This window comes from Felis catus, chromosome F2 (genome assembly GCF_018350175.1).
Source record: "Felis catus isolate Fca126 chromosome F2, F.catus_Fca126_mat1.0, whole genome shotgun sequence".
NCBI classification, from domain to species: domain Eukaryota; kingdom Metazoa; phylum Chordata; class Mammalia; order Carnivora; family Felidae; genus Felis; species Felis catus.
Window position 1 is genome coordinate 8,562,703 of NC_058385.1, and position 60,948 is coordinate 8,623,650.

Here is a 60,948-nt window from a genome sequence, read left to right on the forward strand (position 1 = left end):
CGCAAGAAGTAAAAATTAGTTACCTCCAAAGTGGTCCTATCGTAAAATGGAAAAGAATTCCCACACACGAATTCTAAAATCATAGTTCACTTTGCAGTTTATCAATCCAATGTACCCTGCCCTCACATTTAACTTATTTGTAAATACTTTTCCAAGGCTACCTAAACACTAACTAATTGGTTAAATATGCTGCCTGCATTAATTCCTGTTAAAATTAAAGAAATTAAAAGTCCACTTTTGTTTTTTTGCAGTGGCTGATACATATTCCAAGTATTTGATGTTTCAGAAAAGGTGCTTATCAGGGTCTTAAAACATTTAAAACATGGCTCAAGGGACAATTTATAACCCTTTTACCTTTAACATATTCACTATCTTGGATTTGGTTGTACACATTCAGTTGTTTTTCCTTCTTCTGAAACTCTTCCCTTACTCAAATAACTAAAGAATCTACGATATTATCAATACAAAGAGAAAAAATTTATATTTATTTCCTATACATTTGGAAACACACAAAAAAAGAAAAAGTAATCCAGGCAGTGTAAGTAAACTCATTCAGTGAAACTTTTTTCTTGGGTTTGTGTGTGTGTGTGGATGAATGTGTGTGTAACAGGTAATTTTTTATATATTTTAATTTTCCAAAAAACAGGATTCTAAATAAAGAATATTAAAACATTCCTAGAAGGAACCAATATTTTGATTACACAGTTCAAGAGGCAAATGATTATTGAAACAAAACTTAAAAGACAGCTAGCTATAGATATAGGTTTCAGATATTTGGCTTTTCAAATGTCAAAGACAGGAGCATTACATTTCATTTAGCAAACAACAATTTAATCCTCAGAAAGGAAAATTTCCAGAATACCAATCAAAATGTATACAATTGTGTTAAAAATGAGGAAAAAATTCCCACTTTCGTAGGGTATTAAAACACAAAGAGTATCCTTAAAACTTTTTAAACTATTTTGATAAAAGCAAATTCACTATTTAGCTGTAAGACATCTGTTTACTAAAATATTTTGGTTATAATAAATATACAGATACAGAATTTTGTCAGTATTAGCCCACATTTATAAATTATCTTCCACAGTGCTAAATTCCTTATAGAATTTCAAATAGCAGAATTAGGCATATAAATTTCAAATAAGAATCTCAAACTAGGAGGTTTCTCTAATGCTAACTGAAATAAAGAGTTTGAGTATGCAATATCCTTAGATTATTTCTGTAAATTTGTATAATTTAGTAGTAGCTTCAGAAAAAGTATGTTCAACAGGTAGTGTATCTAAGACATTTAAAAAGCTCAATACAACCAATTCAAATTAGATATTATGCTGTGTCCTATCCAAATAAGACTCTCTAAGGAATTACAAATTTTTATACTTTGTACACTCTCAGTGCATTTTCTAATTCAGTTAAGTAGCTAGCCGTGTAAAACCCAAACACGAAGATTTATACCACCCTTTGTGGGAAAGGGGAAAAAAAAAATCACAATACCAGCACTTTTATTTAGGTTGACAACTCACTAATCATAACTTGAAGTGTCCAAACAAACTGAATAACTCAATAGTCTAATGCAAGTGGCAGAAATACTTTTCCTTCACTTTTACAGAAACTGAATTTAATGATATTACTATCTAGTTTATCAAAGTGGCAAGCATTCAAGATGTAAAGGTCTCATTTATTTTAAACACATAGCCTAACCCTGACTCCTTATAGTTAATGGAACTGTCCCCAGCCAAAATACAATGAAAATGTAAAATGTATTTCAAAGGTTCTATAAATATTAATGGCGTTCTGAAACCCCTGGGCAGATGATTATTTTGGGGAAGGGGAAATTACTCTTTCCCATTGATAGTTTAATCACTTCCCAATCAGTTTTGATTTTACAGTGGTTCTTGGGAATAATTTTTAATGAGTTCTTAGAAAGTTATAATTGCTTCCAAAATCAGAAACCACAAGATGATGTACTCAAACACTACACCGATGTAATGCTGTTAGGGAGGTATTTACAGAAAGGTGCAGATAGGGGCTCAGCTGTGAACACACGTTAACATACAATGGGCTTCAAAACAATAATCTGTACAGTATGGAAGGAAAAAATATTCTGTGTAAGCAGTCTAAAAATCCAGCTCTAATTTTAATCCATTGCTATAACTCATAAAAAAACAAAAGAAAATAGGCATTTATTTCAGAACTCCATATACCTGTGGAAAACGGAGCCCAAGTAAATTCTCTCCGAGAGTAACCTTAATCTCAAATAGAGCACAGCTGACAATGGACACATTTTAATTTTTGAAAATACTGTGAACATGTAAACCATTAGAGTCCATAGTAGTTTATGATCAGTAAACATTTCCTGGCAAATAACACAAATAAATTCAACTGAAAAGATGCAGACTGACAGGTCTCAGGATTTTAAAACCTTTTAATTTCCAAGTAGCAGAGTTCCAGCACATGTATAGGATGGGCTTTAAAAATGGGTCTACGTAAACTTTTCCATGGTGTTGGTGGATGTGCTTTTTTTTTCCCCTTAAAGAAATGCCTACTGCTTACAGTGTAAAAGAATCTCCACCACTCTGTCTGCAGTTTTCAACCAGAAGTCCTCAATGTACCTTAAGCCAAATTGAATATTAGGTATTTTACAGCTTTTACAAAATGGCTGTAAAATCACATTATGGGCATACACAGCTCTTTGATCTTGCTGCACAGAATTCATAACTGTTCAATAATGCTATACCATTACACCACACACCTTAAACTATTTCCATTTTTCCACAAATCCTTCCAAAACCAGCTTCCAAAGCAAAGAAATGTAACATGAAAAGTTCCTGGGAGGCTTGTTACACAAAAGAACAGCTTGGATACAAACTAATCTACACAATGTCCATCTTCTGGTGAGCCTGTTTATCCCTCCTTTCCCTCCATCACTCCTAAAGGTGGCTGCACTCGAGTAGTGGAAAGAGAAGGCTCTTCCCTCACCACACCCTCCCAGCACCTCTGCTTTTGGTCCTCAGACAGGGATTCTGTGTAGGTGATGAAAATCACAAGAAAAGAGAAGCTGTCCCTTTAAAATGCCCTGCTCTGTCCCATATCCCACGTGGAACCAACATCAGCAGCACTTTCCCATTAACTTCAATGTGATGCAAGAGGCACCATCCTTTTATATACGTAAAACCAGAAAACTTCAGCTTAATATTCTTTACTAAGGATGAACAGGTGAAGCAAACGGGTCAGGAAGGGAGAAACCAAGCAACTCCCCACCCCTCCCCAAAAGGTGCTCCAGTCTTGCACTCCAGTCTCTCTGTGCAACATCACCTCTCTACCCCTCCTCTGTAGAGCCCAGATTAAAGAAAGGAGGGAGCCACTAACAAAACCTGAAACATAAATGCGACGAAAATGCAATCTAAAGCCGGAAAGGTTTATTCTTCCAATCACACGTATTAACTCTATTAAGAAAATGGCATCACTTTTTTTTTTCCACCAAAAAAAACCACCCACCCCGCAAAGATCATTAAAAGAGAGTTATAAAATAGCAAATATAGTGTTTATCTTATCTCAGATCAGTCCACATTACCAATAAGTTTAGCAGTTTCTGCACTACCACCTCCCCCCTCCCTCCCCCTCCTTCTCTTGCATCGGATTTTCACGTTTTCTCATTGTCGGTTGAGTTATAAAAGGCTTTTGCCCTTCGAAAGTTTTAAAAAATAAATAAATATTAACTCCTTGGTCCCTGCAAAGTCAAAATGGACTTCAGGGGAAAGGCGGTTCATACTTTTACCTTTAGCGAGAAAAGGGGGAGCATCCCGGATTTTTAGGGATTTTTTGCGATTTTTAAAAAATTTTTATTTGGTTATATGCCTGAGTTCTCCCTCCATTTTGGTTGTTTATGATACTGACAACAAGCTGTCCCTGCTCTGTGCAGATCTCCTGCTTTCATTTAGCACCCCCTCCCCCTACCCCCCCCCCCCTCGCAGCCACACATCCAGGGCTCACACCTCCCCGCAGACCCCGCACCCCGACCCCGACTCGCCCACCTGAGGAAAGGGCAAAAACAAATTCATTTCTCCAAAAAAGAAAAACCTCTTTTGAAAAAGGGGCAAAGTTACCCCAAGTCACTCAAAGTGCCCCCCAAATATTGCCGACTGCGGGTTTCCGCCAGGCCCTTTGGGAAGCGACCTTCCCCCGGGATGTTTTGGTGGAAAATGCGGAGAGTTTACTCTCAAAACTGAATTTATATTAATTTTTCCCTTATTTTTCGGGTCTCTAATGTCTTCCGCTCTCGCTGCTGCCGCTGCCGCTGTCACAATATTCACAGCACCAGAGAGGAGGAGGAGGAGGAGGAGGAAAACTTTTCAAACTTTCCAGACCCTGAATAAAGGGTTTTTTTTTTTTTCCCACCGACCTCACCTTTGGGTCTCCAGCCGCATCGCCCCCTGCCCTGTCAGAAGCGACTTCGGGAGTCCTCACACCCCCGCTTAATTATTTTATTTTATTTTTTATTATTATTTTTCTCTCTGGGGTCCTGAGCAGGGGCTGAGAGTAGCACAAACTTTTCCTCCTCCTGCCGCCGCCGCTGCTCCTCTGCCCCCTCGGCTAGTCCCATAATTTAAATAACCCTGATATTTCTCCCGCTAAACGCCTCTCCGCCGCCCCGGACCCCGGGAGAACTCACCGCGGGGCTTTAACATCCTCCCTCCGGCCCGTCCGCCGCCTTTACACCGCCCGCGGAATTTCTAATAATTTTTTTCTCATATTTCGGGCTGGACGCGGCGGGCCTGGAAATTGTTTCCTTACGCCTCTTTCCAGCAGCCATTGTAGTGTATGCGCTGCCCCTGCAGCCCAACTTGCAGCTGCCGCTGCCGCCGCCGCCGCCGCCGCCGCCGACGTCGCGCCCACCGCCGCCTCCCCCGGCTAGCTCGGCCGCCACCCCCGCCTCCCGCCGGCCCGCCCCCGGTCCCCGCCCGCCGCTGTGCCCGCCCCCCGCGCGCGCTCCGCCCCGGGGCCGGCCACTAGGCGCCGCCGCCGCCAGGGACGGGCCCGCCGATTGGGCGGCGGTGCCGCCTGTCAAGCCGAAGTGTTAAGAGGCGGGCCTCGGCCCGGGGGGCGCGGCGGGGCGGGGGAAAGGGGCGGCACCGCGGGCTCCGCCCCGCCCACTCCTCCCGCCTGGGCCCTCCTCCCGCCGGCTGGGGGCGGGGCGAGACCCGCCCGCCCCCGCCCGGCAGGGCCCGGCTCGGCTGTCAGTCTGGCGGCGGCGCGCGTCGATTGGGCCGGCGGCCGCCGGGGAGCGGGGGCAGCACGTTGGGATGCGCGCTACTTAAGGTCCAGCTGCGTGAGCCATTGACGTGTTTGGAGCTGGAGACGGCCTGGGCGCTGGCGAAGCGGCGGCCCGAGGTGAGTGGTCCCCCGCCCCTCCTTCCGCGGCGGCTGCAGGGATGCAAGAAGAGAGGGGTGCACCTGGGCCACCGCGGGGCCCGAATCCGCTCCTTCGGTTGTGAAGCCCCTACCACCAGGCCTTGCCTCAGCGCGGGCCCCTTCCTGTCCCTCTTTCTCCCCACGATTCGGGTTTATCCGGGCTGGGGACGAGGAAGGTGACCCTCGGCCTGCCTGGGCACCCCTAGCTCTTTCTTCACTCTGTTTCTCGGCCTTTGGGGCGTCATTGCCTACCCCCACCTCCAATTTCCTGCCTTTTCCTTTCCCCCTGCCCCACTCGGCTCCATCCAAGGTCAAAGCAAGGTGTGTTCACCTGTGCCCGTCGTCCACCGTTAAACCGACAGGCAGCATCGCCGTAGGCAGCGAGGCCGCTGACTCGCAGCCAGTTTCTCCATTCGACTTCCCCGCTCCGCCCCGCCATGCCATGCTGACTTCCTGACCCTGCCTTTCTGCACCCAGCAGTGGGTTAAGGGCTTTGGGCTCTGGCATAACGTGTTTCAGCTTCCTGCTAGTTGCATCTGCGTTGTATCAGACCCACAGACCTTGCCTGGGCTCTGACCAGCATGTGGGCATGGACGTGTTCCCTATCGTTCCCTTTCCCTTGCCTTTCAAAGCTAGTTGGGGAGTGGGGATGTGAACTGGATGGGAAATCAAGACATATATATGTATATATATATATATATATATATATATGTATATATATATATATGTATATATATATATATTTACAGTTTGCCTTTTGGAGAGATTTTTAGAGTTATTCCTCAAATGTGCTGTGCTTTTGTGACCCCTCCCTCAAATCTTTGGTTTTCTTTCTGTCTGTCCTCTGCAAGAAGAACTTGCTTTGTAATATTTGCTTCGTGCCTTCAGAAAGTAAGCAGATAAGCCCTCTCTAGCGGAACACTCGATCTTCCCTTTAGCCCTTTTCCTCACTGTAAATTGACATTTCCTCTTCATTTCCAGTGATACTTGAGGATTCATGCAAAGAAAGTGACATTTAGAAATCCAAACTTACTTTGACTTGTATTTAGAATCCGGAAGAGAAAGGAAATGAAATGTGAATAACTTCATGCTGCAAACCTGATTTTGTGTATATGTGATGTTACCCAGGTGTTATTTTTATCAAAGAATTCTTGAATTCTTGATTGGTGATGATTTTAAAATGCAGTGCACGTGCAGTTTCATGTAAGGCATGCAGCCTGAATTTTGCCCCAAGCTGATCGTTGTTGAGATGATATATAAGGAGTATGAACAGCTAAGCAGAGTTCTGTATTCTCACGTCATAGGATGGATGTTAAAAAAAAAAAAGAAGGATGTGAGTTTATTTAGTATCGTTATCTTCATAAGAAGTCAAGCCTGCAAAAGAATCATATTCAGGAGAGGAAGAAGCTTCTAGATACAATTGAACAGCATCTTGAAATTCCTTTTTACCTCGATGTTTCTGTTAGTTAAGGTATATTCATGTATTGTTTTTAAGTTTATTTTGAGAGAGAGAGAGAACGCGTGTGAACAGGGGAGGGGCAGAGAGAGAGGGAGAGAGAACGTCCCAAGCCGGCTTTGCACCATCAGCATGGAGGCCAGTGCGGGGCTCAGTCTCACGAACCTGTGAGATCAAGACCTGAGCCGAAATCAAGAGTCAGATGCTTAACCGGCTGAGCCACCCAGGCACCCCTAAGTATATTCATGTATTGATCAATGAAAATCATAAAATGAAATAATTTCTTAGAGGATTCCTAAAATCTAAAGGATCCTGCAATAACTAAACTCTTTTCCACCCTTCTTTGTAAAGATTAATCTCCTTTAGCCTGGACATCCTGGTCTCTGAACTAGGTAACCCTTGACTGCAAATGCCTCCATTTTTTAGGAACTTACGGGGTTTGATTGATTTTCCTGAGTGTCCCTTATTTCTTTTAACATGACAGATATTTTTTTGATGATGTCGTCCAGAGCCAGAAAAGTAGAAACCCTTTCATACAAAATTTCTGACCTTTGGTCAAACTGACTGATGGCGGTTCTTTGCTGGGCGGTGTTTTGTGTGTCATATTGCATCGTTGCTTGTTTCTCCTTAAATCTTTAGGTGGAAGATGATTAAGCTAGAGCAGGATTCAAGAGCAGGTTAACTCAGCTTCTTAAACTTAGTGCAGAACATTTAAAAATATTTGTGGGTGGCTCATCAATAGAATATCGATGCATTAAAACAAAAAAAGCCACTTTGAAATAATTAACAGTGTGTTGACTGTTGTTGGTTTTTGTTCAACATTTTCTCTTTTAGTTCCTTTCTATGACATGTCTTCGAAGATGATAGACATACCAATTTGGGTTGAACTCCATTAGAGAGAGCAGTTGTCCCAGAGGATAGTTGACATGCCTATTATGGAAGTACTCTGTGACTTGATAGAATCATCATCGGTTGGCTGTTAGGGAACTGTGATCAATCTTTAATCGATAAAGACTTGTGCAGAGCTGTATGTGTAAGGCTTGAGTCGGAAGATTAATGAACCACGGTAACATTCTGTGACTTCCTTTAAACCAAGGGAAGTATCCGTTAAATAGAAGACGCCCCTGGAAGTAAAGCTTTAGTTTTTCTTTTTTAACTTTTCGAAATGTCAGCTGAGCCGTCACTTTGTTCTTTTGGTATGCTGGCCAACCTTGGTGCCGGTTAGAGTACACACTCTGAGTTTAGTTAACAAATGTTTTTGCTAAAGTTGGGTTGTCTTAATGACTCCACACTCATTTTATATGCTGATCGATGTACAATAAGGAACTAATTGTTAGAGTGCACGCTGTATTCTCAGGTTTTGTTAGGACATTTCACAGCTTCACCTTTGGAAATAAAGATGAACTAAAACCGAATTATAGCTGAACTGTCCTCTTGGGCATTATGATCAACTTGCAGCGGGCGAATTTAGATATGGCCCTTGTGCTGAGGCACCATGGCAGTGCACAGGAAAAACACGTCCAAATGTTTATTCTCAGAATACAGAGGCCATATGAAGTTCCTTACTCGATAATCATTATGCCAAAATTAATTTTTCAAGTACTCGTGGGTCTAATGAGATGTATTGATTTATTTTTCTCTCATCTGCCATGGAACTCTTTTCTCCAACGTCTGCCTGCAGTCAGAAACCTGTTAGGATGCCTATGGTAGCACGGCGGCTGAGAGATCCAGACATAAACCCTTGCTTGTCGGTAAGGTGGTTTGCTTTTCATTTTCATGAGGTGAAGTTGGAAAAACAGGCTTGTTCTGCTTTTGTGGGTATCTGTTTTCTGCGGTTCTTGAATAAAGTTAATTCAATACAAAAAAGATTCCTGGCCAGCGTATCCTTATTTCACTAGAACATTTTTAGGTGTTCATAATTTAGCTGACAGAGATTCACCTCTTCTGGGTTTACCGTCGCTTGTATAACGTGCAAGCATTTAGCTGTCGCTGAAACTCCAGACAGGCATAGGTTAACAGCAAGGAAAATCTTTGGTCCAGAAATGGAAAGTTGCAAACTATGTTTTTAAACTGCCACTGGAATTTATGTTTTAATAGCAATAATTTCATCATGTCCTTGAGACAGCCTGGCTGAGAATAAGGGCCTATAATAGAATGTGCCCATTTAAAGCCTAAAAATTTCCACAAAGGTTATCATATAAGCAGAACGTTTTGTTGTAGTAATAAGGTTTTATTGGCATGTATGTGGTGTGACCAGCAATACTGACTTGTGGCTTTGTTACCCTGGGATAACGCAGTCTCCCATGACTGGTGCTATTCCCTGATCCTATATACATTTTTCAAATATACACACTCGTTAAATATTTGGCGTAGAAATTTAGCTTTGCTTCGTGTATCAGATCTGTTTTCAACAGCTTTATTCAGTCTGTCTAGATAGACTGTGTTTCTTAGAGCTGTGCAGCAAATTACCTACCCCTTTAGTTAACACTTTCCCTTCAATGACCTCTCAGAATCCTACTTTTCACTTTGAAGTTTGTTATCCAATCTACTTCCGGTTTAGACAGCTTAATTTTAATTCCCAAATGGCCGCTACTCTCTTTTGAACTCACAGCCCTGTGTTGCTCACGTAGGTTTTGAAGTGATATTAATGATATCTATTAAAACGGCATACATGATAGTATATGTACTTGCGTAATGCAGTGAGTGATAGCCAAAAATACATCGAGATGAGTGGTGGTAATTTAAGTTGCCTTGATGTAGACCAGTGATTAGCGACTTACTTGGGATCTCGAAACCAGCTTAACATCAAACAGCCAAGTCAAAGCTGGAAAACAGGACAGCTGCACTTGGAACTGGGAGACTGGGTTTTGACTCTATGCTGCGCGGCAGTGATTTCGAGCACATCGCACCTTGCCTTAGCTTCTTTGTTAAACCCTCACTGGGGTAAGTGATCTCAGTCAGTGCTCCGGCTCAAGTTCCTGTGATCAGATATTCAGAAAACTGACCCAGACTATGAAAAGGAAGATGTCTGCTCGGAGCAGAACGAGTACTGGGCTAGTCGGACAGATAATTCAGTGTTTGTTCATGACGCGTTCGTTAAAATGAACAGAAAGGAGCGAGTTCATGTTACCTGCTCTGGGGGGAAGGAGCCTCAGAAGTTTGGGATTTTTTTTTTTTTTTTAGATCCCATTCCACCCCCTAAATGATGCCTGTCTTACATCTTTAAGGAATCTGATGCTTCTACCAGATGTATGGATGAAAATAACTATGACAGGGAAAAGTGTTCCACTTACTTCCTGAAGTACAAAAACTGCCGGAAATTCTGGGTAAGCCGAGCTCGGTTAGCTTCGTGTTAAAACTCCTCTCTGAGGCGTGAAATTGAAGCCCAAACTTAGTCAGTACCCACAGTCTTTTCTTAGTGATGACTGGGGAAACTTAACTTTGGCTCTCTCCTGTGCGCACCCTAAAGGATCCTTGAGAGCTCTTAACTGGCCACCTCCTCCTACTACTCCATCCAGGCAATAACAACGCAGTTCTGACTTAGGTGGGTCTTCCTATGCATGTAAGATCTGCAGCCCTAAAACAATAAGCTTGTTACAATTTCACTTTTCCTGGAGAGGAGCGGACTGGATAACTTGTTCTGTCGTAACACAGACTTCAGCTGCCACACTCTCCCCCGGGGTGAGCAGCCGTGGCTGGGACGATGGTGACACCCGCAGCGAGCACAGCCATAGTGAGTCGGGCACCACTGGCTCATCCTTTGAGGAGCTGGAGCTGGAAGGCGAGGGACCCCTGGGATTGCCGAGGCTGAGCCCCGAGGCTGAACCCCTAGGGACTGTCAAGTGGCCCCGGAAACCTAGTACCCCCTGAGAAGGGTGAGGAGGTAACCCTAGGCTCACACCCTCCTGGGGTGCGATCACTAAGGAACTGAACAGACTCTCCAGCCCTCTTCTTCCTTGACCTCTTTGGCCCAGGCTGGGGCCTGGGCCTCAGGGGGACCTGACTTCCACTAACCCTGGGCTCTAGCTGAGCCTTCTTACCACACCTGTGGCTTCCAGAGCCAAAGGAGCCAGGGACTGTATTCTGCACCCAGACCCCAGGGCTACCGCCCCTCTGACATCTTTTTTCAGAATCACATTGGAGCTTCCAGGACCAGAATAAAGCAAATGATTTTCTTGATTCACCGGGGGGTGGGGGGTGGGGGGTAAGGCTTCCATTTCTGCCTTCTCCTATCCCACCACCACCCATGGTAGTTAAAATGCCCCCCTTTTTCTTGAGACATCGGTATATGATTTCTTTTTCTCTGAGCCCTGGATCCAGCTACTTCCTTTCCCTCTTTTGAATTAACTGTTGGTTTCATTTAGCAATCACTTAGTAGGTCCTCTGGATGGACTGGATTCCTGTGCTCTCGTACTTAAACAGTATATTCCAGCCCAGTTACTGTCAATGGATTCCTATGAGAATAATCACTTCTATTTAATAGTTAATAGCTTGAAAATATTGTCCGAAGTATGAGAATTAGTTTCTTGGTTTTTCCTTACACTTGGTTTTTAGAATTTCCCTTATGAGGACGTAATAACCAATTCCTGGCAAATGATTAGCATTTAATATGTGTCTGATTTTGGTTTCTTCTTCTTCCTTTTTTTTTTTTTAAAACCTACATGCAGAATTCTGTCATGATCCAGAGAAGACAGAACGGAGTGCAGCCGTCTATGCCTACAGCAGCAGAAAGAGACGAGATCTTGGGGGCGATGGGAAAGATGCCCTACTGACTGTTTGCATTAAAATTGTTTATTTAACTTAGAAGCAGATGAATATTTTTAATAAACGGTGACTGTGACCTTTGAACACCTTTCGGGCCTTACGCAGGCAGATCTCCAACTCTACAAGGGGAGACAAAGTTAAGTTAGCCCCGTGTCCTCTGTGTTTGCGCTCAGTGCCATGATGGTGGTCCGCCGCGGCTGGCTGTGCCGTGCCGCGGAGTTCGCGTTACTTCCTGAAGGTAAGGGAGCATTAGGAAAGGTGACATGAGGAGTCCCGCTTTTCTGCGGGTAACGGGCACAGAGGACAAGGAAAGACTTCGCGGCCGCACAAGGAAGGTGGTGTTTCCAAGGATGGCAACGCGATGGGAGGAAAGCTCGAGCTGGGTCTGGAGAGTGGTCTGTAGACTGTACCACCGAGAGTACGAGGTGGCGGTGGAGAGGCGGACAGAAGCCCGGGAAGGTGAGTTCAGGGTGGCTGGGTGGCGGGCCTCAAATCTCGGGCTCAGTGCAAAGCAAGACCCCGACCCTCGCTTCACTCCCTTACCTCTGTTTAAATAAGGTTAGTATGTTGACTAGGCGGGGAAGCAGGGGTGCGGGGGGGGGGGGGGGGGGGGGCGTGTCTTAGACAAATGGCAGGCCCAAGAACTGGTTTTCTTTTCTTTCCGTAAGGATTCCGTGACTGAAATCCACACGTATTGGATAACCTTCTGAAGGGATAGTATTCTTGAAGCGCAGTCATGGGAAAAAGCTGATTCTCTTCGAAGTGGGATTTCTCTTTGCAGGAAGAGATGGGTAGGAAGGATACAGGGGTTCATAGGTGAACGCACGGGATGAGACTAGAGCCCTACTGCGTTTTCTGCCGTAAACACAACAGCATTCAGTATGGTGATGGGGGCAAGTCGTGTGGCAACTCTCATACCCACCAGCTATTTAAATCCAGTTTGTCTCATTTACAGAACAGTTTTATAACATATATTATTTAATAATATTTAATGTATACAAAAAAATCAATGAAAACAGCTTGTGTCCCTTCTCTTTATCTGGCGCTGGGTCAAGAGTATTATTTTAAAGGCTGCTGACCATAAACTATCCGTCTCGTTGGTCTTTGTCCAAAACCCAGGTCAGATGTTTTTAAGCCATCTGACCCTGATTGTTAAATGTGATTCTGTTTGAATAAAAGATGGACTGTTTGAGAAATCCCTTGATTTGTATTGATTGCTCTAAAAATGATGGGTTGAAAAAGGACCTGACAAGACATTCATACATACTTGTGTGATCAGCATTTCACTATTTTAAGCATGCTGTTTTAAGGGCTTGGAATGTTAATGTCCCCTCTTTAAATGTACATACCAACATCAACATTCATCCGGGAGCTGTTTGTCCCGGCCTCACTCTTTTTCTTTTCGTTTCTTCTTTAAATAGCAACTTTGTTGAGATACAGTTCATATACCGCAGAAGTCATCTGTTTAAAGTGGGACTCTGATGGTTTTCAGTCATCACCACAATCGGTAGTAAATCACTTCACCCCAGAAAGAACACATTCTTCATTTCCTCCTCACAGCTCCCTTTCTCCCCACCTTTCCGACACTTCGGCAACTGCCTTCTGCCTCTAGAATTGCCTATTCTGATCATTTATATAAATGGAGTCCTGCCATGTGTGGTCTTTTGCGACTGGCCTCTTTCCCTTAGCCCAATGTCTTCAAGGCTCCTTCACGGAGCACGTATCAGCACCTCGTTCCTTTTTATGGCTGGATAACATTCCATGGTATGGATGTACCACGTTTTTTGTGATCCATTCATCAGTTGATGGGTATTTGGGTTGTCTCCGTTTTGGGGCTATGATGAGTCCTGCTGTTTGTTGAACAGTGGGGTACAAGTCTTGGTGTGGGCATTCATTTCTTTTTGAATGTACACCTACCTTGGAGGTGAATGGCTAGGTCGTATGCTAACTGTGTTTAACCATCTGAAGAACTGACCAACTATCTTCCAAAGTGGTAGCACCATTTTACAATGTACGAGAGTTCCAGTTTCTCCACATCCTTGTTAACACTTATCCGCCTTTGGTTACAGTCATCCTAGCGCGTGCGAGCTGGTATCAGAGTGTGGTTTGGGTTTGCATTTCCCCGAAGGCTAGTGATGTGGAGCCTCTTTTTAGGTGCTTATTGGCCGGTCACGTATCTTCTTCGGAGAAATATTCATTTAGATCCTTTGCCTGTTTTTAAGTTGGGTGGTGTATCTTTATTACTGAATTGTGAGAGTTCTTTATAGGTGCTAAATCCAAGTCCCTTATCAGATACGTGGTTTACACATGTTTTCTCTGATTCTGTGGGTTGTATTTTTACTTCATGATGTCCTTTGAAACAAAATTAAAAAAATTTTTTTTTCCTAATGTTTGTTTATTTTTGAGAGAGAGAGAGCAAGGAGGGGAGGGACAGAGAGAGAGGGAGACACAGAATGCGAAGCAGGCTCCAGGCTCCAAGCTGTTAGCACAGAGCCCGACGCGGGGCTCAGACTCACAAACCTCCAGATCACGACCTGAGCTGTAGACGGCTGCTTCACGAACTGAGCCACCCAGGCGCTCCTGAAACCCAAAACTTTTAATTTTGATGAAGTCCAATTTAGTTTTTCTTTTGTTGCTTTTGGTGACATATCTAAGAAGGCGTTGCCTAACTCAAGGTCAAAGGAATTTGCATCTGTGTTTCCTCTAGGAGTGTGATAGTTTTGCCTCTTATGTTTAGGTCTCTGATCCCTTTTGAGTTCATTTTTGTATGTGGTGTGAGGTAGGAGTCCACAACTTCATTGTTTTGCACGTCGCTGTCCAGGTCCCAGGACCTTTCATTGTAAAGGCTGTGCTTTCTCCTGTTGAATTGTCTTGGCACTCTTACTGCAAATCGATTGTGTATGTCAGTCTATTTCTGGACTTGGAATCCTGTGCCATTGACCTGTATGTCTGTCTTTAGCCACACTGTCTTGATGACTATAGCTGTGCAGGAATGGCATAGTTCTTTGAACGTGTATCTGAGCGTGTTCTATGAGGTACCATTGGTGACAAACCAATTGGGGACTTTTGACCAACAAATCCTTAATGTACGTAATCATAATATGGCTCCACTTAGGCAAGGTTGTTCGGTTCTAAGTTTGCCTTTAGTAATTCCCTAATCCCTTGTTTGCGTCTTTACACATACCCTGATAACTTCAGTATACTCTTCTTGGAACCAGATTTTGCAAGAACCTGTTGCACCACTTTGGAGGGGCAGAGTCCCAGGGGTTCATCACCCAAGTGTTACATTTGCCACTATTGTATTTCTCTTTCTCGAAGACACTACTCCAGGAGAAGCGAAGCTGATTAACCTGAGAAATCAATTGTATGGGGCTGTTTGTTGGTGTCTGGAGAAAATTTTCAAGTCAGACAAAGCTTTGATGTCAACTATCAACTAACAAAATATGTAGAAGGCGTTTTACTGTGTTCACGTGCCTCTCACCCTTGGGGGGGGGGGTGCATCTCATTGTAGATTATCCATGTAATGGGTGAGCGTGGCACACTGTGTGTGTAGTATGTAAGAGAAATCCTCTTAAGAAGCACTTCCTACTTGAAAGCTCTTGGAGGATACAAGCAAGGTCATTCATGGTTATATATCCATAGTACCTGGTAAACTTCTAGTGTGTGTGAATGATCAACAGTTGTGTACCTGTTGGGGGGAGGGGTGGCTTTTGAAGTCAACACATTGAAAAAACGTGCTCGGACCATGCAAATGGGTACACGATATTCAAAGGTCCACACAATGCAAAAGGCATTACAGTGTAAATCTGCCCAGAAGCAGCCGACGTCAAAAAGTTTTCAAGTTTTTTATTGCAGATACAGGCATATCTGCGTATGTGTTTGTTTTGCACAAAAGAAGCATCATAGGGCATAAGCTGGAGGTACCTTGCTTTTTCCACTTAGTTATATAGTTTGGAATAATTCTCCACCAGTGATCATAGATCTGCTCCAGTTCTTTTTTTCTTTTTTTCCATGTTTATTTATTTTTGAGAGAGAGACAGAGTACGGGCAGGGGAGGGGCAGAGAGAGAGGGAGACACAGCATCTGAAGCAGGTTCCAGGCTCCCAATGAGGGGCTCGAACTCACAAACTGAGATCATGACCTGAGCCGAAGTCGGATGCTTAACCGACTGAGCCACCCAGGCCCCTACTCCATTTCTTCCAATGGCTGCAGTTTTCCCTTGTGCAGTTAGAGTGTCATTGAACCAGTCTCCCATTGATGGTTTTCTCTTAGAGACAGGGTTGCAACAAACATCTTTACATACGGCTCTTGGCTTGTTCTGTTCGAACTCTAGAATGCATTTCTAAGAAGAAGTATTTCTAGGTTAAAGGCTTCTGCATTTTAAATATTGTAGGTATGGACAAATCACCCTCCCTGGGGGAGCAGCCCAATTTCTACTCCCATGAACAAAGCCTGTGAGTGTTTCCTTCCTCACACCCTCAGTCCCACTGAGTGCTTTACAGCCCTTTCATCCTTACAATTGATGAGTGAAAAATGGAATGGAATGAGTGTATTTATTTCCTTTGCCCACTTTTTTTTTTTTTTTTTAAGATATTTGGTGTGAATGATTTGGGGGCCTCTTGGGATAGTAAGGAATCTGCCTCTCTGCCATTTGTAACTCGTATATTTTGTCTTTTCACTTAGAATTGCTATACCGTGTTTTACATTGTAATGTAATTAAATGGATCCATCTTTTTGTTTATGGTTTCTGGTGCTCAATAAATATTAAATGAATCCAAGTACAAGTACTGCTATTACAGTTCAATTCTGCTCAACAAATATTTGCCTGTAATGTACAAAGTGCTAGGGCTAAAGGGGGTGGAGGAACATGCATGAATAAGTCAACCATCTGGCCCTCAAAGAACTTCACTGGGCTGTGCGGGGGAAGGAATAAGAGGGTAAGTTCCTTAATAAACACACAGGGGCACGTGCACGTGGGGTATTCGGGGATTAGTCCTTACTGACTGAGGCCAGAGCATGTGAAGGGAAAAACGTAGACGGGTAGAGTAGGTACCCATGAGGGGCCTCGAAGGCCCTACTTGAGACTTTAAACCTTATTCTGTACATAAAGGGAAGCTACGAACTGTGTTGAGTTGGAGAGGGTCAAATCCAGTTTGCGTTTAGAAGAATAATTCTGGAGGTGCGGAGACGGGCTCTTACAGTGATCCTGGATCACTGCAACCCCCCTCTCAACTGTTTTCCTCCGTAAATTCCTGCCTGACTCCCAGTTCCTTTTCCACACGGCAGCCAGGAGAGCCTTTCCAGAATGCAAAGACAGGAAGTCCCACTTCAATTTCCAAGTCCTGTCCATTGCCTCATGATAAATGTCCAGATTCCTTCCTTTGGTTTACAAGGTCCTCTGAGATCTGGGGACGTTTGTGAAGGGTGCTTGCAGGCTTGAGGAAGGTGGGAGCAAGTCTGCTTTTGGACATACAAGGCCAAGACCGTGTCCTCAAAGACCTTAGACTTCAGGGAGGGAGACAGGCAGGAAAAGGTCTGGCCGTATCCTTTCCGCGCAGGGCAGCTTGCTGTCACAGTCTACATTGGCCGACCACGCCCCATTTTCTCAACCTGAACAGCCGTCCCTCAAGGGCTGCAGTTGAATGCTGCCTTCAGGTTCAGCTCGCATGTGTCGTCTCCAGTACCGCCAGTCAGAATTAATGTCATCTCTTCATCCTCCTCCCATCTCTGCAGTGACACTCACCGCGTATTCCCCGGGGAGCTGCGTACACAATCCAATGTAAAATTAGGCAATTAAAGTTGCCCACACGTTCTATTAATGTCTCACCTTCTGTTTTTATTTTGCAGAATAAGAAAATGAGAACCGGCCCTCGGCGTCAGATGCTTTATTCCGCAAAGGAGCTAAAAAGAGGTGGGCTTGGGGCACCTCTGGCTGGCTCAGGTCATGATCTCGCGGTTTGTGGGTCCGAGCCCCGCGTCGGGCTCTGTGTTGACAGCTCAAGAGCCCGGAGCTGGCTTCCGATTCGATTCGGTGTCTCTCTTTCTCTCTCTCTCTCTCTCTCTCTCTCTCTCTCTCTCTCTCTCAAAAATAACCATTAAAAAAGATTGAAAAAGAGGTGGGCTTGATCTGCCTTTCAGCTACAAGCACTGGACCGTTTTCATTAGCAGGTCTAATATCACCAGTGGCCTCTCGCCTTCAGACCCCGCAAGGCTGCTGCCCGTCTTTCAGGGTGCTGGGCCTTTCGTCTGTCACCTGGGTGGAAGCTCTTGCACCCCGAAATGCAAAGTCTCGTATGCTTCTGGAAGGATGTAAAAGTGCATGAGAAAGTTGAATTGAATAAGCACCTGTTTTCCTCCAGGAAGACTTGTAAATTACATCTAAAAATCTGCCCCTCTACCAAAACTCCAGGGGCTCGATTTTTGTTTCTTTTATCATGACGTTTAGAGCCCTTAAATAAATGGGCTTGGGATCAACTCAGATTCCTCCACCAATACTGGTAGCTCTCCAGAGAAAGAAAAAGTAAGGGTCATTTCACAGCATCTCATTGGCAGGATTCGGGAAAGTGGGCCGATTGCAGGGAAGTGTAGGCAGGGGTGGGGGGAGGGCCTGACGAGGTTGATGAGGGGCTGAGAGAAAAGACGGGGTGATTCAAATGGGTGCAGGGTGCTGGCTATGGATGGCCAGTGAGCCCTGGAGAATAAAAAGATCAGTAATGATGAAAATAAAGTTTCCGATGCCGGAGCTTAACCCCAAAATTCCTGCTTAATACACAGAGGTAAAACATGACATGATTGGAAATCGTATGCGTCTGGGATCAAAATATCTGGATTTGCATTCTGGCTCTGCCATTTACTGCCTGTGCAGTAAATAGCATCAGCCTTTAGAGCCTTTCCTACTGTGAATATTAGATTTTTAAAAATGCCTTATCTTTAAAAAAATTAAAAAAAAATTCTTTTTTAATGTTTTATTTATTTTTGAGACAGAGAGAGACAGAGCATGAGCAGGGGAGGGGCAGAGAGAGAGGGAGACACAGAATCCGAAGCAGGCTCCAGGCTCCGAGCTGCCAGCACAGAGCCCAACGTGGGGCTCGAATTCGCGAACTGTGAGATCATGACCTGAGCCAAAGTTGGGCCCTTAACCAACTGAGCAACCCAGGTGCCCCTAAAAATTTTTTTAATGTTTATTTTTGAGAGAGAGACAGAGACAGTGCAAGCAGGGGAGGGGCAGAGAGAGAGGGAGACAGAATCCGAAGCAGGCTCCAGGCTCTGAGCTGTCAGCACAGAGCCTGATGCGGGCTCGAACTCATGAAGCGTGAGATCATGACCTGAGCTGAAGTCGGACGCCCAACTCAGTTGACTGAGCCACCCAGATGCCCCAAAGTGCCCTATCTCATAGGTTGTTGTGAAACCCACGGAAAGTTCCACATGTGTTGTGAATGTAGATATTAATATTTGAAACACATTTATAAAAAATAGATCCACTTAACTTATTTGTAATAAGTGAAAGCCTAGATTATTCTTGGTCTACTCTGGGAAAGCTATAATTTCAATTACTATAACCTTTTCACTCAATCCCCCCCACCCCCAGCAGGTCCCCCCTAAGATGCTCCCCAAACTCCATCTGTGCTAGAAGTGATTACAAAAAGCCAAATTGTTGTTTTATTTCTCTCCTTCACGTTTACAGTTCCACAATAAAATCTGGCCCAGAATGTTCTCTCCCCATATTTTTTCTCTCATTCATGCCCTAACACTACCCTAGATGCTTCATATACTCCTGAAGGCTGCAATAAGCAAGAACAAGAAAATTCATTTCGGATGGACTGGAAATGTTTACTCAGTCACCCAGAAGAAAATATCATCCATCAGTGTTCAGGGCGTGACATGCACAAATAAAGCTGACTCTTGGCTAGATTGTCCCTCTACCCACGAACAGGAGCCCTCTCCTTTCCCTCCCTTCAAAAACTGTCCCCCCTTCCCTTTAGGGATCGCCTCTAGCTCTTCTGATAGCGCGAAGACTTTGCGTGTCAGCTCTACCCCGCACTCTGAGTCCCCGGATCACTCCAGCCTCACACACAGCTTCCCCCTCTTCTACCTTCCCTGTGCCTTCTTGCTGCGAGCAGCTCCAGTTGACTGCCCACGATTATGTGTTGGTGCCTGTCGTTTCGTCCCTGCATCGTACACGTGGGTTGTGTCAATCACGTCCTGCACCGAACTGCAGAAACAGAGACAGTTATGCTCCCCGCGAGCGCAGCATCCTGCGATCTACAAGGTGCTGTCAGAAACACGGGCGGATCTAAACTGCCCCCCAACCCCGTGAAATCAGTGCTCTCCTTGGCTTGCAGACACGAGACAGACCCTTGCCGCTTAAGGAAACTTGCCCCCATCCACCGCCCCCACCACCCACTCCATTTTCCCTGCGGTGGACTTTGCCTCCTCAGCGTCTTTCGTTTCTTTGCGGCTCCTGACTGTGGCCATTATTCAGATTACTGTTCATTTCGCCATTTAGCACTTGCTGAATGTGCACACAAATAAAAGGCTTCTGTAGGGGATGGAGAAGTGAATGAGAAAATTTATACTCGACGAGGAAATTTACAAATTAATCAGCATCACTGGGCTGTATAGCGGATTCTCCGCGGAACCATGCCTTGACTCTAAGGAGTCATTCAAAACGCTTGATTCCGTGCGCCCTGTCAGCCCTGTCTCCATTTTCTGCTCTCGAAGTAAGATGTGACATTAGTGAGAGATGACAGTGTTCTTTGTCGTGAAGTAGCAAGGGAGAGGGGCACGAAGGTCTGGGTGATCCGCAGAGTGGACTTTTCTCCGGGATGAAAAGGCTGGGTTTGTGATTTTGTTGTACCAAAGACCTTCCTGACCCCTGCATAGGCTCCTTAAAGACTTGGAGAACCGTGGATTGGGGCGGGGGGTGTTTTGAATTTATAGTTCATAGACTTGGCAACTAGAGTGTCATCTTGTCTCTCTGTGTCTTTCATTTCAGATGTGTATGTCGTCTTGTAGAACAGCATTCCAAACCCTTGACAGCTTCTGTATGTAATTCCCACTTTTGAAGAATGTCTTACACAACCTCAATGAACTACATTTCTTTACCTCTCAGGAAAACAAAACCAAACACTGACAACACAACAAAGCCCGGGCTGGTTAATTCTTCCGCAGTCCTGTTAACCATGGGGTCTACACCTCCGGGCCTTCACGGATCTTAGGACCCCTGGTATCTAGCACAAGGGTGTTTAGAGATAGTTATTAGGGTCACTTACCTCTACCTCTTTTTAAAAATCCTTTATTTATCATTTTGGTATGGGGGAGGGAAGACGTAAAAGGCTGCAGACAGAAGGTACGGTATGGGATGTGTGCAGCTGGTGGGTGAAGGTGTGGGCTTTGCTTTGTCCTGCCTAGATTTATGACCTTACTTCTTTCTAAACATCCTAAGCTCTCCGAAGCCGTAGGCTTTGGACAAATTGCTCAATGTAAAAGTATCTAGTTCTGCAACTCTAAAATACCAACTTCAGAGGGTGGTTGAATTGAAAAAGACGATACCTGTAAAAAGCTTAGCGACCAAGTCAGGAGGCACCAATAAATATTACTTATTTGTATTCTCTATTCCTACCTTTCGAAGAGAAGGAAAAGTAAGAAGGGAATTATGAAATCTTCATTCAAATAGCGGGCTTTAAAAGTTGAGAATCAAGGACCTTATACTTTGTTTTTATTTGCTGGAACAGTAAATCAATACTATCTACTTTCGGGGCACCTGAGTGGCTCAGTCGGTTGAGCATCCTTCTCAGGTCATGATCTCATGGTTCGTGGGTTTGATCCCCTCACTGGGCTCTGTGCTGACAGCTCAGAGCCCGGAGCCTGCTTCAGATGCTCTGTCTTCCTCTCTCTCTGCCCCTCCCCTGCTTGAGCTCTGTCTCTCTCTTTATCTATCTCTCTCTCTCAAAAACTAAAATAAAACATTAAAAAAAAAAAAACCCAACTATCCACTTCCATGGTGTTGAACTCCTCGTACTCTCAAAATAGAACTCTTGAGTAAGAGGGTTTTTTTTTAGTGCCGAGTGATTACCAAACTAATTACAGTAATTTTATTATCTAAGTATCTGCAAGGGAGAGGGCCAGATGCATGAGATTGTATGGTTTGGCAACTCAATAATTTCAAGAAGACAACATATTTACAAAGATAGAGCATTATGTTAATTTGAATAGAAACCTTTGTCCTGAAATGTTTATGGCTCTGAAGTTCTGAATTCTTCCCTAAACCGTAAGACAAGTGATGGGGTGGATTTACTTAAAAGGGGTGAGTAATCAATAGTGAATATGCATTATATATTGAAACATGGGGCACTTTGAAGAATATGGGTCAGAATGGATCCGAGAAATGGGGGTGTTTAGGTAAAAGTCCTGAGCCACAGGGGATTGTACAAGAAAGACGTGAACAGAGTTTAAAATGTTGCCAATGTTCAACACCTGGAGAGGAAGAAAGTAACCAAGGAAATGATTTAGCAGTCAGTAAGGAAGGCTTTATGACCTAAGCGTTAGAGAAGTACCTGTCTTGTGGCATTTATTCATTTGTACAGCAAATACTTATTGAATTCCTACCATATGTGCCACACCGTCCTTAAAGAGATTTAAAGCAAATGAGATGTATTACTACACAAAATAGGCCAAGACTCCTGCTCTCCTGGGAGTTATTTGATTGTAGTGTGAGGGAGAGACAATCGGCAATAAACACAACAAATGAACTAGATAGCATATTAGAAAGTTATAAGTGCTGTAAAAAAAAAAAAGGACCCTGAAGGCAAGAGAACGGTGAGGAGTAATGTGATGCAGGGGGCTAGGGGTAGGGGATGCATTGGCAACGGCCAATAGCCACGGGCAACAGAGCTCAATCTTCCCTGGCGGTTGTTGGGGCCACCACCCAAATGGGTGACTTTGCTTTTCTAATGAACATCTCCTAGGTTTTAGGATGTGGAAGTAAAAAGAGGTCATATGAATGTCCCTATGACAGCAGAAAGAAGCATTTGAAGAACTTGGAAATCGGGGTGCCTGGGTAGCTCCGTTGGGTAAGTGACCAACTCTTGAATTTGGCTCAGGTCATTAGCTCACAGTTCATTGCAAGCCCTGTGTTGGGTTCCATGCTGAGAGTATGGAGCCTGCTTGGGATTCTTTCTCTCCCTCTCTCTCAGCTCCTCCCCTGCTCATGCTCTCCATTCTCCCCATCTCTTTCAAAAAAAAGAAAGAGAGAGAGAGAGAGAGAGCTTGGAAATGATGTTTATTGAGGCAATGAAAATGCACCAACGAAAAGCAGTGTCAAAGCATGGTAGGATCCAGGCAGCAAAGGACAACAGTGAGGGCAGGACCATGAGTAAGTGCAATGAACTTTAAAACCATAAACCACAAGGAGTAAGTAGGTGTCGTTTTCATACATAAAATGAGCAAAGAGTCCATATCAAATCATGTCCTATTACAAGCTCTGTGGATACTGCTATTGATTAGCTTATACTTTTGTTCTTGTGTAGATTCAAATTCTGGAAAGAGGGTGTTTGTTTCACAACATCGAAAAACGTGAAGTTAAAAAAATAAAATGAGCAAGGGCTGCGCATGAAGTTTTTGAATTCAAAGACACTTTCGCTTTTGAATCTATAGAATGCCAGACGCCTCTGAAGAAAAGCTCTTCCCACACGGGATCCCAAGGTCCTAGGTGAAAAATCCAGTTAGTTGTCCATGAGCATCTGGTTTCGTGTTTAGAACGTGATTGCCTCAGTTTCTCACTTTTCTCCGGGACATTGCACTGTGTACTCATAGTCAAGCTCAGAGCCGTGATCAGAAGGCTAGTATAAAATAATGAAGACACTGTTTGAGATTGGAATGACGGAACCTCAGGTAGGAGGAGGAAGTGCTTCTTCTCCTCCTTCGGGAAGTACTTCTTCCTCCTTCGGGAAGCATGCTGGTAGTTGTCCCGGCTGCCGGAGGCCCTGCTGTGCCAAACACATCGTGTATCAGACCTTCGTCTTGGACAGAGGCCAGCCAGCCTAATGAATCCACATCTCAGTACGTGGAGGGTCCCTGTAGGCCATAGGAAGAATTCGACAACTTCTGATCTGCTCCACAACCGGGCCATAGTGGGGTACTTCTCTTTAGGTCCCACCCTCAGACCAGAGAACCAGTTTTGGAGCCGTGGGAGAGCAAGGGCCCTTGTGGCAAATTCTGAGACCTGCTTGGGGTCACCTGCGGCGTGATCGCACTGCACGTCTTCGAACTAGGGGACCTGATGGGAGCAAGAGTTCTCCGAACTACCTGTCTCCTGAAACAAATTTTCTCCCCTCCGCTGCTTCAAGCTGGTGCTTGAAATCTTACAAAACAATCGATAATATACCCCTTCTTAGACTATGCTGGAGGCAGAGAGCCTGGGTGGCTCGGTCAGTGAAGGGCCCAAATCTTGATTTTTGGCTCACGTCATGATCTCACAGTTCGTGGGGTCGAACCCCGGATCAGCCTCCGTGCTCACAGGGTGGAGCCTGCTTGGGATTCTCTCTCCCCCTGAATGAGTGAGACAGCATCACCTCTACACTTCAGAACACCCTAGAAATCCCACCCACACAAGAAGTGGCTCGAGTCAAAATATTTCACGGTATTCCACCCAGATGGAAACAATGGAGACAACTGAAACGTGTGCTAGGAACTGTACATCCCAAAGGAAGAGAAAAGAGAGTCTAGAAGCCTCCATTCTTAACACGGACGGGAAAACACAGAACCCATTGGTGAAAAACGGGTACTTGACGTTTTCAGCAAATTTTTTTTTCAAGCTGGGGGGATTCTCTTGTAGTAGATTTTTTGGACATCAGGAAGGGGATAAAGGAGGTATCAGAGACAAGTGTAAGACAGAAAGAAGCGCACAGAGCCAGGGCGTGGGAAGCGTATCTAATTTGAATTTGAACCTAAACATTTTCGCAGAGATGTCAGAGTTTGTTGGCTTGGCTATGTCAGGCTGCCACACGTTGCGATTGTTCCGTAATGTAGCAATGAGGAAATGTTTCACGGAATTGTGTTTTTCGCCTTTGGTTTTCCTGGCTTCCGTGGAAAATGTTGAGAAAAAGCGTGCCCTGTGGTTTATTCTAAACAAATTCAATTCAGCAGGCAGGTATATTGCTCAATCAGCCAACTTAAGTACTTATTTTTAAAAGTGTATTTTTGACTTTAAACACTTAAATCCATTGTGGTTTATCATGTCAATATATGTCTTGGCGCGTGCACAGCTCGGAGAAGGCCTGGTAAAATTCCTTAAAGGAGTCTTTGAAAAGCTGTTGCAGCAGAAGCAGGCCTCCCGGCTCCCAGAGAAGATAGATCCGCATCTGAATACCTTAAAGTCTATTCTGAAACTGCCTGTCCCTCCTTTTCCAGAGCCAAATCCAGGCCCCGATGATGGGGTAAATGTCCCAACCAAGTAAGTTGTTTTTCAGTTCAGTGCAAACAAAATCCGAGAATTAGTGTTTGTGTGGGTGAGTGAGCTCACATTTTGAAATAAGAACAAATTAAATTTGTACAAGGACTTCAATTACAATTCAATCCAAGTTTTTCCTCCTCTGATCTCCAATAACAACCCTGGGAGACGGGCAGGGCAGCTACTAAAGTTCCTATGTTCATAGATGAGGACATAGATAAAAAAAAATATATCGAGCAACAGTCCAGGGCCACAAAATTCTGTCCAAGACGGTAGATGGAGGAGTGGTGAGTACACAATATATTTGGTTTTGTTTCAACTTCAAATCCACTGCAGATCTCTTATATAATCGTGCTCCCTGAGAATAAATTGCCTTCAGGTAAATACTTAACACACTCACATATTACCCCAGTGAAAATTTTTATATTAGAACTATTGGCAGGAATTGTTACTGTTTTTATCAGTGTCCCATCTATTTAAGTGGCACAAGAAAGATTTTTAATAGAGTCAGAACAAACAGAACAGCTCAGGAGGGGGGAAAAAATGTTTCCTTCTCTAGAACATTACTGGATGATGTGTACTTCTAGTTCATCTAGAACATTCTTTCGAAAGGTCCTCGCACCATTCAGAGAGGATGGGTATTTGTGACAAGCACTAGTCGAAGATGGAAACGTTAATCCTGCCAAGAACATTTTTGGGGGAGATCGTCCTCTGTTAATAATTATTATAAGTTGTCTCCATAATAAAGCAATATTATTACCAATGATGCTGTTGCTGATTCTACATTGCCGTGAATAATAACGATAACTAATATTCGTAAACGCTTATTATTCACCAAGCACTGTGTCATGCCCTTTCTGTGGCTACTTGGCTTTTCTTTCTCTTTTTCTTTGGGACAACCCTCAACCTTACATTGCAGAAGAAATACCTATGACTTGGGAGTTGGAGTTAAATGATTTGCCCATAGTCATCTAATTGGTACGGGAGGGAGCCACGATTTCAACTCAGGCAATGTAATTGCAGAACCCACAAGCTAAATGTCTCGTGACATTGCCTCCTCAGTAGCTGCTGCTAATACCTACTAATAATAACTGAAATGTGTTTACTATCAGACGTGTTTTTTTCCAATGATCTAGTGAGAGTTGAAGAGGTGAAGTGATTTGCCCAAGTTCCCCTGGCTTGGATGTTGAAGAATAGATTTTCAGATCCAATCTGCTTTCCAAAAAAGAGAAATTGAATCCCGAGTCTACGACTCCCCCTTCCCGTGAAGGATCTCACAAATTAAACTGTATGTCTAGATTATTCTCTAGAATGAGGGCCTCAGACTTTATGTCTTTTTATTTGTATTTTATTTATTTGTTTAATGTTTATTTTATTTTTTTTGAGAAAGAGAGAGAGAGAGGGCACAAGCAGGGGAGGGGCAGAGAGAGAGGGAGACACAGAATCCGAAGCAGGCTCCAGGCTCTGGGCCGTCCGCGCAGAGCCTGATGGCGGGCTTGAAACCACGAACCGTGAGATCATGACCTGAGGTGAGATCAGGAGTCCGATGCTTCACCTTAACCAACTGAGCCACCCAGGGGCCCCGGGGAGGTTTTTATTAAGTGTCCAGACCGAAGACCTGGAGATTCAAGGAATTACATGCTTGTTTGTCTTGAAGATGTTTTCATGAGAAAATCCCGCAAGGGGATGTGTGATAGCAGGTTCTGCTGGACCCAAGGCTTCGGGAGGGAGTGGTCCCTGCACAGAGCAGGGGCATCTCCAGAAGCACAGCTCTCATCTAGCCTTGGCAGGGACTGGGGATTAAACCAAGAGCTAGTGGGAGGCACGATGCCTGTGTGTTTTGTTCTCTCACATGCTAAGATGGGAGGGATCATCACCATGTCGGGTGAAAGGGGCTATCCTCATTATTGCCAAGAGCAGTAACGAAGGGAATCGCCTTCCCTCACGGAGTTCCCCTTAACTTTATCTTCTGTTCGCAGACAAATCCCGACAAGAAGACGATGTTGAGCATCCCCCTAAGTGAATTGGCTTTTTTCCTTTGACACGTTAGTGTGGATTCAGATCAGGCGTCAGGTGCTGTAGTTCGATGGCTTGCCAACCTTCCAAATTTCCGGAGGCACGCTGATGGGGACAGAAGTAGCCCTGTCCTCTTCTGCCATTGCCAGAAAGAAAACACTGCAGTGGTTGCATCTGAAGTGTTGCTTGCGATTGTATTCACCGGGTCCACTTTAGAGAGGGACCCCCCTCAAGGAGGCGGGGCGTGTGCATACTGGACCCCGGCCCCGGGGGCTGGAATGACTCCAATGCTTCCAAAGATGTCCTCGGACGTGACTTACCTAGGCTGCCACGCAGTCCCAGAGGCACGGGCAGGGCTGAAACGTGTGAATCAATGCCACAAGTCAAGTATGGCCTTGGCTTCAGCAAAAGCTCCAGAGGCCAGCCTGGTCCGGACTGACTAGAAGCGTTTCACGGACGAGGGTGTATGGCAGCGAGACACCATTCCGTGTCGCCTTTGGCAAATCATTCAGCCAGTCTGGTCTTGACTGTCCTCACATACTCAATAAAAAGTTGGACTGGCTGTTCATCACCCCTTCCCTTGACACTGACGTGCTCTGATGTCTAGTCTAGATTTGTAGACCATGCGTTCAGAGCCATTGATCGAGTACCCTGAAACAGTGACCGTACTTCCCAAGCTGTTGAAAATATTAAAGGAAGAAAAGTTGCTGCTAGAATTCCGTTTCAGAGGTATTTCATTACAGCATCTGTCATTCATCCGTGGCTGGTCAGAGCCACGGTCAACGGTTTTGCTGAGTCGTTTACTATCTCCTTCTACAATTCCCAGTCTCATCACCTAATTCTCCTCGACCAGCTTGTGTGAGAGGGAGTCTTACTCTGCTATCCTCTGCCTCCAAGCCCTGAAATAAACCTCCGACGTTCGCGATCATCTTTCATTCTGTTGCCCTTCACAATGTTTCTGCTCCAGATTTTCTGATTATTTCTGTTTTTCCTGGCTATAGAATCATAGAACTACAGTCTTTCAGAACTAAAAGTGATTTTAGAAATTACTTAATCCGCTGTTTTACTTCATTGAAATTTGAGAACGGGAAAAATTACACGATTTGCCAAAGGCCTGCAGCTGCTTAGTGGCAGAGTTATGCGAGACCCTCCAGGCTCTGGCTCACGCGGAGGGCAGATCCCAATCTGATCGGATTGGGGAAATTAAGGCACAGCTGCGTGGCTTCAGCGATGCCCAGGTGGAGAGCCACAGGGTAAGGCAGAATTTGGGCAACCCACTAGAGACGGGGTGGAGGGGGGGGTAAACTTAGAGTTGAGGGCATTTAGCAGAAGGTGAGCTCTAGGGATGAGCGAGAGTAGAAGGGAGTTTACCAATGGTAAACCAAGTTTGATGTCTTCGAATGCTAAATATTTGGCCGGGCGCTTCATTATGGATTTTGCCCAAATCTCTACTTTGGTGAGTTTTGTTTGTTGGCTTGGTTTTGGTGAACGCGCACTACCTCGCCGAAGGTGCGGCACGCAAAAGGCACACGTTGGCTGCTCTGGTGGGAGAATGGATGGGGAGGGGTAGGTGGAGGCGGGGAGCCCAATCTCCAGTCAAGAGGTGACGGAGGCTTGGGTGGGGGCTTGGCACAACCACAGAGAGGGTACAAAAAGCCCATGACAGCAAGAACGTGGGAGGAACCTTGTAGACATGGGAACACCCGCAGGATAGGGACGTGGGTGGTGGGCGATCTTCTTTTCTTTTTAAATCTTCCTTTTATTTTCTTGGTACATGTTGTTTTATTAAGAAAAGAATGAAGCCAAAATGCCTTTGCTGGAACTGAGTCTGGAATGACTTTCTGGCTACTTTTTTTGTTTTTGTTTTTTGTTTTAATATTTTTTTAATGTTTATTTCTGAGAGAGAGAGAGAGAGAGAGAGCAGGGGAGGGGCAGAGAGAGAGGGAGATACAGAATCCAAAGCAGGCTCCAGGCTCTGAGCCCGATGTGGGGTTTGAACCCACGAACCGTGAGATTATGACCTGAGCCGAAGTCAGATGCCTAACCGACTGAGCCACCCAGGTGTCCCTACTTTTTTTGTTTTTTAATGGATTACCTTTCCTTTGAAACAATTTCAAATTTATAGAAAAGTTGCAGATACAGTGCAAGGGACTTTGACATCCTCTTCACTCAGATCTGCCAATTGTTCACATTTGCTATGTTTGCACTTTGGCTTTCTTATGTTTATTTTACACACATAACAATTATATATTCTTTCTGAGTCACTTGAGAGTTCATTGCCCTTTACTAAATGTTTTAAGTGTATATTTCCTAAGACCAGGACATCCACTTATACAACCATGTACAGTTCCCCAAATCAGGAAACTTTACATCAGCACATCATTAATATCCAATCTATAGGCCTCGTGTGAATTTTACATTTTTGTCCCAGGACTGTCCTGTACAGCAATTTTTTTTTTTTCCTTTGTGGTTCGAGATCCAATCCAGGATCTCATGTTGCATTTAGTTTTCACGTCTCTCTGATTTTTCCTCCTTTTTTTTTTTTTTTTTTTTTTTTTTTTTGCCTTCCATGAGTGACATTTTTGAAGAGTCCAGCCCAATTATTTGTAGCATGTTCCTCAGTTGGGGCTTATCCATAGTTTCCTCATGACTGGATTCAGGTTACCTTTTTGCAAGGAGTCCCATCTAAGAATAATTACAGCCTTCTCAGTGCATTGTATTAGGAGACACATTGAGTGGTTTGTTACTATTGCTGAAAAAGTTAATTACTGGTGATATTAACTTTGGGGTAAGAACACATATTTCAAATCGTGGATTTTTTTTTTTTTTTTTTGTCTTCAGCTCAGTGTAGTGTCATTATCAAAAATGATTTGGGAAATATTTCTTACATTGACATAAACTCACATTAAATCATATGAAAGTTAGACATGCCTACAGAAACAGGGGATATGAACATGTTGTAGCACCAGACTGAGCTCTATCACAATAAAAATTCATATTAGGGGAAAATTTCAGGTGTAAGGGAATGTTGGCCTGAGCGGGAGCAATGGTTTTAGCTTCTGCATGTGTATAGTTTCTAGGGAACCGTTTGGGATGCTTGTATTTTTCACATCTGTGGGCTAAAACCAAGCACCAAATGTAAATTATACCATTTGGGGGACATTATCTATACCTGTGAACTTGTCCTTGAATAGCTTCCTTAGTCCCAATTAAACACGAACAGAGTTAGAATAATGGTCCTACAGTATTTTGATCTGTGACAGAGACGGATCGCTGCAATGTTAGTCCTAATTGTGGCGATGAAGGAAAAGGACCCATTTCTCTAGATCAACAATGAAAACTCATAAGGATTTTGGGCTTGGGGATGAAATGTGCTTTATTCGTAGGAATCCACTTAGAAGCTCCCCAGTATCTGAAAATTGGTTTGAAAAGATGTTGATGGAATAATGTTTGACTTTTCTTTCGAACCGTTCTTGGCAGAATGTGATTTACCTTCACCGGTGGTGCTGTTAAGCACGGCAAACGTTGGTTTGTTTTAATAAAAGTTTTAGCCATAGCTGAAGTACTATGGGTTTGGAAAGAACAGCTAACAGGCCTGCTGCAGAGCAAACTCTGCATTTTTTTGCTTTGGGTGTAGACTGATTCTCTTTTGAGTAAATCCGATTTACTAGTCATTCTATATTCCCAAGAAGAGCACGAAGAAAAGGGAGGGAAAGTGGATGGAAATAGGACTTTAGGAACACTGGCCCTCAGGACTTAGATGGTGCATTACGGACAGTCTGGCTGGGACACCTCGGATTTCCACCGCTGTGAACCCAACTCTTTGGAACGTCATGTACAGCTCAGCAGGATGAAAACTGCAATGCTGCAGGGTGAAAATGGCAACGGCTCTATGCTGCCATCTGGTGGTCTATTGCTGCACTGCCTCCCTCAGTGAGTCCTAGCCTCCACTGCTCGTGGGCCCTTGGCTGGCCCACCCACCAACGCGTAAAAGTCGGGAAATTTGGCCGGTTTGTCCATTATGTGCCTCAGGAACTTCTCTATTCTTGTGTTCTTTTCTCTTCTCCCTTTAGATACCTTGGTGCCCTTTATACTGTCTCTCCTTTTCCCGTCAGTCCAAGAACAACAACAACTTTTATGAGTCCTTCCTAGCTACTGGCCTCACTAAGTGCTTTGTAAATACTATTTTATTTAATTGTGGAAAAAACCACATGAGGTAGAGAGAATTATTATTCCATTTTACACATGAGGAAACGTAATAATGGCTGAGCTCGTGTTGGAGCATTGGCCTGTGTGTCTAGAGCTTGAACCTTAATCACTGCGTTGCCTTCACACTTGTGCGTGAAATCGAATAAAATGTTACCTATCCCATGGACATTTTGTTTGGTCTTATTTCTAATTGCAGAATGAAAGATTTATCTCTTACGGAAATGTGTCAAGCATTAGTGAGCAGGCTGCAAAATGTTTGGGGGAGGTAAGGAGGACTTAAGTTGTGTCCCTTAAATTTGTCAACCATGTTTCTGAGGTGACTGATCCACTTGGAGAAAATGGAGTGACTTAATAATTGTGGACGTCAAATGAGACAATGCATATGAATTGAATTTGAATATTCTACACCAACACTTATTATTCTTATGTTATAATGTTGGATAGATTCCTAATTACTATCACACATGACCAAAACAATGTATTTAGTGAAGGGGCAAATATTTATTTTGTGGTGCATTTGAGTTGAGTACAACTTCTTTAATTTAGAGGATAAAAACTCTGATTTTAAGGCAAGATTATTTTTTAGGATATGAAATAAATATCACATATTTTGTCATTTTGTTTTGTTTTGTTTTGTTTTTTAGTATAGACTTTAACCAAAAATAATGGTCAATCAACCAACCTTCATCCAACCCTTTAAGTTCAGATTCTTTGTACATTTAAGAATATGACATTGTACTAGTCACCATTTTTCCAAGAATTTCTGTCTGGGCTGGTTTTTAAACAGACAAAATATCGATAATTAAAATATAGACTTTAATATTTCACATTATATTAAGTACATGAAATATTTTACATTTTATAATGAAAATGTAGACCTTAAGCTTGTGCAAATATGGTAGGTATCTCATAAATATTTCCTTCCCACCTAGGCTCTGAGCACTGGTGTTCCCGAACTCCTATTCCATCCACTTTGGATTTGTGAGGATCACAGAGTGGGAACCTGATCTGTATACAACCTGTAGACTCAGCCTTGTTCCGAGATGTCTGGAAGACCGTCCAGAGATTAAGGATTAAGTAACATGAGATGCTAGGGAGGACATCAGAAAGAGTTTTCTGGAAGAGGCCTGGTACACATACAAGATACTTTCAAGCTTTAGAATAAGAAATTCTACATATAGAATACACACACACACACACACACACACATATATATATGTATATATATATATAAAGTGAGAAATTGCTCAGTAAGGTATTGCTTGGGATGTTCCCTAGTGTGCTTTCCCCATGCCTAGGGTTATGATGAATGGAGACTGTGACAAACACATACAAGCCACAGCTTCTACTTCTGTCTGTGAGTGTGGCCAACGGGACTGTGTGGGACCCACGTCAGTGCCGGGCACTGACGAGAGTGGAGGACACGGTCTTCACTTGGACAAACTGGTGAGAGCACGTTGGAAAATGGAAGGAACCAAGCAAAGGTGCTGAACCAGGTACCATAGTTTGGGTCCTCTAAAAGCCATGCCCAGCGTTCTCTCCCTTCCTCTACTACGTGGGTTGGAAAGCTAAGCGCTCATCCCTTGCAGAAAGAGCTTCCCATGTGAGCTAGTTCTGAGTAATGAGACGTTAGCGGAAGCTAACCATTATACCATTTGGGGGGCATTATCTATACCTGCGAACTTGTCCTTGAAGGTTGAGCTACCAGGAAAGCTTTTGAAAAAGACAATTTGGGCTGGAATGCTTCCTCAGGCCTCTGCCATTCTTCCTCCTTTATCCGTCCTGGATGGAACCAGCCTGGGCCGCTTACAGCTAGATGTTTTTGTTTTCGCTTTTGTTTTTGAAACCTCTGTATGAAAGGAATCTCCTATTTGCCGCTGGATGCATTCCTAACTTGATAAAGGCTCCAGGAAGCACCATCTCGGTGTTTGTTAGTAGCTATTTGGGCCAGCCTGCTAGGGAGACAGGGAGCCAGGGTTGGGGGCGGGGGGGGGGGGGGGGGCGGGCAGTGGCAGAAAAGGTGGGGTGGGGGAGGAGCTGGCGGATGCCGAGGGTACATAAACCCTGGTGGGTAAGTGCTGGAGCAAAGTTCCAGAATTTCTGCAAGCAGGGTGGGGGGCTGGGCCAGAGACCTACACTTTGGGTTTCTTCGTTGTGATCTTTTTGTGTTCGTCAGCTGGTGTCGTCGGAGGAAACTTGGGTCGCGAATGTATCCGTGTTCATAGTTTTGGATTTCAGTGTATCACTTTGCTGATCTTTTACAAGCATTCTCAAGGTGCTTAACAGCTCACTGGCTCAAGGTTTCACAAATTTTTCTGTTAAGGGGCAGGGAGTAAATATTTTACACTCTGCAGGCTGTTCGGTCTCTGTCACAACTACTCAATGTTCCATCGCTGCTTGACAGTGGTCATCGACCATATATAAACGGAGGCGAACAGCTCTGTTCCAATAAAACTTTATTGACAAAAACAGGCGGTAGGCTGGATTTGACCCGAGAGCTATAGTTGGCCAAACCTTTGCTCCAGATCCTAGAGTGGCAGAAAAGACAAGGGTTTTCTCTTAAGTTAGGTTTATATGTCACTTTAAATTATTTTCACACTGTTAATTTGCGCGACACATTTCATTTGTTTTGATAAGATGTTTCTCAGGATTTCCCCCATAAAAGTTGGGTGACGTTGAGTAGGTGTTCTGGACCAGTTGTCTTTCTGGTGCATAAGACTTTCATAGCAAGCCGCGTGTCTGAAAGTGTGCTTTCCAGGACATTAGTTCTATTGGATACCCAAAATACTACTACTACTAAATAAGGTTAGATTTAAATACATTTGGAAACTCCGAATTTAAAAAGTTAAACCAATTTCTCTCTTTCATATGCTACATCTACCCAGTCACCCAAGCTGGAAATCTGCAGATTATTTCGTTATTTATGACTTTCCTGTATCAAATCTACCCCCAAGCCCTACTGATGTTACCTCCTAAATATTTTTCCATTTTGTCTCTCTCTCTATCCTTTTCCCCCCGATATTTTATTTCGGGTTCTGGAAGCTCTTTCGTATTCATCCGTCCCAGTCCCAAAGCCCACCTGCCAGAATCCTGTGTCCGAATGCAAATCCAACCGTGTCACTGTCCTGCTTAGAAACCCCTTAACGACCCCTCAAAGACCGGCCAGGGCAATGCTTCCCAGCTCGTGTTCACTGTGGTGTTAGATGTGCTACAAGAAAAATTTTGCACGAAGCCTTACATGAATCAATTTAAACAGAGTTCTTTACCCCTCAGAGCTCTTAACATAAAATGAACACTTCTGACTTTCAGAAGGGATTTGGGGTGCAGAGATTCCCATCCAACTGAACGGTCAGCATTCTTTATTCACAGGGACCCTGGGAATGATTAGTTTTCCTATCGAGCCTTTTGAGAAACACTTCCCCATAGATATTGCAAAGAATTCAAATCAGTGGGGATTTGCTCGACTCTACATCCCCAGTGTAAGAATGAGTTTCTCTCTGATGCTGCCCACAACGATTTTTTCTTGGGTAGATTGTCTCTTATCCCCTTGCGATGGAGGCTCAGCATGTGGGGAAAAGTTGGGTCTGAGAGTCAAAGAGATGGCCCTTGGAATTTCAACTCCTCGCTGGATGTCGGAGTTTGGGTACGTGTCCTCAGTTTCTCTGAGTCCCTTTTTCCTTCTCCTTCAGCTTGAAATAAAACCCACCTCATATGAACATTCTCATTAAATGATACACCATTTGTAAGGTACAAAGGTCAGGGGTGAGAATTTGGAAACTGATCCATAAATGCTCTGGCTACTTGTGTTTGAACTGCTGTGGGGGGGGGGGGGGGAGATCACGGCAGGAATGCCACCGAATCAGCTGTGTTTGGTTCAGCCTCCAATCTGAATAACAACTGAGTCCCCCGCGTACAAGGAAGGGTCTTGAGAAAATGTGTCGTGCAACTAACGGAGCATTGTCGGCACCGTGCCCTCAGGAACCGAAAAGCAGGTTTCTGGTGGCCCTTTCTTCAACGGCCGTCAGATGATTTCCTCTGCTGTACCGTGTGCTCAGCAATGCCAGAGACACCCTCTTGCAAAGGCTCCAACGACGCATTTGGCGGAGCGTGTTTTGCCTTTTGTATTAAATCATGTGAACACACCTGGTCCTTGCCTGCTGACAAAAATCCTTCCTGTCCCCTCAATTCATTAACGACACAAGTGATAGCGTTTTCGCTTGTTAATGAATAACTGCCTGGACTTTGGGGCTGTGCTATCCACTAATTTGTGTGTGTGTGTGTGTGTGTGTGTGTGTTTAAATCTTGATTAAGGATAATTAGGAAGAAACATGACAGATTTTAAGGAAAACCTGAACAAAGGGTGACGTATTTAAAAACAGGCATGGAGGGCATCTGGGTGGCTCAGTCGGTTAAGCATCTGACTTGGGCTCAGGTCATGATCTCGCAGTTAGTGAGTTCAAGCCCCACGTCGGGCTCTGTGCTGACAGCTCAGAGCCTGGAGCCTGTTTCGGATTCTGTGTCTCCTTCTTTCTCTGCCTTTCCCCTGCTCACACTCTGTCTCTTTCTCTCTCTCAAAAATAAATAAAAAACAATAAAAAAAAATGGGCATGGAATATTTATTGAGGAGATCTAAAGTTTCCCTAAATATGAATCTGTTTAAAATGATCTAGAAAAGGGCGCCTGGGTGGCACAGTCGGTTAAGCCTCCGACTTCGGCTCAGGTCATGATCTCGCGGTTTGTGAGTTCGAGCCCCGCGTCGGGCTCTGTGCTGACAGCTCAGAGCCTGCTTCAGATTCTGTGTTTCCGTCTCCCTCTGCCCCTCCCCTGCTCACGCTCTGACTCTCTCTGTCTTTCAATAATAAATAAACGTTAAAAAACATTTAAAATGATCTAGAAAAAAACGATAAAACGTGATGGATAGAACAAGAAATTAGGTGGGACAATTTCTAGGAAGAATTTAGAAACGAGAACTCTCTGAAGCTTTCACTTCTCTGTTATGCTCCATTTTCTCAGTAGATGGCACCCTTCTACCTTCAAAGCTTTTATTTACACTAAGGTGTAAAGGGCTGACAGTCCACTACAACAGTAACTAAATCCTCTTTGGGTCTTTCCTAATTACATACACACAGTCCCAAGGCACCCCCAGTACCTTGCACATAGGATTGCCTGGTTAAGCCAATATTTTAAATACAGTAAAGACATTTATTCCCATACTTGAATACATTTGCAAAATTCAATTCTTTTGCTCATCACTTGGCAATTCACAGCTACAGTCTCAAATATTGTCTTCTTTCCAATATTTTAACATCGCCTTAGGACTCTTTTTCCAGGAAGGTGGCCCATCCACTACTTTATCAAGAATAGCAAGCCGTTCCTTTTGTCGTTCATTCATTTACTCACTGAACAATTCTTTGTCCACAACCGACTATGTGCCACACGCTGCTAAGCTCACGGGATGCATGAATTATGCTCTTCACCTTTAAAGAACTCAAACTTGGGGCACCTGGGTGGCTCAGTCAGTTGAGCGTCTGACTTCGGCTCAGGTCATGATCTCGTGGTTTGTGGGTTCGAGCCCCATGTCAGGCTCTGTGCTGACAGCTAGGAGCCTGGAGCCTGCTTTGGATTCTGTGTCTCCCTCTCTCTCTGCCCCTCTCCCACTCATGCTTTGTCTCTCAAAAATAAGTAAACTTTAAAAAAATTAAAAAAAAAAAAGAACTCAAACTTATTTGGAGGAGACAGAAATAATCATATTGTGTGTACAATTATACTTTTTTAAACATATTGTTTTATCGTTTATTTTTATATTTGAGAGACAGAGACAGAGTGCAGGCGGGGAAGGAACAGGGCCGGAGCAGAGAGAGACAGACACAGAATGTGAAGCAGGCTCCAGGCTCTGAGCTGTCAGCACAGAGCCCGAGGCGGGGCTTGAACTTACGAACCTTGAGATCAGCCACCCAGGCGCCCCCGCAATCATGCTTATTACAGTGTGACAGAAATGCCCTTGGTGTTACAGGACTCCAGAGAAAGTGGCCCAAACCCAGTCTGTGGGAGGGAGTGTGGGAGAGCTCCCGGGGATTAGTGCCATTATCTTAGCGAAGTCTTAAGGGGCACTGGCTCGGCCACTATCCAGGCAGAGCCACATTCCAGGTCGAGGGAGTTATGGGCAAAGGAATGGAGGTGAGGTCCACCGCAGATGTGTCTTTGCTTTTCAGAGCTGCTCAGCTTTAAGTCCTACCTGCAGTTCACCATCCTGGCTGCCCATGGGATTCACCTGGGGCATTCCAAATACCGGTTTCTGGACTTCATTCCCAGATAGCTTTCTTCCATTCGTCTGGAGATGCCTGGGTACGCTGTTGAAAAAAAGAAATGTCCTAGATGATTCTAATAAGCATCGGAGATTGGGAAACACTGTTTTTGCTGGTGAGTCCGTGAGTAACGAGAACCGAGCTTGGGTGGGAGACAGAAGTGTTCATCGTTTGCACTTGGGAAGCCTGACAAGTAGGTGGATCCTGGGCCCCCTTCCAGAAAATTCAAGTGTCCAAAACGCGTGTGATAACCGTGGTCAGGAAGTCACGTTTGAGAAACACCAGGGCAGCTTTGAGAGTCGTGCGACGGTGTTTGTCCTTTGTCCACGTGGTGCCGCTAATCAAGGGTTATTTTGTTTTGCTTTGTTCTGCTTCGCTTATTTGTTTGTTACTTTGTTGGTTGGTTGCTAGGGACTGAGATGGGTTTGAAACTGCTTTGGAGAAGAGCCAGCCGAGTGGTCCTGTGGGAAGAAGAGATCTTTGAGAACATTCTCATACAACTCCAGGTGAACGGAGGGGAGCCTGACTTAGGGTGGTGGCAGCTAAGGACAAGGGTGTGGGCATTGTGGGGAACAGTGGGGTTTCCAGAGGCACTTAGAACGCCCAACTGTCAGGGAGTGGAGATTAGCTGGGGGTAAATAGAAGGACAGGCCTGGATTAAGATCTTCAGGACTGTTAAGTATTAAAAACAATTATGCTGTCTCACTGTACAGAATTAAAAAAAATCCTTAATAAACATATAACGAGCACGAGCAAATTCAGCAAAGTTCAGCTTTTCAGATTTTTCCTATAGTGAGGCTTTTCGTTTTGTGCACTTTCAAATATTGAATTCTTGGGCCGCCTGCGTGGCTCAGTCTGTTAAGCTTCTGACTTTTGATTTCAGGTCAGATCACGATCTCATCATCCGTGAGTTCGAGCCCTGCATTGGGCTCTGCGCTGTGAGCGCAGAGCCTGCTTGGGATTCTCTCTCTCTCTCTCTCTCTCTGCCCCTTCCCTGCTTGCGCACTCTCTCTCCCTCAAAATAAATAGACGAACTTAAAAAAAACCCAAATATTGACTTCTTACCAAAAATTTTTTTTTCTGGTTTCCTTCAGTTGTTGATTCCTTGAATGCTTAACAGATCTGATTACTGGGAGACTCAGTATTACTGAGGGAGAATCGAGGTTAATTCCAGGGTGGTTCCACCTACAGACCCACAGTATTCTGCCATTGCAGGGGAGGAAGGTCCCGTGTATTTGCAGGGAGAGATTGGTGTAGACATCGTCAGGCTTTGGTATTTGCAAGTTTAGGGGCAAGAGTTGGACCTCAGATGCCCGTTTGGAAGCCGTGGGCCTGTTTGCGGTTGTTAGACAAGTAAGAGGCGATGGTGGTTTTTGTTTCATGAATTAGACTTGTCTAACGAAGGAAGGTGCCAAGAGTGAAGACTGCAGTTGTACAAGAAAAAAAATCCCTGGGGGGGGCCGCCGCGTTTCAGAGGTGGTGAAGAAGGGCGTGAAGAAGAACAAAAAGAAATGTGAGTGACGCGGAAGGAAGTTCTTCCCAAGGAGGCCAGTTGTCAGTAAGAGACTGAAAAGAAAAAAACAAGTTCTCTGATGGCAGTATTATGAAGGAATATAGGATGACAGAATGGGAGGAACTTGCTGAAGCAGGGGCAGTGGATTGCAGTCAGAAAGCGATCTGGAAATTTACCACATCAGGGATGAGGCAACCTGGCGGGTAAACGTGTCAGTCAGCTTGGCATGCTATGGAACATGCACCGCAGAGGGGTGGCGTAAACAGCTGAAGTTTATTTCTCACAGTTCTGGAGGCTGGGGAGTCAAGGTCAAAGGGCCGGCAGATCCTGTGTCTTGTCTCATGAGGAAGCCCTTCCTGGTTCTTGTTTTATCCTCCTGGGGCAGGAAGAGAGAGAGAGAGAGAGAGGGAGGAGGGAAGGAGTGAGGGAGAGAGGGGAGGGGAACAGGAAGGGGAGGGGTAGAGAGAGGGAGGGGGGAGCTTGAGGGAGGGAAATGGGGAAGAGGGGCAAGAGCTCTCGTCCTCTTATTACAAGCCTCTGTCATGGGGGCTCCACCCTCAAGACCGACTTACCTCCTAGAGGCCCCACCTCTGAATACTATTACATTGGGGTTTAAGATTTCAGTGTGTGAACTTGGGAAGAACTCACGCGTATGTCCAAATGGCCTGCCAACACCACCGCTCATTAAGCTCTGTGGCCCGAGCCCTTCCTTTACTCTGGGTCACGTCAAACTCCCGGCCTTCCACAGCATTCGGTGAATGGGTTGGTTGCTAAAACCGTGCAAGGCAGTGAGGGAAGCTATGGGAAAGAGCTAAGTGAGGGCATGGGCAAGTAAAGCTACCTTGCCTGGTTCCACATTGGTTGGAGGGGGCACCCTGGAGCTTGTCTGGGAACACTGCCTTGTCTTGCTCGAATTCGGAATCAAACACAGGCCCTGAGGTGGGTGATTGGCTCCAACCAGTCAGGTGAGGAGGAGTCTGGGGAGAAGGTGACAGGAGCCAGCTGTTAGCCGTCACTTGTAGCAGCTGGGATGGTGTAGGGGGGTAAGGGAGATCTAAGCGGGCACCGAGAGCATCTGTGACATTCTCATTACAATTTGAAAGACACAGGAAAGAGAAGGCAAGCACACAAAAAATCACCCTCAGTCACATTACCCATTGAGGCAACACCTGAGGGGATTTCAGGACATGTCTATAAGGTCCTCTCCAAATGGTTTTAAGCTGTTTAAAATTTTATTTTGTGTAGTTTGGATTGTACACAATTTGTTACACTATTTTTGAAAGCCTTGTGTCAGTTATTAGGTACTTCTTACTTGTCATCGTAAGAGTCTTAGAAACATTTTTTTTTTTTTTTGAGAGAGAGAGAGAGAGAGAGAACGCAAGTACAAGCAGGGGAGGGGCAGTGGAAGAATCTTAAGCAGTCTCCACACCCAGCACGGAGCCCAACTTGGGGGTCGATCTCATGACTGTGAGATCATGACCTGAGCCAAAACCAAGAGTCAGACACTTAACGGACTGAGCCACCCAGGCCCCACTACAAATGTAATTTTTAATGCAATACATTTAAACAATTATCACTACCATGAAAAATTAAATTTAAGGGCAAGTATCAAGCTCTGATTTCATATGATATTTTCAAAACTGAGGGTCTGGATAGTGCTCGTTATAAGCGTCCAGGTTTGTTTTTTTTTTTTTCTTTCTGTTTTGCTTTTTGTTTTTCTTTTATATTTATTATATTTGAAAGTTCCTTTTTTCTTTTTCTTTTTTATTATTTTTTTAATATGAAATTTATTGTCAAATCGGTTTCCAGACAATACCCAGTGCTCATCCCCACAGGTGCCCTCCTCGATGCCCATCACCCACTCTCCCCTCCCTCCCACCCCCCATCAACCCTCAGTTTATTCTCAGTTTTTAAGAGCCTCTTAAGGTTTGCCTCCTTCCCTCTCTGCCTCCGGGTTGTAAGCCTCCAGGTTGATAACTGTCACTGATCAGGTGTGGGCAGACAACATGGATGGTGCCTTGGTGACTGTGTAAATGCAGGACGTGGTGGGTGATGAGTCCATACTGACTGCAAAGGGACCACATTCGCAGACACTGTTCTAGCAGGAGCCAAAAATGTGAATGTTTACATACGATGGCAGATAACACAGATAGTTATCTTGGCGGTGGGGCCAAGAGGAGAGGTACATGCCCAAGGCGGGCTGTTGCCAAAGCACGTTGCCATGCAATACCTTCTGATTACTTTAGCTTACAATCCAGAATTTTCACATGCACGTAAAATCTGAGTGTTGAAGACTGGCCCATCTTCTTCAGACCCAATTTAGGCATCAGCAATGGGTTCTTCCAATCCATGAGCATGGGATGTTTTTCCATTTCTTTGTGTCTTCTTCAATTCCTTTCACGAGCTCGCTAGAGTTTTCAGTGTACAGATCTTTTACCTCTTTGGCTACGTTTATTGCCAGGTGTCTGAGGGTTTTTGGTGCAATTGTAAATGGGATCAATTCCTTCGTATCTCTTTCTGCTGCTTCATTATTGGTGTATAGAGACGCGACTGATTTCCGTACACTGCTTTTTATATCCTGCGACTTTGCTGCGTTCGTGTATCACACGTAAGAGAAGAGTCACTGGGTTCTACTCTTGAAACCAAGATTACACTGTGTGTTAACTAACTTGAATTTAAACTTAAGAAAAATCAGCAATGAGTGATGGCTTTCCATTTGTAACGTTTGCACTAAATTTTGTGCAGTTTGGGAGTAGTCGGAGACACAATGCTGTTCCCAAACTCAGAGGCCTCAGCTGACACATTACCCTTGACACATTAAGTGATAAAATTGCACCACCACAATCTCTGCCACCCTGATCTCTAAGTCTCACACCTCCTTTCTGAATTTCAGATCTTTCTCGGTGTACTTTCCACCCTCACCCCAGCTTCCAATAAGCCTCGTGGCCTGGCCACGCTACTTGCCTTGGGAGCCTCGACAAGGAACACCTCTGTTAGAAAGGCAGCCTCTTTGGCAAATCCCAAGCCCGATTTGTTTTTTCTAGGAAAAAAAAAAAGTAGATATTAAAATAAATACAAAAGCCTCAACTTCTAAATAAAGGTAATATGGGTGTAGGAGAAAGACGGGACTCAGTGTCATTTATAACACAGAATAAGGAAAAACAATGACAGAAACAAAGAGATTTAGAATTAATAAGTGAGTATTAGATGCGCTATATGCTTCAGGATAATGGAAAACTTAAATGAAGTGGCTACATTCCTAGAAAGAGATACAATGGCAGAATTGATGCAAGCGGAAACAGAGAATCTGGATCAACCTATAAGAACTAAATATATGAAAATGCTGGTCAAAGACCCTCCCTCTCAAAACCTGTAAGCCTGTACAGTTGTATGAGTACAGCTTATAGAATTTTCAAGGAGGAGATAATTCTGGTTTCATACAAGTTATATGAGAAAATTGAAAAAAATTCATTTATGATCTTAGTTAAACTTTTGGAAAATGAGGAATGCAAGGGAACTTTCTTCACTCGATAAGTTGTATATACCAAAAGACTTATTGAACCTTATTGAACTGATCAAACACTTATTGAACCTTAAGTGTTTAAGTATATAAATTTTATACTTATTGAAGAAACTTTGTACACATTCTTTTAAAAAGGAATATAAAGTGGTTTTGTTTGTTATTATAAGGAAGGTTTTTATATTTATCTATTTAGATTCATTAGCCTTTTCTTTGAGGCGTTAGATTTTTAGTCTTTTTAAAAAAAATTTTTTTTAACGTTTATTTATTTTTGAGACAGAGGGAGACAGAGCACGAACGGGGGAGGAGCAGAGAGAGAGGGAGACACAGAATCGGAAGCAGGCTCCAAGCTCTGAGCCATCAGCCCAGAGCCCGACGTGGGGCTCGAACTCACAGACCGTGAGATCGTGACTTGAGCCGAAGTCGGACGCTTAACTGACTGAGCCACCCAGGCACCCCATGAGATTTTTAGTCTTAATTAGAATGGCCTTCCTTACTCCAAGGCTCTATTTGCATTTTCTCATGTTTTCCTTTTAGTACTTTTATGTATTTTTAATTAAATTTTCTCATGTTTTTCTTAGCGAATTGAGTTTGTGAATTGAATTGAATTTTCTCATATTTTTCTTCTAGTGCATTTACATCTTTTATTTATTTGGAGTTTAGTCTACTGTAGTGTATGGTATCCTGTTTTCCTGTTGTTCTAATTCCATTAATTAAGAAGCCCATCTTTCCACCACTCTGCTGGAGAGTGCTTTCTTATCCTGGGCCACTTAAAACTCCCAGGCTTCACATCACTCAATAACCGGGTTCATTGCTCAATACCAAAATAAAATCCGGTTAGATTTTTAAATGAGGTTTTATACACTGGCTCTAAAAATTTCATGGAGGAATTAAGGTCTAAGTTCCATGAGAATCTAAGTCAACCTTAAGAAGAATGCATCAAGGACTTTTCTACCAGATACTAGGACAACTAGAGACATCAATTTTGCTGGATTTTCTTCCTTTTCTGGTTGCAAGTATTCTGTATGATTCCATTTTGTCTCCTTTAAGGTTGAGGTTTAAATTGCTCTTCTCTTTTCTGATTTCCTAAGGTGGAAGCCCAGGTTATTGACTTGTGTTGTTAACTTCCCTTTAAGTGCTACTTTTGCCGCCTGCCATGTATTTTGGCACATAAGCCAAACTTACGTTTTGGTAAGTTGTATTTTCATTTTCACTTAGAATAAAAATATTTTTAAGTCTCCCTTGAGACTTCTTTGACTCATGGATTATTTAGAAGTGTGTTGTTTAATTTTCAAATATTTGCAGACTTTGCAGATATTCTTTTACTGATTTCTAGTTTAATTCCACTTTGGTCAGCGTACATACTTTATATGTTTTCCATTCTTGTAAATTTGTTACAATGTATCTGATGGCCCAGTATGTCATCTCTCTTGGTGGATGTTGCAGATGAGCTTGAGGAGAATATATATATTCTGCTGTTGTTGGATGGTGTATTTTATAAATGCCAATTAGATCAGTTGACAGTGCTATCCAGATGATCTGTAGCCTTACTGATTTCCTACTTGCTTTATGCACTTACTGCTGAAGGGGTATTGAAGCCCTAAGTATAATAGTGGATTTGTCTATTTCTCCTTTCAGCTCTATCAGTTTCTGACTTATGTAGTTTGATTCTCTGTTGTTAGGTGCATACGTATTTAAGATTGTTATGTCTTCAAAGAGAATTGACCCCTTTGTCATTAGGTAATGCTTCTCTTTATCCCTGATAAACCTCCTTGTTCTGAAGTGTGCTTTTTATGAAATTTACATAGCTAGTCCAGCTTTCTTTTGATTAGTGTTGGTATGGTGTATCTTTCTCTAGTTCTTTACTTTTATCCTGTGTCTTTATATTTAAAGTGGATTTCTTGTAATATATAGTTGAATCTTTTTCTTAGTCCACCTTGAAAATTTTTGTCTTTTAATTGGTGCATTTACCAATCACATTTAAAGTGATTATTTATCTATGGGGCACCTGGATGGCTCAGTTGGTTAAGCGTCCGACTTCAGCTCAGGTCATGATCTCACGGTTCGTGGGTCCAAGTCCCGTCGTCGGGCTCTGTACTGACAGTTCAAAGCCTGGAGCCTGCTTCAGATTCTGTGTTACCCTCTCTCTCTGCCCCTCCCCTGCTTGTGCTCTCTCTAAAAAATAAATAAACATCAAAAAGTAAATAAAAGAAATAAAGTGATTATTTATGTAGATTAATCAAGCATTTTCTACTTGTTGCACTTGCCCTTTGTTTCTTTCTTCCATCTTTTTCTGCCTTCTCTAGTTTAATTGAACATTTTATATAATTCTATTTTATCTCCTCATGGGGGTCAATTATACTTCTTAGAAAATTTTAATGGTTGCTCTAGAGTTTAGCTTATATAGTTTTGATTAATGTGAGCCCACTCTTTAAAAAAATTTTTTTTAATGCTTATTTGTTTTTGAAGGAGAGAGAGTGAGTCGGGGGGCGGCAGGCAGAGAGAGAGGGAGACACAGAATCCGAAGCAGGCCCCAGGCTCTGAGCTGTCAGCACAGAGCCTGACGTGGGGCTCGAACCCACAAACGGCAAGATCAGGACCTGAGCCAAAGTCGGACACTCAACCGACTGAGGCACCCAGGCGCCCCAATGTGAGTCCGCTCTTAAATAACACTACAGTTTTATGTGGCATGTGGCCCCTCCCCACTCTCTTGCTTTCTCTCCTCTTCTTTGATCTCCAGACTTGCCACTGGGTTGCCATAGCTTGCATGTCCTGGATTGCAGTTCCTTTGCTGTTGCCAAATAAACCCATTTGGCTGGTCAAATAACTGGCTGTTCTACTTTTAAGGTTGGCATTGCTTGGTGTCATAGAAGTGGGATCCAGAAAAGACCTCAACAGCTCCAAGGCTGGTGAGCAGACCCTTGTCAATACCCACTGAGGCCATTGAGCTCACTCTTTTGTCACTGACCCTGGAGTTTGAGGTATGTTTTTTCCTGTATCCAAGCTCTACTCTCCTCGTGTTTTAAGCTCTCCAGGCTTTATTTAGGGATCTGTTCAAAGGCTTTGTCCTTTTTGTTTTCATGAAGGCTTTGTCCTTTCTGGTGAGTACTTTTTTGTTTTTGTGAGCTTCTGGTTGTGAGTAATGGGATCCCAGTCCTCTAAATACTTTGAGGAGACTCCACCCTGCAGGGGTCCCAGTTGGTTTTAATGTTTAAAAACTACAGTGCCTCCTCATGTGCATTCTTAACTAAATGGTCCAGCTTAACTAAAGACAATTTAGATTTTCAATGGCCATTATGAGGAACTTTCTACCTTGCTAAACTTGTTTTCCTCAAAACTAAATTAGACAGCTGCATCTCCAAAATTGAAAAACAAGGAGAATAGGATACCTATTTTAATTGGCATGCAGGAGCCTCCAAAAGATTGCAAAATTTCATAATACTCTCATTAAAAGATTCATTGCAAAAGCCCAACGAAAAATTAAAGACCTAAAGGATAACACACAGAAGATTATAGAACTGACTAAAGGGGCTGTAATTGCCCTTTACCTTCTTTATTTGAGTACTCCGTCCAAAATTGTCTAAAATTGCCTTCCCATTCTATTAAACAGCTACCTTTTGAAAATAAGACCGCCCAATGTGAGGGATAGTCCTCCTCGGGTATTTTTTACTCCTTGGTCAAAGGCCAAACTAGGAGCCATAGTTAAAGAATTTCTTGGGGCGCCTGGGTGGCTCAGTCGGTTAAGCAACCGACTTCGGCTCAGGTCATGATCTCACAGGTTTTGAGTTCGAGCCCCGCGTCAGGCTCTGTGCTGACAGCTCGGATCCTGGAGCCTGCTTCCAATTCTGTGACTCCCTCTCTCTCTCGCTGCTCCTCCCCTGCTCACATGCTGTCTCTCTCTCAAAAATAAATAAAGATTAAAAATTAAAAAAAAAAAAGAATTTCTTAAACCAGGGAGGATTCTTGCAAGCTTTTGTCAATAGATTCACTTCTAAGCCCAGTCAAGAGAGGAAAATAAAATTTCACCTTGTTCCTTCCTTTCCAAATCCAGATTGATTCGTTATTGATACTTTCTCTCCCAGAGTAGCTATTGCCTTCTTGTTGGCCTCACTTTACAAACTTGGCTTGACTTTCTGCCTGCCTGGGACATACAGTTTGCCAGTCCTTTTGGCTATCTTTGGGAGTGACTTTAGATCTTGTGAAGAGAATGCATTTTACACCCTCTTGGAAGATGTCTCTTGGGCCCATGGAATTATTTAATGCTGCCAGAAATAGGTACTGTCTGTCCCAGGTAAATCTGACAAGACATTTGAAAGGATTTAGTAACTTTGCTATCATAAATTTGACCAAATTGGAAGCTGGTATTCAGAGGCCAATAGAATTTTGTTGTTAGGCCTTCTCCTCTAAGCTAAATGTACTCAGAGGGAAAGAAAAACATTCTAACAGGTGAATGGTGGATGGGGGCACCAGGCCTTTGATATCATTTAGGTGGCAACTGAATTCTTCCATGAATTAAAAATGGGTATCTTTGTACAAATTGAGTCTTTGCAGGACCACAGGTGTGGCTCCGGAAACAATTCCAAACCCACCAATCCTATTTACCAAACCCCAAGCCTCTCCTGTTCATCCCAAAGGCTTGTACGTATTGGCCCGAGGGAACCAAAATCTTGCATTTTTTTCCCATGTGCCTTGTGCTGTCAAGATTCTACCCAGGGTCTTCTCCAAAATTCCGGAGTTCTCCAGAACTCTTACCTGGACCATCTCTTTGATATGTAAACTTTGCAATCTTTAAAAGACAGCAATTTTTATCAGAAGGAGAAGGAAAGAAGGAAAGTTATTTGAGTCGATTCAATTCCTTTTATAATTCGTGAGTGTTGTATTATCGTATCTAATTCATGGCAGACATTTTAAAATGCGAGGTATAACGTCTGTGTTTGCATCTGTCTGTACGTTCATGTGCGTCTCTGTGGAGGTGTAGATGTGTGGTATTTTTTACCTCCAGATGGTATTTTCAAAATTAATTTCTAAAAGAGATCTATTTAATTGGCTTAAAGAACACGAAACACTTAAATAAATTAAATTCTCAGAAATATAATAGAAACTTAATCCGAATGAATTTTAGGTTCATGTGATTTAGGGAAAAAATTCAGTATTAAAGCCGCTTTAGTCTTGTTGGTTTAATTAAGACAGTCATGCTTTTAGAGTTTTCAGCACTAAATATAATACTTTTATTCTACTCAGGCTTACTAAAGGTCAAATGAATTCGTGTTGTCTCTTAGAACTTTGTCAGCAAAAATGATAATTTAAGATGATGGTTAACTGTTTAATATCTCATGTAATTTTCATGACGAATCTAAACATAATTATTAAAAATCCTTTATTAATAGATATAAGATAATAGTTTCTAAATGAACTTTTCAGCAATATTCATGTCTACTTAAATAGTTTACCCCAATCTTTTTGGTAACTTAAAACCTTGGAGTTTTGCTAAGTTAAATTAGATGATAGATAGTCATTAAAGATCTAGATCGTTGCCAAATAACATAAAACTGAATCATTGATTATGAACACAGTTTTACGTACTTTTGGCTTCTTGTGACAGAGAAACTAAAACATATTTGGATGGGTTAGTGCTATACTGAAAAGGCCTATGCATATCCTATTACCCTATTTTAATAAATGTGCCAATCTAAAGAAAGCTGATGTCACAGGAAGTTCACCATTGCTTACTTCTGAGTTTTCACTGGAAATTAAGGTTGGGTTCGAATGGTTAAGCATGCCAATAAACGACGTGCCCTCAGTCACCTTTCCCACTCGTTGGCCTTGCTGGTTGGGGTGGCCTGAGCTGGGTGTCCTGCACCGTGATGCTTCAAAGCCTTGTTGAAAATGTTCGGGTCCCCACGAAACCCTCCCATAGCCAAGTTTACTGGTAGATTTGGGTAGGAATGGGGTTGATGGGCTTCATCGTTTATGAAATCAGGAATGCTGATAAAGGAAGTAAAGCTCTGAAAACTTTGAGTTCTCCACCTGCTCGTGGTCGTCATTAACCAGCTTTGCATCCGATGGGACATCAGGCTGGCTGCGAATCTCAGCGAGCCCTATTGGATGGGACCATGGAGCGTCGCTATACATCTGTAGATGTGTTGTTTCCTTTCTGGTGTGAATAAATGTACCTGTGAGGTGCAAAAAACATATATATTTTAATAAATGTAATTAAGACTACTGGAAATAATAAGGGAAACATGCAAGGAAAGCAGGATGTGTGTTTTCTATAAGAGGAGGTATGGAGAATAGTGAGGCATTTTTGTTGAGGGAAAAGAAAGTAATTTTGTTTGAAAGCAAGACCGTTTAGAGAGGAAGAACATAGGACAAAATCTGAATGTAAAAAACAAACAAACAAACAAAGCAAACAACGTGTAGAAGGCTTGTGGAAAGGAATCTTTTTTTTTTTTTTAACGTTTATTTATTTTTTTTGGGACAGAGAGAGACAGAGCATGAACGGGGTGGGCCAGAGAGAGAGGGAGACACAGAATCCGAAACAGGCTCCAGGCTCTGAGCTGTCAGCCCAGAGCCCGATGTGGGGCTCGAACTCACGAACCGTGAGATCGTGACTTGAGCCGAAGTCATATGCTTAACCGACTGAGCCACCCAGGCGCCTCTCCCTTACTTTCAAGTGATCTTTTTGTCAAAATAGTTTCCTGTATTTATTGTCCATATCAGGTCTTTGATTATTTAAATCTAGTAGAACACACAATATTAAAAGAGCTAAATTTCGCTCAGAACCCTGTGATCTTCTATATTTGCCTATGAAGTCTTTTGTTGTCACTATGGTGACATGGATAACTGAGTATTATTTCATGGTGACCTAGATCTGATGAGACCAAGTGTTTTAAAACCTTTTGATATTTTTGACAAACTTCCCCCCAAATCAAATTTGAAATGCAGTCTTTTGTAGTCAACCTAATGTTTAGATTTTCCAGAGAGTCTCTGGAACATCTCAAAAGATTTGTTCTCTCTTCTTAGAAAAAGGGAGATGTTAAACTAATTAGGCTGATTTGCTATGTTAAATTATATAGGAAGCATTGTAAAATAAGAAGTAATACCAAGGGGGAGCCTAGGTGGCTCAGTCAGTTGAACATCTGACTCTTGATTTCAGCTTAGGTCATGATCCCAGGGTCGTGAGATCAAGCCCCGTGCTGGGCTCTGCACTGAGTGTGGAGCCTGCTTGTTATTCTCTCTCTCCCCACCTGCCCCTCCCCACCCCCCACCGAAAAGGAAAAAAAAGAAGTAATACTAAGCCTTCTTTATGTTTTATTTGCGTAGGTATGTAAGTGTTCCAGAAATTGTGTGAAATTCTTGGAAACCTGATATGTCTTAGTATAATGTTATCAGTCATAATTCAATTATTATCTTCAAATGTGGCATGTGACAGAAATCACCAAATTTCCTTGTCAATTCCGTTATAATGAACTCTCCTCAGGGGTTTGAAAATAAGCATCTTTCAGTCTTTTCATGGGTAGCTATTGTTTTACTCTGAAGCTTTTACAAAAATGTTCCCACAGAAGTACCTGAGCTTCAAGGAGATTCATGGAGAGGACTTTTGACAAATATAGGTTTGTGATACCTTGAAGAGCATAAAACCAAACTAGGTAAGAATTTCTATTGTACATACTAGATTCAAGTAGAACGAGTAGCAATTATCTGGGTCTAAATGAACTAAGGAGGGTGATTATTACTCTTATGACTCTTTGAAATACTGCTCGGTCCTTGATGCTTTGGCTCGTTCAGATTTTAAAAAGCTTTTGTCTCGAGCTATCTGTGACTTAGAGCAATTTGATAAAGTATACCTTTGTAAACAAAGAGGAACACGTTTATTTTTTTCTGCCTACCTGATCCTTTTAGAGTTGGGAAACTCTTGAGTGTTCTTTTCATGACATGATAGTTGTTTGCATACGTTTATTAAAAATCTCTTCTTCTTGTAACAGGACACAACCGAAGGCACTGGCTATATTACCAAGACTTTGACTGAAATGGTATTTCAGATAAATCTGATGGCCAGTCCTTGACTTGGCTTCCTGGCCTCAGAGGCAATGACAGTTCAATCTGAGACGCCTTATGAAAAGTTCCAGCAAATCAGTCTTAAAAAGAACTTACAAGGTCAATCAATATTTCTGCTACGTGTGTGTGAGTAACCAGGCCAAGTTTAATGCAAACGAATTAGTTTTATCTTTAGTAAAAAAAAAAATGGGGCTACTTGTAGAGAGATGGGGCATGTAGAGAGAAAAAATATGTTTGCACCTTTGTCTACGTTAGATTCTAGCCCTGTTAATTGTCTTTGAGGTTTGGCTATATACCTGTAAACTAGGCTGGATCCTGAATTCACCTGGTTTCCTCAAATATCTGGCTACAACTCTTCAACCTATCACTTCCAATTTTGTCCCGCTCATCTGATTTGGAATCACCAAAGAACGAAGACTGCTCCTAAATCTCCTTGGAAGGGACTATAAGAAGTCTTTCCCATTACTGGGATGGCAGCCAAACTTCAGGGACTTGAGCCTTGACTGCACATCGGACATCTGAAGGAGGTTTTTCCTGACAGCCAGTCCTGTGCAAGTCCTGGAGGCTTCCAAATCAAATTGACCAGGAGGACAGTGATCTGACATCAAGGTAGACTGCTTTCTCCAAATTTGATGGATTAAGACTTTCTACTTTAACTAAACATAAAGCCCTTTATTCTTTTCTTTATGTCCTTTACTCTGGCATTGGCCTGGGAAGAGAGCACCGTTATCTGTATCTCCCAGGCCATTGCTAAGTATGTGTGGGGGGGAACCTTTCTGACTGTTGGATTCGTCAGCAGAAACTCTGATCTGTTCATGTTGCCAAAGATCCCTTGGTCGTACCTGTAACCAATTTCTCCCATGATCTGTTTCCCTGCACTCACAGGAAATGCAAAAGGACTAACTTCTCACTGCAAGGTTTTTCAGAAAGATCCCTTTAGGATGGGATGGTACCTCACGAATATCATCCAAATTCCTCTGATCCCTGGCTTGAAAAGGTCAATTAGGAAACTCCAACTGAAGGGTCTATCAAGAAACTAGGCCTTATCTGGAGTTCTTTGCACTCCAACTGGCTTCAGTTTTTTCTGTGGTAGACAGTATTACCCATGGGCATGTGAATGTTTAGATAGCCGGTGAATTGAAGGTCAATACTTATTGGGATGTTTAACTGTCCCTGTCAACATCCATAATAAATAAGAAACCTCCAATTGGTTTCCTTCATTAAACCTTCAGAGCTGCTTTATTATTTTTTTTATTTTTATTTTTTCAACGTTTATTTATTTTTGGGACAGAGAGACAGAGCATGAACGGGGGAGGGGCAGAGAGAGAGGGAGACAGAGAACCGGAAACAGGCTCCAGGCTCTGAGCCATCAGCCCAGAGCCTGACGTGGGGCTCGAACTCACGGACCACGAGATCGTGACCTGGCTGAAGTCGGACGCTTAACCGACTGCGCCACCCAGGCGCCCCCAGAGCTGCTTTAAACAGGAGCTTCCGGGAAGCATACATGACGGTGAGGTTTTTTTTTTTCCCCTTGATGGTAGTAAGTGCCAAAGAAAGAGAATCAGAAACCTCTCCCTCACATTAAGAGAGCTAGTTGATTCCACAGCTAAAGGAATAACAGCCCAACTATGATCACTTGACACATTGGCTAGGCTAGTCTTAGATAACTGTATAGCCCTTGATTACCTACTTGCTAAATAATAAGGTGTCTGTGTAATAGCAAGTCCTGCCTTATAGCTATTTGCCAAATAGCAAATACATGGGTAAAGGCCCCTGGAGAGGTAGCAATTTGATTACACAAGATCAGGGAATAAGCCCATGGGTTACGAAAAATTTCATCTGGTGACTCCTGGTCTTTTAACCTATGTACCTAGTTACCTACGGGTTTGGGCTCCTGGCTAGGACCATTATACAAGCTGCATTTGTCATAGTATTTTTTATTTTGCTTTACATAATTAAGGTCTTGTACCTGTTACTTGTCAAACCTTTGTAGAACTGACACACCCAATAGGGTGAGGCTAGCTCCGTGCTTTGAGATGATCTCTAACATTTACAGTCTTGGTGAGATACAGGCTTTAGGTAAGTACCTGAAAATTCTCCTTCCTAACATTCTCTGTTACTCAAATGTGGCCTTACATGTGTACCAACTGCCATATACTTTCTCTCCGAAAAAAGACATGACAACAAGGAAATGTCTTTCCTGTTACAGAGGGGCAAGACCACTAAATATGGAAAACCTGACTCCCAATCGATGCTTTGAAAGAAAGATCTTGATCAAAGGAGGGAAATGTGAAACTGAATAGAGGAAACCTCATTTAAAAGGGAGTCAGGAGACCAGAAGGGGAACTCTCATGTCGAAGCATTTGTCCCTCGCAGACCCCAGCAGGAAGAAATGTACTTTGCAATACCAGCAGGAAGAAGCCTACTTTACCACCTCAGGAGGAAGGGAGAATTTCTCCTGACCTAGCAACAAGCTCAGCCAATAAGAAAATACCACAGCTCAGCCAATGAGAAACCATCACTACCCTGAACTCTCATTTTCCTCCAATGGATTTCATTCATGCAGCCCCTCCCAACTTCCTTCTCTTCTCTACAAAGTAACCTTCTTTTCCTTTGATTTTTCAACTGTGTTATGGTTTGCCATAGCTTTTGTGTCCTGAACTGCAATTTCTCTGCTATTCCTCAATACACTTATTCTGCTGGTAAAATAACTGGCTGTTTTGCTTTTAAGGTTGACAGGCCTTCGTCCCATAAGACTTCCCCCACTTTAGAAGGCAATTTCAAGTCCAGGTTGTTACCTATACTTCTGAGCCACTGGCTATAAGTTGGAGGTTCCCGGGAACCTTTCTTCCACTTCAATTAATATGCTAGGATGCCTCAAAGAACTCAGAAAAACATGTACTCATGTTTACCAGTTTATGACGAAGGATATTATAAAGGATATAAATGAATAGCCAGATGAAGAGGTACATAAAGCCTAGGAGGGTCCCAAGTGCAGAAGCTTCTGTCCCCATGGGCCTGGAGTGGACTATCCTCCAGGCATATGGAGACATTCACCAACATGGAAAATCTCTGAGGCCTGTCCTCTTGTGTGTGTGTGTGTGTGTGTGTGTGTGTGTGTATGTGTGTTTTATGTTTATTTTTTATTTTTGAAGGAGAGAGAGAGAGTGTGAGTGGGAGAGGGGCAGAGAGAGAGGGAGACACAGAATCGGAAGCAGGCTCCAGGCTCTGAGCCGTCAGCACAGAGCCCGACGCGGAGCTCAAACTTACGAACCGTGAGATCATGACCTGAGCTGAAGTCGGACGCTTAACTGACTGAGCCACCCAGGAGTCCCTGTCCTCTTGCGTTTTAATGGAGGCTTTATTACACAGGCACGACTGATAACATCATTGGCCATTGGCAATTCATTCCCTGAAGGTTGGGGAGTGGGTCTGAAAGTTCCCAGCCTCTAGTCAAGGTTGGTTCCCCTGGCAACCAGCCCCCCTCTTTAGGGGCTTTCCACAAGTCCCTTTATTTACATAAACCAGATGTGGTAGAAAGGGGAAGAGGCTTATTAGGCGGATAACAAGCATGTTATCTACTTTTTCCACTAGAGCCCTTCATACAGGTAGGAATCAGTTGTTTTCAATTCCCTGCCTGATAATTTCAACATGTCCGTCATATCTGAGTCTGGGTCTGATGGTACTTTGTCTCTGCAGACTGTGTTTTTTCTTGCTTTTTGGCATGCTGTGTAAATTTTTGTTGAGAGCTGAGCATGTTTTATTCGGTCATAGAAACGGGAGTCAACGGGCTGTGTTTAATGTTTGCTGTGGCCATAAGTGCCAAGGGCTTCAAATCCTTCTAGGGCCATTGTTTCTCCATCCTCTGGAATCTTTGGGTTTCCCTAAGTATTTCTTTTCGGAGAGAGAGGGAGAGCCTGTGCCTTGGCGTGTTTTCAGCTGTAGTCTGCTGTTATGCTGGGGCTCTGTTGGTGTGTACTACGGAGTGGGGAGAAGGGTAGAATTCCATAAGCTTCTGATTAGATCTCAGCCTTCCAGTGGACCTGTTCCTCCAAGTTGTACCTCTCGCAAATGTTTGTCCAGGGGTGTACCTTTTCCCTGCCCCCCCCCCCCAACCCCTTCCTACCCAGGCCGCAGCATTCCCATCTGCGTCCTTGAAGCCCTGGCCCGTGTTGACTGTTTTTTTCCCTTTAGGTGGGACGGTAGGGCTGCAGTGAGGAGGAATGTCCTTCTCCACGCTGGGATGAGACTGGCAAAGTCCTTTTCCAGGAGAGTAGGTCTTATTTATTTATTTAACGTTTATTTATTTTTGAGACAGAGAGAGACAGAGCATGAACGGGGGAGGGGCAGAGAGAGAGGGAGACACAGAATCGGAAGCAGGCTCCAGGCTCTGAGCCATCAGCCCAGAGACCGACGTGGGGCTCGAACTCACGGACCGCGAGATCATGACCTGAGCTGAAGTCAGACGCTTAACCGACTGAGCCACCCAGGCGCCCCGAGAGTAGGTCTTATTATAGAGAAGGTTCTGGGCTTCTTTCACAAGGATCCCTCTTCCCCAGAGCCCGGAGGGGATCTTTCTCAGAGCTTCACTGTGAGAACTGATTGGGATTCCTGGAGGTTAAGCCCACTTACGTGTGGGAGCCCTCCAGAGACTTCGAGCCCCGAGAGTTTTGCACTGCCGGACTAACTCATGTTCGGCCCCCAGCATTTTGTCCGAATTACCATTTAAGTGTTCCTGCAAGCGTACAGAGCCAGTGGCTTTGCTTCAGGGAGCGGGTTCTGGCTGCATCTCTCTGAAAGATCTCGTTTCTCCAGGTTTCCAGGTCACAGATGTCTCTCAGGTCTCTGATGGGTCAAAGAAAAGTAATAGATTCACACTTTATCTAGATTCTTGTGGTCAGACATGGGGATGATGAGTTCCAGGTCAGAGATGAAGTCTGAAGTTTAGAAGATGCAACCCCAAACCTAAAGCTGCGATCCATTAACTAGTCCTGCATGGGTATAGCTCACACCCGCCTTTTTTTGGACATAAAAGTACTTATCACCTATGTTCTCAGCTTTATGGCTTCAGCCAAAAATTCAAAACATCAAGACATCAGGAAAATGGCCCACTTAACGGCTTGTAACATATATTTGCATACCTAGTACATAATACTTTGCAAACATAAAGGATATATATTTTTAAAGTAGGCTCCACGACCAATGTGGGACTCGAACTCACGACCCTGAGATCAAGAGTCGCATCCTCTACCGACTGACCCAGCCAGGCACACCAAATATAAAGGACGTATTTTTGAAAGGAAGAAAAGAATAGAGAGAAAGAGAGAGAGAGACAGAGACAGAGAAGCTAGAAAGGAGAAAATGAGGAGGAAAGGGAGAACAAAGAACCATAAGGAGAAAGAAAGTCAAAATCCAAAGTTTATCCAAAATTATATTGACATAAATGGTCTACATAGAGTACACTGACTAATAACATAAGTAGAAACTCAAAGTAGAACATTGTATTTTCTCTTTTTTGCTATACTCTCAAAGGCAGGCACAGGGTTTTAGATTACAAAGAATTAAAAGAATATATATCCTATACTAATCCATGGTCCTGAATAATTCCACTTCTCACAGTGAAATACTAAAATACCTTTCACACACAGGTTAAAAAATGCATTTTAAAAACATTTTAAGAATTATAGTAAATAATATGTGCATTAAATGTATATCATGAATATATATTATTACATATATGTATGTATAATGTACATTATACGTATACGTATAATGTACATTACACATTATCCATACATGTGTATCAACAGATATACATGTAATCTCTTACATGTAAGAGATGTAATATATGTACCTCTGTAATAAATGTAATTTAAAGAGATTTCAAGTAGTACCAGACACATTGCCACAAACTCGAAGTTCAAGGTCAGAGTTTAGTTAGGGGACCTAGTTTTGATGGGTGTTTATCGAGTATTTGCCAAACCCTACGTTAGGCATTTTATAACTGCCAACTCACTTAGTCCCTACAACAGGCAAATGAGCGAGTACAGTCATTTGCAGAATTGGAAAAGGGCTTCAGAAAGTTCAAGTCACCTGACCTAAGGTGCATCGCTAAACTGATGGGAATCCTCAGCTGTGTCTTGGGAGAGACCTGTAGCCAAGACACCCAATGCCCATTTTTGCCCACTCTTATAAACTTGTGCAGTTATTAGAGGGAGTCACAGCTGCTGTAGGAAAAGCTACAGTTTCCAGTCTCACTTGCATGTGGCTCATAATGTTGGAAGAGAGTGTTGGGTGGCTGCTTCTAGAAGGCAAAGTGGTGCCTTTTTGTCTTTATCCGTTCCTACGTCTGCTGCCTGGAAAGTGGCTATGATGGCGGCCATCTTGCTGATAATAATGGTGGCCACACTCCTGGGATGGCAGGGTGAGGGCTGTCAGTGGCGCAGGCCCCTGGCACTTCCTAGAGCAGAACCAACAAAGAAGACGTGGTTCGCCTACCTCCGGACTTCCACACAACAGAGAGCACACATTTATAGTTCTTAAATCACTGTTATTGAGGATCATTGTCATAGCTGACTCTCATTTAAAAAAAATTATTCATTAGTTAAGGGAGCGGCGGTGGGGGGGGGGGACAGCAAAGGAGAGACTGTCCCCCTGAGTCTCATTTTTAAACTAATACAGAACTCAGTACCTCGCAGAGGAGTGCTGCGCACGGGCAGACACAGAAATAATATACAGTATAACCAAGTTGAAGTTCTCAGGTCGGAAGGGGCAGGTGCTCAGAATCTTACACACTAGAAATCTGGCAATATCTGTTTGGCCGTGGAAACATTTGGTTTAAATGGCCTTATTTTTACCTTAAAAACGATATCGCCCACTGCATAAGATTGTAGCACCAGGGGAAAAGGTAAGACTAATTCAGAGTGCTGCTGTGCTGTTTTAAGCAGAGTCTCATGGATTTGAACTCAAACTGGAGGGCACCGCGTGCAGGCAGAGGTGTAGGGGGTCCCCTCCACCCGCAAGCTTTATGAACTGAGAGGGCGGCAATCAGAGCCTTGGGTGTTTGGAACAGCCAACACCCTCTGTGGTAGGAAGCCCTTGGAAGTGTGGGTTCAAGGCAATGGCTTTAGCAGAAGTAAGACCGTGGTCCCAAATCCTTTTCCAGCCCTTTCCATTAAGGGATGTCTGCCAGACATGGGATCCAGCGCATCAGCAGATATCAAAGGATGGCCGCAGCCTATCTCCTAAAATTTTACTTCAGACGGCCCAGGAAAGTCTCCCCTAAATGGAGAAAGAGGAAAAGGCAGGCATGGGAAGAGCACGGATACCAGTAACAGAGCGTCCGACTTCAGCTCAGGTCATGATCTCGTGGTTCACGAGTTTGAGTCCCAGCCCCGCGTCGGGCTCTGTGCTGACCGCTCAGAGCCTGGAGCCTGCTTCGGATTCTGTCCCTCTCTCTCTGCCCCTCTCCCTCTTATGCTCTCTCTCTCTCTCTCTCTCTCTCTGTCAAAAATAAATAAACATTAAAGAAAAAAAAAAAAGCTTTACCCAAGCAAGATTTTTGGCAATGATTCAAATGCCCAACGAGTTGGATGAGATAAAGCCATCAGAAGCCCGCTGAGTCATTGATTGAGTGAAGAGTATCGTCAAAGCAAACGGGGGCTGGGCTTGAAACACTTTGTAATTCTTCACACCTCTAGTCTGAGGCTGTCTAATCCATGCAGTCTCGAGGAAGGGTAGAGTCTTCGAAGCTTCCCTCCGATGTAGTCTTGGAAAAATAAACAACAAAGAGCCCTCTGGGGCCCCGCAGGGCAGAGGCAAGAGCAAGGAAACACTTCAGCGAGCGGAACCAGGCAAACCCACCTGAGAAAGGGAGTCCTGGGGATTCTGCTCAGCCGGAACCCACGGCTGTGGACCAGCACTGTGTTTCCTCTGGCCCCCGCTGTTCTTGAAGGGGAGATTCTCCCCCCCTTTTTGTCTTTCATTTTGGTTCTTTTCTCTTCCTCTCTTCCCAGTCGTGGTCATCCTGCTTCTCATGCATCACTGTGTGTTGGGTGCGATGAGGGTAAATGGCTTGTCCTTTACTCTCTTGGTCATCAGGCCAAGCAGGGGCATCTGTGGATTTGATTGAGAGTGCTGCCCGGCACCAGAAATTCTAGACTTGGCGTGGCATGCAGTGACTGGGCAGGGCCTTGCGGTGGGCCTGGCCTGTGGGTTCTGTCTGATAAGAAGGGTACGCGTAGATATTTGAGGAAGTAGACTATGGCAGAAACTGTAAGTCGACACCCAACTTCTGCTCTTGTCTTTTTCGAAAATAACGGAACGCCTGACCTTTGGCTGGCTCACAGCCGTGCAAAATAGAGAGCACAGCCAGCATCCTTTGCAGGTCGGTCTAGTCATGTGACTAATTCTGGGTAATACGATGCGGTGTTTGTGAGGTGCGCTGCGTCCGTGGGTTGTTTTTTGAAAGAGGTACGGGTGCTCTCTGCTTTCTCTGGATTCCTGCAGCTTGGAACTTGGGCCTAACGGCCGAGGTTTTAGCGGTCACTGTAGACTGTGCCCATGAACGACGTTCGGGCTGCAAGCCGTGCGGAGCAGAGGCGCCCAGGAGTTTGGGTCCCTGATACACGGAGCACCGTACTAACCCGAACAGCTACCTTAAATATCGGAGAGAAACACACTGCCACCTTCTTTCAGTCCTCCTGACATTGGGTTTTCGGTTACCCCAGCTGAATGCGAGCCTAACGGAGTGAGCAAACCTTGATGCAGGTGGAAGTGGAAAGAGCCTGAACTAACGTGGTAGCACCGGGGACCCAGAGGGAAAAATCACATGCCGGTGATGGTGGAGAGGCAGAGTAGATTTGATTCCTAAAGGATGGGGGAAGTGAGAGATGCAGTCCAACAGAAGTAGAGCATTGCACCGGGATTTCTAGTCTGGATGGTGTGGAGGGAGCCCTGCAGGGGGGTGGGGGAGGGAGGAGGCGTAATGGGCGCGGTTAGAAGTCCCCAGGGCATCTACACCGTGAGGAATCCAAGGGCAGAAACTTGAAGAAACTGATAATTTAAGGAGTGGGCAGTGGAAGAGGCCAGTAGGCCGATGATACCAAGGCCAAGGGCAGAGAGATTAATAATATCATCATGAGAAGTAAAATAAGATGAGGAATGAAATCCCCAGGGATCCCTGTTGGATGTGGAAGCTGGATGGCTTAGGAACCAACGTGAGGAGAGGAGATGGACAAATCCCTCTGGGCTCCATTTTAAATGATGCTGCTAAGGGAGAGCAGGGCGAGTTGCTGCCCCAGTGGGATGGAGATTTTTGTAAAGTTTATTTTTATTGTTTACAATTTTTAAAAATGTTTATTTTTAAGAGAGACAAACATTTTAAAATGTTTATTTATTTTTGAGAGAGCGCAAGCAGGGGAGGGGCAGAGAGAGATGGAAACACAGAATCCGAAGGAGGCTCCAGGTTGTGAGCACAGAGCCCAACGCGGGGCTCGAACTCACGAACCATGAGCTCATGTCCTGAGCCAAAGTCAGACGCTTAACTGACTGAGCCACCCAGGCACCCCTATTTTTATTATTTTGAAGTTTTGCATGGTGTTTAGTGGGCCTACAGGATGCGGGGAGCAACTCTTGGTGGAGAGGTTGAGGGTGTGCAAGAAGGTGCCTCCAAGAAAGCCCTGGAAGGCTTTGGGTGGAGGGCACAGGCCACAGGGTCAGCCCAAGCGGGTTCACTGCCTCCTTGGAGGCTGAGGACAAGAGGAAGTGGAGGCAGAAAGAAATGCCCCTGAAGATATTGGTTTGGGTCGCTGAGGGAGTTTGTACTTGTCGGATTCAACTTTCTTGGTGAGGTAGGAGCGGTTACCCTTGGGGAAGAGTGAGTGATGGGGGGGGGGTGGAGAGTGAGCTGGGGGTGCCTGGATCAACCCCAAACAGGTCACTATCCTGGAAATGAAGGTGCCTAGGCCGCCCCAAGATCTCTTCACAGAACCATTCCGCCTGGGGCGTCTTGCGTCGCCTCGGCTGTGGTCGGCTGGCCCCAATTCTTGGTCACGTTTCTCTTGAGGGCTGACTCTCAGAGCTTGGGATTGGTTTAGTTTTGCTTTGTGTTTCAGGTACCTCCAATTCACTCTACCTCCAAGATTCGAACTGCTTTCCTTTGACAAACCGCGACCCCCTCAGCGGTAGGACGTGGTGGGAGCGTAGAGATCGCTCATGGCCTGGAGTTCCTTTTCTATCTTGGCATCG

General features: G+C 43.9%; 1 protein-coding gene, 1 long non-coding RNA gene and 1 pseudogene across 3 annotated transcripts; all 3 read left to right on the top strand.

The window, feature by feature from the left end:
• The first annotated feature begins 5,246 nt into the window (after window positions 1-5,246).
• CHCHD7 (coiled-coil-helix-coiled-coil-helix domain containing 7) lies at window positions 5,247-11,713 on the top strand. 2 transcript variants are annotated; one of them, XM_023248415.2, is made up of 4 exons: window positions 5,247-5,388; window positions 8,547-8,616; window positions 10,049-10,191; window positions 11,533-11,713. In XM_023248415.2, exons 2-3 carry the CDS (start codon window positions 8,563-8,565, stop codon window positions 10,163-10,165), a joined length of 171 nt encoding a protein of 56 aa, XP_023104183.2. In that variant the 5' UTR covers window positions 5,247-5,388; window positions 8,547-8,562; the 3' UTR covers window positions 10,166-10,191; window positions 11,533-11,713. The 2 variants fall into 2 exon arrangements, with proteins under 2 accessions (XP_023104183.2, XP_023104182.1); XM_023248414.2 differs by having other exon boundaries at window positions 5,257-5,388; window positions 10,093-10,191.
• Window positions 11,714-37,457: 25,744 nt separating this feature from the next.
• Window positions 37,458-53,752, top strand: LOC109495983. The gene is made up of 5 exons (XR_002739583.2): window positions 37,458-38,115; window positions 45,490-45,623; window positions 50,205-50,291; window positions 50,628-51,309; window positions 52,910-53,752. It is a non-coding gene; the product is annotated as an uncharacterized LOC109495983 (long non-coding RNA).
• LOC111558564 lies at window positions 47,949-49,046 on the top strand (annotated as a pseudogene).
• Window positions 53,753-60,948: the final 7,196 nt, after the last annotated feature.

Excerpts from the sequence above, each read along its gene's own strand:
- CHCHD7 (XM_023248414.2), top strand. The coding sequence starts at position 8,563 with ATGCCTATGGTAGCACGGCGGCTGAGAGATCCAGACATAAACCCTTGC. Across the intron at positions 8,617-10,092 it reads ACATAAACCCTTGCTTGTCG|GAATCTGATGCTTCTACCAG; the intron begins GTAAGGTGGTTT and ends TACATCTTTAAG. Across the intron at positions 10,192-11,532 it reads AAAACTGCCGGAAATTCTGG|AATTCTGTCATGATCCAGAG; the intron begins GTAAGCCGAGCT and ends ACCTACATGCAG.